This window comes from Ursus maritimus, unplaced genomic scaffold (assembly GCF_017311325.1).
Source record: "Ursus maritimus isolate PB19 unplaced genomic scaffold, ASM1731132v1 scaffold_9, whole genome shotgun sequence".
NCBI classification, from domain to species: Eukaryota; Metazoa; Chordata; class Mammalia; order Carnivora; family Ursidae; genus Ursus; species Ursus maritimus.
Genome location: NW_024427107.1, coordinates 36957892 through 37029980, shown reverse-complemented (window position 1 = coordinate 37029980; position 72089 = coordinate 36957892). Strand labels below are relative to the sequence as shown.

Genomic DNA, 72089 nt, shown 5'->3' with positions numbered 1-72089 from the left:
CACTAACTTCTACCTCAACCTGAACATTAACATCCACTAGTCACCCTGGTCAAGAACCTGGGAACCATCTCCCATTTCTCCTGCTTCTTCAAAACTCTCATTTAATTCTATATAAAAATTACACTCAAATCAGTCCCTTCTTCATCTCTGCTATCATTACCTTATATAAGTCCAGATATCATATGTGTTCACCTGCACTATTGCTTTGGCCCCTAGTCTTTCTACTCCTGAAGAAACAAGGAACTTTCATACCACTGCCAGAGTAATTGTTCTAAACTATGATTTAAATCCTAAATATTAGTCAACGATTATAGAGTAACTGTTCTTCACAATATCTTTTACCTCTAATAACTCTAGCTGCACCTTTGGAGCAAAATCCCAATCTTCTGAAAGTTTGCCTTCTCTGCTCCTATGTTGTTGAGGACTCCTAGAAAAAAATCATGCTATGAATGCACTGACTTCCTTACAAATCTATAGTCTCTGTTCAGCTGTTGTTTTTTGTTCCTGTCCCACATTTTACCCACAATATCCACTGGGAATCTTTAATACTCTCCTCAGGATCCTGACATAATCACCTCACCTCACCTTTGACAGGTAACATGGCCTCATTCAGAGGAGGAGAGAGAACATCTGCCCAAACTGAGATTTTTGTTTTAAAGCAGTTAATGCTAACATACACTTAACAAGATAAATTAGGCAGCAGGACCCTGTCTAAATTTCTACTAGAATGTAAAATACTATCAGGACAGAAAATACTTTAACTTCACAATAAAGTTTAAGCTCCTTCACATGACATATGAGCTCACTCACGACGTTGCTCCTGCTTGTCTCTGACTGTCCCTGGGAATTCCCCACCTGTAACCTACTGAACAGCATCCTTCACAAGAAACTAATTGGAGTAGCCTTTGCCCAGCCTATTTGCTCAGCCCAATTTAGATAATGTAATGATGCCTTCGAAGCTTCCAGAACTTTACCTAATTTTAGATCAAAGTAATCATCATGATCACATAAACAAAAGTACCAAAATGGTGTTGAGTGCTACATATAGTTCTCTACAGCAACACTGTCCATCCCCCCTAGAACCACATATATACCAACACCCTAGACTCAGAAAAAGTTGGGGGCAGATGCAAAGGAGTTACCATTTAAACATATTCTAACCGTAACTCTATTCTTTTTTTATTTTTTAAGTAAGCTGTAGGCAGGGCTTGAACTCATGACCACAAGACCAAGTCACATGCTCCACCAACTGAGCCAGTCAGGCACCCTACCATAACCCTATTCTAAAACAGATAATAAATGCTAAATTCATTGTTTCTCAGTTTTCTTCTCCATTTACTCTGTGCTGTCAGAAGCAGGCTGGTTGCATGGTTAGTTCTGGGAGAAGATAAAAGTTTTACAGTGACTTGAAATAGAATCTGACAAAAAAACAGTATTAATTTAATTATATAGGAAGCTATAAAATAATTTTATGTATCATTGCTATAGGATGTGTATTTTAAGTGCATCAGAAATGCCATTTTAGGATCTGACACATAAAAACCTGATGCAGAGTTTTTGGAGCATTTTCCTTTGCCACACACGAGAAAATAACATTTCCAGTATTATAGTACATATTAGACCATTTTAGCATCTCCTCATCACATGTCTGTCTCCTCTAATTCACTGCATATTCCTTGAAGGCAAAGGAGTCTCTGTATCTCCAGAGTAAAACAGTCTTAAGCTTCATTAATGAATAATAAATGAAATCTCATGGAGCTTCCTGGTCAAGGTTAAGAATACTTAATCATGTAATTAGTACTTCAAAAGGCATGGGAAATTGCATCACATGCTGAATTTTATAGCCCAAGTGACTGGCAAGGTGTGACAGACAAGAGTTCTTTACTCCTCTCAGTTGTTCACCCTCTGTTCCTTCATTTCTGTGTGAAATTTATTTTCGGTTTGTATTTTCCCCTTTCCTCCTGCTTGTCTTTCTACCTCCATAAGCTGTTTCTTATGGAAATAAATTACATTCAAAAGTTTATTGAATAAACTTTAGTTTTCCTGGACTAAATATTAATAATATGTTCACGTTAACAAGTTTTTCTCAGAAATAGAGCCTTCCTAGATTGCTTTGACTTCTGAGGGCTTTATTATTTTGACAATGTTAACTAAGAGGTATTTAACATGAAATATGGTAAGTATATTTTTTAAAAATACATAGTTTATAAATAAGATATTACTACTGTCTTCTGCTCTCTCAATTTTCCACCTTAAAGAAATAGAAAAATTTCTATGAGGCAGCAATGGGCTTTAAAATTCACTTCTTAAGTTCTACTTTGGGATTAAATGATAGGTATAATTTGCTGGAAATTCAATAACTCAAGAAATTAAAAGTCATTTTGGCATCTATGTTTAAGTACTGAAAACTGCTTTACATAAGGTACCTTAAGTAGGTGGAACTATAAGGATTATCTGAAATAGAAATACCACTTTGGACCAAAAGTTACTTGTGACCACATGTAAATACAAAAATGGATTTTACCTATTATTAAAAAATTTAGTTACACATAAACGTTGATACAAATTTTTATGCAGTAAAAACTCCATACTGCCAGATGCATACAGATCTGTGCACTGCTTTGCAATGTCAAAAGTTAGAGGTATGTGTTTTAGAGTTGAGTTTTAAATATCTTCTACAATTTATTTAAGCTATAGCGATATTTCTTTTTCCTTTCTCTATTTCTTTTTTCTTAAGATTTTATTTATTTATTTGACAGAGAGAGAGCGTGAGCGAGAGCGAGCACAAGCAGGGGGAGTGGGAGAGGGAGCCTGACACAGGGCTCAATCCCAGGACCCTGGGATCATGACCTGAGCTGAAGGCAGACGCTTAACCGAATGAGCCACCCAGGCGCCCCTTCCTTTGTCTTTCTAATGAAATATAAGAATTGTTGAAGCATGGGTCTAAACCATCGTGAACACGAATGGCTGCAGTAACTCCAGTAGGTAGCACACACATTAGTCTTCTAACGGTCTGTGACTGAAAACGTGGAGGTGATCCAATGAGTAAAGTATGGTTCATGATCAGTGTCTAGAAAAGAGTGTCTAGAAAAGAGATTCCTGAATGTTTTGTTCATTCATTTAACAGATGCTTATTAAATATAGGCTAGGCCAGGTGATGGGTGCTAGGAATCCAGCAGTGAGCAAACCAGACTGTTTCCTGCACTCCTGTAGTTTACAGTCCAGCTGAAATGCAGATTTTTGCAGAGAAATTATAAGAGATCTATGAAAGGAGGATGGCCATGGGGTTATGGACACATTAAACCCAGTCTGAAGGGTTAGCAATGAACAAAACATGTATTTGTATGAGATTTAATTTTCCCAACATTGTTAGTTATGCAAATGATAATACTTCTAGAATTAAGGTTGGCCACACACACTATGCTTTGGGGGAGGTGAAGAAACCCTCACCTGAAATACCCTCTTCAATGCTGCTCTGAATAAAAGTTACAGCCAAAGGCACAACTAAATGTCATTCAATAGGAAAAAAAAGTCTACTGAGTGCCTACTAAGCACTAGAGAATAAGGCAAACATGTCTCGGCCCTTGGGAAGCTTCCCATCGAAGAAAAGATGGCTGTTGAAGAATAACAAAATTTGATGAGCATCTCAAAAGGAGAGGCTGAGGGAAGATACTATGAAGAAGCAAAGCCAGTCAGCCATGAGCTGAAGGCTTCAAAGAGACTTGCAGGTAAGTAAATAGCTCTGACTTTGGCATCTTCAGGATTCTGTGAGTATCTCAATTTCACTGCGCTTTGTCTCATACAGAGTGTGGCCTTTTACATGATTTTTGTACTAAGATACCCCCCAACACACACACATCCCAGTGTTGAGTGGCCTAGAACTTGGTAACTCAGGTAAGATCAGTTCTAGGTATAAAAGAAAAAGAATCTTTTACCTTTGGTGCTCCTTTTTTTTAAACTTGTCTTTCCTCTCTTCCCTCTTTTAATAAAGTAACAAGACTCATAAAGCAAAAATTTGGGTGCAGGCCTAGGGCAGAGAAGTCAAAGGGGCCTCTTTGCTTTCTTTCTATCTAGGCTTTAGGCCAACGGGACAAAAGGAGTCCCTGTAGAACTCTGTGACTCAGCCTTGTTCACTAAGGCTCTGGGTTAATGCCAGAGACTTATGTAAAGAGTGAGTGTGTGTGTGTGCGTGTGTGTGCGTGTGTGTGCATGCACATGCATGCTTACAGTTTTCCACTGATCCCCAAGGAATCAGAAGATGGCTGATTTATTTTTCCCAGACTTGAGGATCCCAGAAGAGCCTCTTTTTATCAAAAATCTATCTAACAGAAAACAAGAAGGCAACAACACATTGCCTTTTTAAAAGAAATGTGCTCAATTACTTGAAATAGTTTTGTTGTTCCTTAGGTATAGAACACCATTCCACATTCACATTTTTCATGCCACTCTAGGGATAGAGGAGGGAAGAGGGCTGATTGCATTAGTAAGATCAGAGGATACTGATTAAGCTGCTTTTTTCAAGAGTCAAAGCTTTCCAAGGGGCTTAGGTTATGCAGGTCTCTCTGTTTCTTCCATTTGGCTTAATGGCAGGACAGGGCAGGGTGGTGTGGGAGGCACAGAGAGGCTATCCTCTCCTTAAGTTTGGGGCACAATGGAAGAGTTTACTTCAGCAACACACAAGGGAGCTAACAGGGTCCTCTTTAGCTTTCTCTCCATTTCCATTAGTGCTCACTGGAGTCTTGGGGCTGCCTTTGAAGCTAAAAAGTAAGAGAGTAATCCTACAAGTCTGCTATAGCCTGAAGCTATTTAGGCCAAACAAGCTCAAGAAAAAGAAACCTTTCATGTGTTCAGCCCAGTTTACTAGAGCTTTGTACTGTGGCTTGAAGCCAAATTCCCAACTAATAAAATTTTTTACTGTTGCTGTTTATTTTTGTCCCTGAATTTTGCTTTATGAGAATGTACCTCTCAGAGGCATTGGAGAGGATATAATTATTTGAGGCGATTTCAGGGACATCCTTGATATTTTCTGGCAAAACATCATTAAATAGTACCCTGAACTCACTCAAATTTCTAACAATGTAAGCATGAAAAATTGATTTAAAAGTAAAAATGCTATTTTTGTTTGCAGAATACATTTTACTGGTATTGGTGTCAGCAAAGGCCCCAACAAGAGGGTATACAGAGTAATAAAACATTTACAAACCAGCCCATGGAGTTCCATAAAATCCTTTTTTTTTTTTCAAGTTCCATAAAATCTTGACAGTGAACCCAAGACTGCCCACACTGAACAAAAGCTACCCATACTACGACCCACACCTGTTCATCTGCTTTACTGGGTTTGGAATTTGAGAGCTATCAAACATTAAGAGAAACACAAATGATTTGAATACTAGTCATAAAATTATATCTACCGTGAGTCGCATTGCGGCCACATTGTTGAAATTGTGCGATGAACAGAACTACTAATCACCGTAATACGCCGTGCTCGAGTTTCCAAAAGCAAATGCTCAAGACTTCCCATTGCACATACGTTTAGAAACAGATATTATCTGCCGCTTGCAAGAGCATCCTATAAATTCTGACTTTTGTACACCAATTCTCAAAGATCTCCACCCAAAGTGTTTCATTTGCTGTTTCTAGCGAGCCCGGGAGGTGGATAGGAGCCGTGGCTATTCCTTTAGTTGAGTTACTGTGCTCATCTAGCTGCTCTCCTTATTCATCAGGGGTTTTGCATGTATAACCCGGGAGTGCATATTAAATTTTATAGTAATTTGAAAATTACGCAAAAATATTAGTTTTATAATACAGACCACAAACACCAAAGCTGGGACAATGCGGATATTGAGGCTATGAACTCAGTGAGGATGAGGGGAAGGTGTTGTGCTTATTCAGGATTTTAGACAGCTGATAAAGATGGTTCTACTCCCTTTTCCTAGATGATCGCACCCACTTCCACGGCTTTACTCACCATTAAAATGCTGGTGCCACCTAAATGTTGTATCTCCAGGCTGCATTTCTCTTCTGTGTCCTGAGTGGTATAATCTTCTGCTTGCTGAACAACTCTGGGGGGAAAAAGTGCCAGCTTAATTCATATTGTTTTAAGGCATGACCCGGGCTGGTCTTGCATTGAGCAGAGGCTCTACGGCAGCATCTGCAGAGAAGTAAGCTAAAGGCGGCAATTTATGCAGGCAACAAAGCAGATGGCCTTCATCAAATCTGATGTGCTAAAAACCGCTTTAGTTTATTCCTTATAACACATTTTCTCTATTTGTGAAAATATGGATTGTTTTCAATTCCACATTATTTTTGTTCTTTAACAGACCCCAAAAGTCAGTTAGATAAATCATTAGGCTAAAAACAGACGGCTTCAAATAAGCATAGTTTACTAGTGGGTTGATCCATGATGGACTGATGAAATATCTCCCAGAGATGAAATGTCTGTACAGATATTACTAAAACATCACATGAGGCTATCTGGTGTTATGCTAACACATAAATGCTCACATAATATTTGTAAGGCAGGTCTGCAAAAGAAAATAGTGTAACTGTTTACAACCGAAATAATGATCATCCCCTCATTTTTAGGAAATTGGTATTTTAAAATATTAATTTGCAGAAAAGCTGAACATGGAAACAAGAACTCCTCCTTAAAGTAATTAAGACAAGAAATTATAGACCTTTCTATGAGACTTCAGCAATCATTAAAAAACCATCTTTTAGCTAGAATTACAAAGAAGGCATGATTTCTGCTGACTTCAACAGATAACACCTTTTCATAAACTCAGCTGAAATATTTATACTCAGGGAGGTATGTTTTTCCAAGTTTATTTCTGAGAACATTTGCACAATGAAGTTTTTCTTTAGTATCTGTCTATGCTTGCCCTTATTTCTCATTTGATGTAACTATATGTCCTACAATAGCAAATACTGTTTCACCCAGGGGAACATTTTTCTATTTGTCTGAGAATATCAGTGTTTTTATAAGTGAATGTTGTAAGTCTTAAAAACAGAGGACAACTTGGGGTGCCTAGGTGGCTCAGTTGGTTAAGCATCTGCCTTCAGTTCAGGTCATGATCTCAGGGTCCTGGGATGGAGCCCTGTGTCAGCAGGGAGCCTGCTTCTCCCTCTCCTTCCACCCCTACCCCTGCTCATGCTGTCTCTCTCAAATAAATTAGTAAAATCTTTAAAGAAAAAACAACACAGGACAACTTTATTCGTTGTTTTTTTTCTTTTTTGTGTTTTGAGGTTGACACCGAACACTTGAAAAGCAATATTACTGGTTTCATATTTTTCCACTTACATATTTTATTTGAAAACATCCATATGAAAACTTGGATGAAAAAATATGAAAGAAGATTCACACCAGGAAGCAAAATGGTTGTAAGTCCAACGAACATCTTATTCAGACAGAGTGAAGAAACAGCAACATCTACACAAAACTGATTTTGTTGTTTGCCCTCTGCCTGAGCACATGTTTAAAATAAAAAAGTGCTCCTGGCCACTTTAATTTCATAGAACCTCTCCCAAAAGTTATCAGTTTATCAAACATTATATTACCAAAAACGAATACTACTGAGATTAGCTGTATATAGAATTTAGTGGGAAAAAAAGACAATTCATTAAAATGCTAGGTATCTACAAATACATATGAATACATTCTTAGTCTCTACCTAATAAATTAGTAACACCATATGACATTCTAAGATTATAGTAAATACCTAGGCATTTAAATGAAAATGAAACTTCCCTACATTTTTTAAAACTTAGGCTAAACTTGAATATGTCAGTGATGCCATTTGTTTTTGTTTTCCTTCGGGACTATAGTTTCTCAATATCATTGTAAATATTTCCTACGTAAAATGAATTTGGTTTGAGTAAAATGTTTAGAAAGTAGGTTTCTTCTTACCTGAATGCTTCATGGCTTGGTGAGAAGAGCTCTACAGAGCTACTCTTGCCCTGCAAGCATGCAGAGGCAAAGATTCCTTAGTAGGGATTTCTCAGATGGGATGCTCCAGCTTCTCCATCTGATCCTGGAAGACAACTTCGGGCCCAGCTGTGTTCACTTGAGCATGGGTGATAAAGACCCCACCGCAATCTCCTCTTACCTATTTACATTTGTAGAACAAAGTTGATACCTTACATTGCAAATAAGCAAATACCAAAATCAATTAAATTTTTATTATAGAAGGTTAGGACAGAAAGCACTACGGAGATTTTAAAAACTCATTCATAAATCCAACACCCAAAGGATAGCATTTTGGTGTATTTCCTTCCAGTATTTTTATGCATACTTAATTTCAGTATGTTTCCTATTTGGTAAATCCTCATTTTGTGGGTCCAAGATAAGACTGCCTAGTATAAAAGGAAATATCATACAAGTTCAGCGTTGAGTGAAAAATAAGTGAATCAAAATTAAAAAATGATACGAAACATTAAAATACTAGGGGAAGGGGTAGAATCAGATTTTCACATTACCAATATCATATTGAAGACAGTGGGAGTAATTAAGGAATAGGTCCCTCCCAATAAAAGGATCTAGTAGGAATCTTTGGTTCCAAAATAAAATTTAGAGGTGACTTGGACAATAGATTCCATATTGTTTAGTAGTTTATCTATGTAGGGGAGAATCTTGCATTGCTCATACCAAAGTCTAAACGGAGTCCAAGGAATAATAATGCATTCTTTCTGTGTGATTATAGAGCAATTTTTGTTGTTTTGGACATAATTTTGAAATAAATCCCTGATTTATGGAGTTGCCGAACACAGAAAAGTATATTTCATAAACTGGGGATATCAGGAGGAATTACAAATAATTCTCTTTACTCTAGAAAAATTTTCCTTTTAAGCAGATTTTTAGGGGCGAGTGGGTGGCTCAGTCATTTTAGCGTCTGACATTGATTCTGGCCCAGGTGTCGATCTCAGAGTCATAAGTGTGAGCCCCATGTTGGGCTGTGCTGGGTGTGGAGCCCACTTAATAAATAAATAAATAAATAATAAATAAATAAATAAATAAAATTTTAAAACATTCTAAATTGGAGATGTTCACTGGTTAGAAGGGTGTATTATTTCATCAACTTACTTGCAAGGTAATAAAGATACAAAAACAGGAGTCCAGATGCATAATATTCCTAACTTTTTTTAAAGTGAAAGCTTTAGAAATACCAGGAACCATTTTTATTACAGTTTTTGTCATATTTCCCAGATAGTATGATCACTGTGCAACAAACTGAATATCTGATTTTCTTAGATGGTCAAACTTATTTGTCCAACAAGCCTATTGGAGGTTTTCTCATTGCCAAATAGCCTAAATTTGTGACATAAAGTTTTTTTCCTTTTAGCTTCTTTTAAAAATGAATCAAACAGTGTTGTCCATGTTCATATATCCTTTCCAAGGAGACTATGAACCTCTTGAAGGTTAGGACAATGTCTCTCTTATTTTTATATACCCTTCACCTGTCAGGCAATCAGAAAGTGTCTTTTTTTAAAAATATTTTTTAAAGATTTTATTTATCTATTTGAGAGAGAGAGAGTGGGAGAGAGAGCATGAGAGGGGAGGGGGCAGAGGGAGAAGTAGACTCCCTGCTGAGCAGGGAGCCTGATTTGGGGCTCAATCCTGGGACTCTGGGATCATGACCCTAGCCAAAAGCACATGCTTAACCGACTGAGCCACCCAGGTGCCCCTAATTTTTTTTTTTTTTAAGTAGGCTCCACGCCCAGTGTGGAGCAACACGGGGCCAGAACTCAGGACCCTGAGATCAAGACCTGAGCTGAGATTAAGAGCTGGGTGCTTAATGAAGTGAGCCACCCAGGTGCCCCAAGGTGTCTCACAAATGAATGAACCATTTTCATATTAGTGCATAGAGCTCCTTTCAGTATTTCATAACAAATCAAGAAATGATTGTTTAATTTCTCCATGTCCTTCTTAATCTTCATTATCAAATTTTATTAGATAGCTGTGTTAGTTTCCTAGGGCCGCTGTTAACAAACCCCCACAAACTGGCTTAAAAACAAGATAAATTTATTCCTTCACAGGTGTAGGCTGGGTCATCCCTGTGAAAGCGGAGAATCCTTCCTTGCCTTTTCCAGCTTCTGGCAGCTCTAGGAATTCTCTGGCTTGCAGATGCATCCCTTGTACCCCTCCCTCTCTTCTCATGGCCTCCCGATTCTCTCTGTATTTTCCTCTTCTGTCTCTTATCTGTTATATCTTCAAACACCCTTTTTTCCAAACAAGCCCACATTCATAGGTTCTGGATAGACCTATCTTTTGGGGGTCTCTATTCAACCCACTACAATAGCTAATTGTGCAGATTTCTTCCTACTGAATATTTTAACAGTTTCAAAAATAGACATAAATATTTGTACTAGTTGGTACAAATGTTAAGCTGACATTAAAAAGAGACTCAAAAAACACAGTGACCTAAAAAAGGCAGAAATTTATTTCTCTCTCATCTTACAGCCTGGGCAGTCTAGGCTGGTAGATAGGCTCTGGTCCATTAGGTCATTAAGGGTCCCTGATGCCACTGATCTCTGTCATCTCAGTAGCTTAGCCCAAGAAGGGGAAAGTGGAGAACAAGGCATTTCCTTTAAGCAAATGAGATTGGAGTTGCACGCATCACTTCTTCTCTGCCATTCTATTGCTGAGAACTTATTTACTTGGCTACTTCTAGCTGCAAGGGAGACTGGGCAATAGCTTCTCTAGCGGGGCGGCCACACACCCAGATAGAACTTTTAGCGCTAGTGGAAGGTGGAGGAATGGAGTGGGAATAACCAACAGCATGTGACAACTTAAGAAACAAAAACAAAAACAAAACTTTAACTCTCCAAATCAAATATTTTTAAATTAAATAGATCACTGGTGGAATTATCACAAGTTATGCATCTAATTACACCATTTGTCATCTTCATTTGTAGACTGGAAAATAAACATTAACTTTCCTGATTTTTTAAAAATTCCTAATGTCTTTGACATTAGTTACTTTAAAGGAAGAGATTATTTTGACACTGTTCAGAAGTCAGTTGTTAGACACTGTGCGGTTAAGTCATTAGTATTTTCCTAGAACTATCACTAAAACTTTATTGGAAAATATATCTGTCTTGAGTAATTCATCCCCTGGTTTCTATGAAAGAGTGTTTATCTGGACTTATTGCTCTCCACCCCTTTACCTTTCCCTACAGTGGTGGAAGGAATTACCTGAAGGAGGGTGATAGCCAATGGCTTAGGCTAATGTGTCTGGGCTGCAGATTCCAACTTTCCCTCTAGTGGGCTGTTCTGAGGACTAGACTGGCAGCAGTTTGTCATTCCTTGGCTTTCACTCTAAGAATCCCCATCACCCCTACCAGTAATAGAGTTAAAGTTCTGATCTTCCTTTTCCTGACTCATGTATGTCTCTCAGTTCAGAATTTAGGTGGTGAGAAGGAGTAACATGAACCCCTTTAATCTCAACAATGACTATGAAGCTTTTTTTTGTTTCCCACATGATTTGTGAGCATAAAATAGTCAATCAGAAAAATTCCTGAAAGGCTACAGCCAAAGATTATGTTTAATGTTGTTAAAGAAAGGGCAACATTTCTGTCCAAGGGAGAGATTTGTTTTCAGTTTACACCCAATCTGAAAGTTATTCTTCTAGTTCAAAAGGAGCAAAATATGACACCTTACTCCCATCCCACTCCATACTTTCCTCCGGCCTGCTCCTACCTCATCACTAGCAAGGGGCAGCACACAGAGGCCGGAGTCCAATGCAAAAGACATACTGGGTTAATGGGCTGCAAAAAAACAAAGAGAAGCTAATGAGTTGTAAGTATTTAGCAATGAGAACTGAACAAAGCAGCCTCCTTAGAAATGCCATTGGCAGAGATTACACTGATGGAAACATTCAGAAATTGCAAAAAGATAAAAAAGGGTTTGAACAAGGAACTGACCATTTCAACAGCCTTGTAAGAGGAAAGAACAGCACAGAACACAAGAACAGGGTCAGCAGAAACTGGCACCTTAAGAACAATAACAAAAAGAGAACAGAACAGAACAACAGGCACACTTGGCTAAGGACTCAGTTGCAAAGAGAAATTTGAAGCTAAAATCAAAACTTCACTGAATGTTATTATGGGTTCAATTTCGGATCCAGTTACCATCTATACTTCTCTTTCTATTTTATGGCTTCAGCCAGTTGCAATTTATCCTTCATGTTGTATCTACAAAGTCCTATGTATTGGGGGGAAACTCATATAGTTACTAAGAGTATATCGAGGCTAGAAAGACCACACCTGATCCTTGTAGCCAAAGTTCTGATGTTCTGAGTGGGCACAGTGGGTAAACAGCTCCCCTAGACCTAGATGATGCTGCCTTAGGAAGCCCTGACCATACCTGAGTGGACTTCATGTCACACATTTTGAGGAATGACTGACTGCTGAATGACTATGACCAAGCCCTCTCTAACTATAAACACATCACACATGACACTGCAAGAAAGTCATCTGAAGTTTTGTATGATTTGTTAGACCCCATTTTAAAGATTTTAGTAACATGTGATTCTTTGAATACATAAATTTTACAGTATTTCAGTTACATTATGGAACACAATCAACATTCTGAGATTCCTTCCCTTTCCCTCATTCCCCATACTCAAACATTCCTAGTAACCTTGATTATGCCTCTAGACATTCTCAAGTGTATTTTATCTTTCCATAAATGGGTTGAGGTCCATTTACTTTGTCTCTTGGACATGTGAAATAATCTGCCAAGTAGTTTCCCTCTCTCATTCCCCTCACAGCTGCCAGTAAACCTTCTAAATCCAAATCTGATTTTCTTTCTTTCTTAAGCTACACAAATTCCAGGTACTCTCAATTGACTATAGGATAAAATCCAAACTCTAAAGAAGTGGTTCTGAAAGTGTGGTCCCAGGACCAGCTGCATCAACATCACTAGGAAATCTGTAAAAAATGTAAATTCTTGCCCTTTCACCCCAAATCTGCAGACTCAAAATCTCTGGGGATGGGGCCCAGGGATCTGTGCTTTTAAAAGCCTCCAGGGGGTTCAGATTCATGCTCAAGTTTGCAAATTACTGCTAGAGACTGACACAATGGTTATGCTGTCTCCCTTCCCCCAGCTCACATGTGTACTCCATGCATCATCTGCCCTCAGATCTTCCCACGACTTCCCAAGCATATCGTGCCCTTTCACACTTCTGTGCTTTGGCACTTCCTGTGTCTGAAATGCTAGTCCACTCCTCCACTATCTGGTCAACTCCTATAAGGCCCCTTAAATCCTTTTGGAATAAGCAGGATATAAATAAATGTATACTCATCCTTCAACATCCAGCTCAAATATCACCTTTGCTGCAAAACTCTCTCTGACCCAGACAGATTTAGTCACTCCTTCCTCTGTGCTGCCCTTGTACCTAACACTCCATGCTACCGTTGCTTATGCTTCTCACACCGCAAGACGGATCTGTGATGGCGGAGTCTCACCCTCAGCGTGTCCTTTAAAATCTGGAATCAGAGATGTTCCCAATAAGTAATTACTGAATAAGACGTTATTTGGTGGTTTAACAAACGAGCCGGTCTATGCCTTTTTTTTTTTTTTAATTCCTTTCTTTTAACTGAAGATGAATCCTCCTCTTCCAAGGGAGATGGCTCTCTTCTTCCTCTTCAAATAGGAGGACAGATTTGAGAGAGAATGACACGAAGAGATGAGGCAAAAGAAAAATCAGCCAGCTGGGTCACTTTATGCCTGGAGGTCAGCAGAGTATGCCTTTCCTCCTGAACTCATACTTAATAGATGAAACAAATGATCTTGATACAAATCCAAATCTTAAAAATATTCTCTAATCTTAGTTTCTTCATAAATCTTCACTTATGAGAACAGTTGAAAAGCCGCAAGTATTTAATAAATGTTAGAAATCATAAAATTCTGTGTATGTGTGCCTAAAAATAATAGATTAAGTCTACAGAAATAATATTAGTCTCTGATCATATTTTCTATACTGGGAAACAAGGCTCATTGGCAATAGGGTATTCTGAATTTTCCTTTTCCTTACTTTCTAAACAAAACTTTAAACATAATATTTTATACTCATTTGTCTCCCTAATATCCGATATGGTGTTAATCAATGTGGTGGCTAGACTGAGCCACACTTCGTGTGTACATCTACTTGTATAGTAACAGAACTATAACTGCGAGGCTTGGCATTTTCCCCCACTATCATGAATGAACAATAGTTTTCTAATTGAACCTTGATACACTGTTTTCACAGAATTAAAAATACTTGAAATTAGAAACATCAAATCTTCTATTCTGGACTGGAAATTATAACTGTAGCATCAGCCTATAATTTCCCATTTTCTTACTGTGAGTGGGAATTAGCTAAACAGTTACTTAGCTGATATGAGTGGGTGCTTCCCCCTTTTCCACTCATTTTTACCTGTCACCTCCATCAAGGCTCACTTCTTCTGGGTCAAATATGTATTGAAGAGCATTGTAAGAGGAGAGGGAGGCTGGAGATATACTCCTCAGGAAAATGGACACTTGGTAAAGGAGGCACAGGTGTGTGAGCAAAATGATGGCAGATCAAGGCTGGAAAAGATTATAGCATTTCCCATCACCACTGTAATGACAGACAAGAGGGAGTTATACAGGAAGACTGGTTATATTCACAACTAGCTCCTGGAATTAAGGAAACCCAGGAACAGAAGAAAGAACACGTGTTGGAAATGGCCAGCCATCAGGAATCATCAGCCTTGCCCTTGCCATCCCAAACCTCTTGACACCACTCTGATGCACCCATTACCCATGATTGTAATTGAGTTAATGTTCCCTTCTTCACAATTAGACTGTACTTCTGAAGGCAGGAAATGAATTTCCTTCATCTTTATATTCTCAAGGCAGCTAGCAAAGTATATATCCCCACTATGCTTCTGCTGAACAAATAAGTTAAATATACATCATTCAGAAACAATTAGTTGCTAACACTGAAATAGCAACTTCACACAGGGTCCAGACACTCATTTAAATTATATATCTTAAGCAAGTCTGAAAAAAAAAAGAAAGCACTTGTCTTCTGTGAAGTGCTCCGAAAAGTAGTGCTCGAAGTATTTGCCTTGCTAGCTGGAGAGCTTCTTGAAGAAGAGCACCGTTCGGAGCCCACGATTTGATGTGTCACTGGCACTTCCATTTCCTGTGGCTGCAGGAGTCGTCACTGAAGGATGCCTGCTGTGTGTGTTCCTTTGGCACAGAGTTTCATGAAGTGAGTTCAAGGCTTTTGAAACTCTATTACAAAATTAACCAGATTCTAATTTTGATCCCAGAATTCTAAAATCACCCCCAAAAACCTAACAAAGATGTAGATATGAGGCAGAGAAAGGTAAAGACATTACGCTCGTGCAAAGACTCGTAATTGTGCATGAGAAACAATTTGTGTGAACAATAAATCTCAGCAAATTAATTTTAACTATTAATTTTAATATCCACATACCAAAATGTGCTTATCATTATGGAGGTACTTAAATTTAAGTGAAGGTAATATTGTGAAATATTGAGAAATCCATAATTATAAAATAATTTAGAGTTTGCACAGTAATTTACCATTGACTTACTTTTTAATAGCATCTTAACATTTTGCTTTTAAATGTAATTAATAATGTTTGATTGGATTCCCTCGTCTACCTCTTTCCCTCTCCTCACAGATACTAACAAAGTAGGGAATTCAAATGACAAACACAGTGGAAAGGCTATAACAAGGAAGCTGGAAAAATGTACTCACTGTATGACTGACACCTAAAGAGCTGAGAAGATAAATCAGGGAAATTATTTGTGATCAGGGAAATTCATGGAAATCATGCCCTAGGCTATCAAAGGGGAGAGAAAAACTATCTGCATCTCTCCCAATAAACCCCCAATGACAGATTCCATTACAATTAGAAATCAGCACTGGCAAATTTGCATTCATTCCTAGTCATTCCTTTAAACCTCAGAGAAAGCATTGCCTCCCTGAATCTAATCCTTTCCCCAGATCTTAATCCCACCCCCCTCATCTCATTGGGAACCTGGCTTCATCACTTCTTTTCTTCTTTCTGTTTCTCAATCCTTTTCTCTCCCCAGGCTTCCTCATCTCAACTTATGAACACTGTGGAACATCACACAATCTCCCCCATCTTCCTCACCTGGCATTACCTCCTAGCTGTCACCCTTTTCTTCCTTTCTTTCTGTTCAGGATCATCAAAAGAGCTTTTTAAACTCTGCTATACTCACCTTTCATTTACTCTCAAACCTCCGCAATTTTCCTTTCATTGAAAGTACTTTCCCCAATTTCCTAAGTAACTGTGGCAGCTACTTCTTTTGTTTGTTTGTTTTTTAAAGATTTTTATTTATTTATTTATTTATTTGAGAGAAAGAGAGAGACAGAGAAAGAGGGAAAGACAGAGAGACAGTGTGTGTGTGGGGGGGGATGGAACAGAGAGAGAGAGGGACAAACAGACTCCTCACTGAGTGAAGGGCCCGAAGCGAGACTCGATCCCACGATCCTGAGATCATGTCCTGAGCTGAAACCAAGAGTCAGATGCTTAACTGACTGAGCTACACAGGTGCCCCCATAGTGGCTACTTTTAAAACAGAGTATCTAAGGGACACTTATCGGTCCTTCTTTCACCTTGAACCCTTTCATTGCTGACCCTTCCTTCCTTCTTAATATTCTCTCTTCCTTGGACTTCCAGTATAATAATTTCTCCTGATCTTTCATAAAGCCTGAACTTTGATTTTAAAACCGGTTCCATCACTCTCTCTGTGTAGCCTTGGGTAAGTTGTGTGAACTCAGGTGTTAGTTGTACTGAACTGATCAGCCTTTGACCTTCTCAGCTATCAGTCAGGGTCCCAGTGGGCAACAGAAGCCACAGTAAAGAGAGTCTAATCAAGGGAGTATTACAAGGATGGTGAAGCATCAAGAAACCATTAGCAGAGCCAGGATGGAGCTGGAAACTTGATAAAGGAACTTTGGTCATGGAAGAATTCAGTCACTGCCAAAAACACAGTGAAGCTGGGTTAAGGGAGAGGTAAATACCCTGACCACTTCTTACTCCTACTATCCTCCAGTCTTCTTCTGTGCCTTTCATTGGTCAAACCTAACTGGAAACCCAGAGCATGGAGGAGGCTGGGTAATGCAAACTCTAGAGCTCAGCTTCCTGAGACACATAGCAAGGCAGGGAAAAGCAGAGAATGAGCCCAGATGGAGGACTAGCAGAAAACAGCCAGTCACTAGCACACTACCTACCACCCCCTTTATTCACTCAAAAATCTTTAATGTGTGAGGAACTATTCTAAGTAATACAGAGGATCCCAAGACAGAAAAGATGACCATTTTCATGGTGCTTTCAGTCTCCTTAGGGAAGACAGTAAAGCAATAACTATACACATTTCAGATCATAGATACAAATGAAGAAAAGGAGTACCACAAATCTAATGTAGACTCTATCTCTGAGAGGACAGTAGAACTTAAATAAGAAGGAAGGAAGGACTAATAAACTTTCTAAAAGCTAGGGGAAGAGTATTCAAACAAGAGAGACTAGCAAGGGCAGAGTGCAGACATCCTGAGGTAGAAACCAGTTTGGCTTATCCAAGGGAGAGACAGGAGGCCAGTGTGGCTGGAGGGAGAGTGGCAGGAGATGAGGTAGGACTGGTTGGCAGAAGCTAGATCATAAAGGGCTTTGTAGACTTGGCAAGACTTGGGGTGTTTTTGCTAATGCAACAGAAAGGTTTTAGGCTGGGGGTGGCAGGTCAGAGTGTTTATAACTTAAGACATATCTCATTTCCATTTGTAAAACATAGCTTCAGCAATTCTGTGAAAAATAAATTGTAGCAGACAAGAATGGAAACGTCCTACTATAGTCTGCATTGCCCTGACCAGAGCTCCCACGTTCAGGAGAGCTGGGAGGTGTTTTGTATACGGGTGTCACTGTTTGGGTCAGGATGGGTGCCTGACACACAAGTAGCATGACTACTTAGAGATAAGGGGTCTTACAACTGGACTGTGTTCCTCTGAAATGTGGATGAGAGGGTAAGAAGAGAATTAATGAGTAGTCAGTAGTGTGAGGACAGATCAAAGAGGTAAAGAAAAAAATGCAGATCCAATGGGAAAGAAATAAGAGAACAGTTTCTAGAGGGGCCTTGCTTCCTAATAACTACTCATATATCCATATAAACACTTTGGCTTTCATCCTTTTTATTGAGGTGGTCTCTGGGTCTTTCTTTCTTACATGCAAAATAGTCTAATGAACTCAATGGTGTTCTCAAGATTTCATTCTTCTCTTTTAATTTCCATCAGTCAGAAAAGACAAAGATCTGCTCTGGTAACAAATAAACCCCTCAAATCTCAGTTGCCTAAAACAACCAGAGTTGACTTCTCACTCACTTTAAATATCCATGATGAGGTGAATGGGACTCTTCTCTGGATCATCCTCCCTGTAAGACCAAGACTTACAGAGCATATACTCTCTGGAACATTGTTGATTGCCATGGCAAAGAGGAAAAAGAGTTCTGGAAGGTCTTGCATCAGCAATCACATGTTATGCTCACAATTCATGGCAGAATGTGTAATGTGGCTCATCCCAACTACAAGGAAGCCAGGAAATGGAATCCTACTTGTACCTGAAAGAGAACAGAAAATATTTGATACACTCACCACCATTAACTCATCCATAACCATGGCTTTAACTGCTGCCTATACACCAATGTCAAAATTTCTAAGAGATGCCCCATTGTCACTCCTTATCCATATTTTCAGCTACCTACTGGAATGCCACAATTGGATTATATCATAGACATTTCAAATCTAAAGAACCAAGACTGAATCCTTTATCTTTCCCAGAAACTCACTGTGTTCTTTCTCTTGGTTAGTGGTCCCATTATCAAGCCACTATATCAAATAAGAAACCCAGGTGTTATCTTTGACTCCTCCCTCTCTTCCAATATTCAGTTAGTTGCCAAGCCTATAGATGTTCCTCTCTAATTTATTCTCATCCTACTAACCCCATGACCATTACCCTACCTCAGTCCTTCATGGATTCTTGCCCAGACAATTGTGTTGGCCCCATCTAGTTTTTCTGCCCTAATATCTTCTACTATAAACTGTGATAATTTATTCATTTCTCAAACATTTATAAAGTGTTACTCCTTCTTAGTGCTTAAGTAATGAGCTCACCTTGAAGAAATTCAGTCTAAAGACAGAGACAGCGATGTAGACTAAAAATTTCAACACAGTGGACAAATGTGATAATAATTATATAGCAAATAGTGGAGAAATGGAAAGGAAACATCAAATTGAGTGTGGGGCTGATGGGAAGTTAGTTTTGGAAGCTTCCAGAGAGAAAGTAAAACTTCAGCTAAATGAGGAGGCATTAGGAGCTGCTCCTCCATGTGAGCTACGGCAGTTGGAAAAGGTGAAGAAAGAAGCATGTGTCTGACACCACTGAGGTACTTTTCCTGACTCAGCCAAACCAAGGTGGATTGAGAGGAATGGCATGAAGGAGCTAGCAGGAACCTGATCAGTAAGGACCCAAAGTGTCCTAGTCAGTTATCCTGCAGGCAAGTGGTAGAAGGTCATCCACTGAAATAAGAAACTCAAAAGGAAGAGTAGGTCTTGTGGGGATGATACTTTTAATTATGGATACCTTCACATAGTTAAACACTGATTCCAGGCATAGGGCCAAGCATCTTACTTTATTACTGACCCTTGAATAATGTGGGAATCTAATCCCTACACAGTCAAAAATCCCTATATAATTTTTGACTCCCCCCAAAATTAACTACGAATAGCTTACTGTTGACTGGAAGACTTACCAATGAATAGTTGGTTAACACATTTCATATATGTATTATGTAGTAGATTCTTATAATAAAACAAGCTAGAGAAAAGATGTTATTAAGCATATTGGAAGGAAGAGAAACTACATTCACAGTACAGTAGTATATTTAAAAAATTTGAGTGTAAGTGGACTCACGCAGTTCAAACCACTGTTGTTCAAGGGTCAGCGGTATTCTATCAAATCCTCATAATTTTATGTTGTTAAGTTGTACTATTATCTTAATTTTGCAATTTAAAAGCAAACCCTGAGACTCAGAGGTTAATGACTTGACCACTTCCACGCTTACTAAATGTTCTGCATTGGAGCCGAAGTTGCTATCTACCAAACCGTGATAAGTTTAAGGCGCCTACAGGAACTGCACCCACATGTGTCCACAGTCTGGAGCTCAAAGGAAGGACGGGCTTGGGTGTCATCAGAACAAGGCAAACACGGTAGGATCAAAGTTATGGGCCTGGATGAATGGCTCAGCCAACTCAAAAATGGAAGAAGTAAAGAGGACCCGGGGAACATTAAAGTAAAAAAAGGCGAAAAGCGGAAAAGAAACCAAAAAAGTTTGAGGAGCCCTTTGATAGTGGGAATCCTCAAGAAATGTCTTCCCGTGAATCTTTTCGAGAAGTCCCTAGTCCAAGTATCTGGCACTTGGTAAAGGACCTCTGGGTCAGAAGGGGCATTCTGTCAAGGGTGGGCCTTTCTACCTAATTACTCCACCTCCTAACCCGCCTGTGGACTGGGGAGGTAAACAATTAGCAAATTCTCCTCAGAGCAAATCAAGAACTCTTCTTCCTCCAGTGTCGCCCAAGGAGCTGTGGATGTGAGCGTCCCAAAAGCTGCTCGCTCGAATCTGGGGTTACTGCAGAAACGACCAATGGGCAAGGATCCAAGCAGCTTGCGGACTGGGACTGGGTCCGGGCAGGGGGAAGAGCGCGCGCCCTGACACGCAGGCAGGCGCGCGCCCGCCAGGGAGGCCGGGAGCGCGCCGGGTCCCCAGCCCGTCACCGCACTCTTCACTTCACTGCCACCTCCTCCCCTCTCCGGTGCGCGCGTCCCCTGGGCTCCTTCTCCCCTCCCAGCAACTCCCCTCAGCAAGCCCAGCCCCGGCCGGCCCCCGCTGCCGCGGCCCCCCGCCTCACCATCCCTGCAGCTGGCCCGACAGTGCGTCAGGGGGGCGGGGCCAGAATGCCGCTCGCGCTAGGCCCCGCCCCCGCGCCGAGGCTCCCGCCCCCTCTGGCCGAAAAGGGGCGGGCCCGGCCGGAGCTGGGTCCAGAGTTTTCTCACTCTCGTTTGGACCCGTCTCTCCGCCGCGGAGTCCTGCCCTTACCCCGAGCCCTCTCCTGCCCTCCGAGCGGACGCAGGGAGTCGAGGCAGGCGTACCGGGCGCCATGAAGGGACGCTGCCTGATAGGCGCCGCGGCGGAGGGGCTGGCCGGCTGAGGGCCCGCGCCGGCCGAGGCATGTGGAGCCCGGGCGGGAGCCTGCTCCAGACACTCCCCCGTCTCCTGCAGCACGCCGCCCTCCAGGGCCGAAGCGAGCTGCCGGCCCGCTGGGCCCTGCCACGGGCAGCGGGCGGGGACGACGCGGCCGATCGCCTCCCCCGCGGGGGCGGGGCGAGCGCCGAGGCGGCGGCGGCTGCTGCCTCGGGCGCCCTGCTCGGCGCCTATCTGGAGCGCCACGGTCCGCCAGCGGCCTCTGAGCTGCCGGCGCCGGGCGGGGCCTTGGCGGGCGGCCCCGGGAGCGGCAGCGGCGGCGGCGTGGTGGTCGGCGTGGCGGAGGTGAGAAACTGGCGCTGCTGCTGCCTCGGCAGCACCTGTTGGTGCCGGAGTCTCTTGCTGGTGTGCGTGCTGGCCGCGCTGTGCTTCGCTTCCCTGGCCCTGGTCCGCCGTTACCTGCAGCACCTCCTGCTCTGGGTGGAGAGCCTCGACTCGCTGCTGGGGGTCTTGCTCTTCGTCGTGGGCTTCATCGTGGTTTCGTTCCCCTGCGGCTGGGGCTACATCGTGCTCAACGTTGCCGCCGGCTACCTGTACGGCTTCGTGCTGGGCATGGGACTGATGGTGGTGGGCGTCCTCATCGGCACCTTCATCGCCCATGTGGTCTGCAAGCGGCTGCTCACTGCCTGGGTGGCCGCCAGGATCCAGAGCAGCGAGAAGCTGAGCGCCGTTATTCGCGTCGTTGAGGGAGGAAGCGGCCTGAAAGTGGTGGCGCTGGCCAGACTGACCCCCATACCTTTTGGGCTTCAGAATGCAGTGTTCTCGGTAAGTGGTGTCCCGCTGCCCCCATCCCTTTCCAAGACTGTTTTCCAGCGGTCTTGTGAAGGCCCTGGGAGGGCGCTCCATCAGATAAATGCCCGCAGAGAAGTGACATTGACAACAGGAGTAAGAATCACTTTGCGTCGCACGCTGAGAAATCTCATACAAATAAAACAAAAATAAGTCGGGGCCTCAGACCTGGTCGAGAAAGAACTGCTCTTTTTTGGCATGTGAGTGTGGTTAAAAATGAAGAGTCCTTTTAACTTCGAGGGGGAGATGAATGAAAATGTCCATTTTAAACATTTGTCATCTTATTTCTGTAGCAGCTTTGGCAACAGTCAAGGAGTGAAGGCTTCACATTCCTAGCTTTCTCTCTTGCCTGCAAAAATGCATCCAGGGTTTTGACTCAAGTTTCTAAAGACATGGGGCTGAAGGAAGTGTTTGGGTAAACAGTGGAGGGAGTAGCTTCAGACTCCATATTATAGTCTCCTAAAACTTGTAATAGGCCTTTTCTTCACAAAGTAATTTGCTTTAGTACAATGCAAAGGGGGAAATCCTCCTGTTTATTTTTCTTTGGAGGAACTGCATTTTGAAATCACTAGGTAGGGGATAAAACAAAATAGGACAGATAACCTTTTGCCTCGTGAGCACGTATTCTTCTTTATACACACCTTCAACGCTCTTTTTTTGCCTTGCATTCATGTGTGTCGCTTATCTTATTTAGTTTTCTCTAGCCCAGTAGAACTGACTGAGGAATAGAAATACTGCTAGTGAGGAGATCATCTGCCTGGAAGAAAGGAATCCCGTCTTTACAAACTTCCTGACTTTGGGCCACATCATTAACCCTATTTGCCGTTGCTGTCCTCTTTTCTAAGGTGAAGGGATTGAACTAGATAGTACTGAGTTCCCCAAATGCAATGATTGTAAACTACAACAAGTTCATATAGCAATTTCCAGGACCTCAACCCTTCAGCTTGATTTTAAATAAAACTGTGGTATGGAAGTAAAGAGGTAAGGCACTCAAAACCATAGGGGTAGATGTATTTTATATTATGTTAGTGATTCTAAGACATTGTATTGTTTCAAAAATAAATTGTTAGTCTCTGGAAACTTTCACATTTTGTTTTGTATTAAGAATAATTCCAACCACTGATTCCTAAAAGATAAAAATTGGTATTTTTAGGAGTGTGATATCTTTTTAAAGCCCAAATATCTCCTGATTCATTATTTTAAATAATTTTTATCACCACAAATTGCTTTCAAACCAATATGTAACTTTAACAATCTGTAACCACCAGGTTAAACAATTTGAATAAACTAGGAGTTTATCTAAAAAAAAAAAAGAAAAAAAGAATAATTCTACCCAACCTACAATTTTTATGATGAAATTAAGAATTTTTTATTTTGTCTTCTTTTTAATGCCTTTCGGAAATCTGTTGATTCTAATCAACAGCAGCAACGACTAGAATGAGGCTTATGTAGGCATGGAAATAAAGGGTTTTTTGTAGAAAGTTTGGTGTTTATGGTGGTTTGATATATTTTTGCCTTAATTTTTTCCCTTTTTTAACAACCTATAGTATTAAGTATAAACCTGAGCTTTGACCCAACTTGGTAAAATACAGTATTCTAAGACTTTGGAAGAGGGTTGGGACTAAGGAACCTGAATCCTTTCCTTCTGTTAGTTTGCTTTGTTCTCCAGTATAGCTTGTATCCTTTTGTCTTTTCTTGTTCACCTACTGTGTGCTTACTACCCTAAGCTCTTTCCAGATATTATTTCTAATCTTTAAACCAGCCCTGCAGAATGTATTTATGCATATAGTGTAGACTTGTTTAGTAGTTTGGAGCACAGGACTAGTGCTCTGAAGTCTTACTGTCTACATAGAATCTGTTGACCTTGGTCAAGTTGCTTCTCTCTGTGCTCAGTTCCTTATTTGCAAAATGGGGAAAGAAGTGGTACCTGCTTCATAGGATTATTGAGACAATTACATAAGATAAATACATGCAGTAGAGCCTGGCTTAATAAACACGTGTTCTTTTTTGTCACCATTACTATTGTTATTACCCAAGGTCACCTGGGTACTAAATAAATGATAAAATAAAACTATGCACTATGGTTTGAGGACAGGGTCTCAACCCATGGCTCTATTTCTTCATTGTATATTTAGTAGCTACTGTAGTCCTGGGTATATAATGAGGATTCATTATATATTTATTAATTAAAAATAAGAGTTTTGGAGCACCTGGGTGGCTCAGTTAAGTGTTCAAATTCTTAGTTTTGGCTCAGGTCCTGGGCTTGAGCCCTGTGTGCTATTCCGCACTCAGTGGGGAGTCTGCTTGATTCTCTCTCCCTCACCCTCTCCCCCGCCTCTCACTCTAAAATAAGTGAATAAAATCTTAAAAATAAAAAGACAGTTTTTAAAAAATGCTTTTTAAACATATTAAATACGTGAATAAGAAGTTATACTTTGTGCTTGGAAATAATTTAAGGTAATTATGTAGTTGAAACCGCGCTTGACGGGGCAACTCTTAAGTTGGTGCTGTGGAGTCAAGAGCAAAGAAGGAAAATGGTTTCTTGAAAGAGATATTATTAGCATAATTTTACTGAGGAAGAAACAGAGGCTTAGCCCTCCACGGACTTGTTCAGGGTCAGTCACCTACCAAGTGTGGAGCTGAGGTTTGAAACCAGGATGGGCTGATAAGGTATGTTATACTGTAATATTTTTACTCATAGCCATAAGCAGGGTGGGTTGTAGAGCCAGTGGATATAGTCTGTTATATTTTGTTTATTTTTTTATTCTTAACTATCTGTTTATTAGCTCTTTCAACCAAAACAGTTTGCTGAATTCACCCAGGGTATATGGGTGAAAAGAAAGCTTAGTTTAGGCTGATTTTTCTTTTAGTCTGACTTTCTGTTTTGTCTTCTAGAACTTAATTCTACTTCCGCCCTCTCTACCCCATACCCCTCTGACTGCCCACAGCTGCCCACTTTCCAGGCATATTTTTGGTATTCTTCTCTTCCTATCTTTTAAAAGATCCCCCCTTCTCTGTTCCATTAAGAAAACTCATTTTCTTAATGCCCATGATTAAAGATATTTATCTGAGCTTACCTTAAAGAGGAAGTGAGATATAGTGGTCATGAGAGGCATAGGCTTTGGAGATAGTCCTTGATTAGCCCATGCTGAGTTATGAGGGTTAAATAAGCTAGTGTAGTGAAGGCTTTAAGTATTACCTGGCACATAGTCAATTCTCAGTCATTGTTAGCAATTATTATTATTAGTGGTGCAGGTAGTGGTATTTACATTTTAGACTCAGGAGATGATTGTAAAGGTTAATATACAGAAGAAGGAAAGGGGCTTTCCTTTGCTTTGTGTCTATCATTAACCATATTTCTTTGCTTTTTCCATGTGTGCTACAAAGGGATAAGCAAACTGACATTCTCCGCTTTTGAAACTGTTGAAATAAAAAAGTACATACACTTTATAGTATCAATTATTAGATCATAAGAAATATAATTTCCCAAGTACATTTTCCTTTTAAAAAAATGCACTTTTTTTTTTTTCTGGGAAATAGTTAAAGCTCCCCCTCCCCTGTTTTTAATGTAATCTTGTACCTGTAGTTATTACTGCCTGTGAAAGACAGATTTATAGACTTCTAGTTTGTGTGTGTTTCTTTTTTTTTTTTTTTTTTTAAGATTTTATTTATTTGACAGAGATAGAGACAGCCAGCGAGAGAGGGAACACAAGCAGGGGGAGTGGGAGAGGAAGAAGCAGGCTCACAGCAGAAGAGCCTGACGTGGGGCTCGATCCCAGATCGCCGGGATCACGCCCTGAGCCGAAGGCAGACGCCCAACCGCTGTGCCACCCAGGCGCCCCTAGTTTGTGTGTGTTTCTAAGTACTGTTCTTATCTGGACACATGTCCAGGATGAGCATTTCTTACAGCTCCGGTCAGGACCAGTTAAATTATGCTGTAGTAAAACGCCCTAAATCTCAGTGAGTTAAGAAGCAGAGGTTTGCTCATCTGTTGACACAGCTTCAAGTTCAGCTTGGTTTGGGGAAGGGGCAGGGAGTCTCTGCTTTAGGTCACTTTTACCCTGGGATGCAGGCTGACAGAGCCACCGACTTTCACTTGGTTGCTGTGACATGGTGAAGTGCACACTGGTGTTTAAAGCCTTCCTTTGGAAATCACTCACTTTTCACTGGCCTGAACAAGTTACCTGGCCCCTGGTCACTTCAAAAGAGGCACGCAGGTGCCAGGAAGGAGCTAGACCTGGGGTGTTTGGTGGCAGTCTTCAGGACTCCGTCACTTGATTACCTCCTCTCTCTCTCATCCCCCACAACTAACGATGGGTTAAGCTTCTGTTTGACCCGCCGCCATTACTCTGGTTCGGGCGTCTCGGCCTCCCACCTGGTCTCCTTCTCTCTGAGCCAAGGATTTCCAATTTTTTCTCTCTCCAGAAAGATCTTTCTAAAATGCAAATCTGATCTTGTTACTCCCCTGCAGGAAACTTTCAAATGGGTTTTCTTTTTCCCCTCAGGATAAATTCCAAACCCTCACAGCATACATACCTCTGTACCCTGTCTCTTGCCATTCCTCAATTACTAAATGCTCTTTGATGTGTTAACGTCTTTAATCCTCCGCATTCTAGGAGGTAGACATATTTCTGATTCAAACAGCAAATCTTGTCTGTAGCTTTGAAGCTTCAGGTTTCCTTTTTTCCTTTCCTTTTCCTAGAAGAAACTTGTCTGTGACTTTGGAAACTAAAAACATTCACAAGAATAACATCCCATCCTATATTTAGTGAGCATTAGAGTAGTCTCGTAAGGTCTGCTCTAAGATGCCCCTTTGGAGACATCTGGACTTTATATTGCTTAGTTACCCTCTGTGAAATGTCAATTTTAATCCAAAAAGTATTATGTGATAGTGGTTGGTATGGGTAACAGAATCCATAATGGTACTTGCAGCTTCCAAAGGGGCGATTCTAAAAATCATTCTCCGTCTCTTTTTACTTTGGTCACGGAAGAACTTAAAAAGTCAAAGATCTGGTGGGTTCCTTTTCTTAAATAATTCCCCATGGGAAATTTTGTTTCCATCATCATTTAATCTTTGAAACCTAAAATAAAAACGTGAAGCATAGCATGATTCTCTTTTCATATGTTACATAGCACTTTGCAGTTTGCAGAGCAGATTTATGTATATGATACCCCGTAATCATCACAGCGGGTCTTTGAGGAGCTATCCATGACTAAGAGGCAGAGTTCTATAGAGGACAGGTATCACTTGAAATTAGACTTGGTCCTGACATTCACTGTGACATCTTGAGCTAGTTATAGTTACTCTTTGGATCTGTACTTTCTATTGTAAAATGTGTTTAATGATACTTGCTACGTAATCTGGTAAGATATATAATATGCTCATTATTTACCATTTCTTTCTCTCCATCCTCTGCATTCCAAAGAGAGAACATCAAAACTCAGAGGTTTTTTTTTTTCTTTCGTAACTTAACAAATATTTGTATTACACCTACTAAGTGCCAGGCACTGTTCCTTCCGACATGCACACATTACTTGTTTGACACTCATATCAACCCTAAGCCTCATCTTACCACTAAGGCAATGGAGGCACAAAGTGGCAAAGTAACTAACCCAAGAGCATGCAGTTAGTAAATGGTAGAGTCGTGAACTTACCCAAGGTTCTGTTGTTGGTCCAAGAAGAGCTGAATTTCTCAGAGATTTCCTAGTTCCGGTTGTGGAGCACTTGCCCTGTGATGCATCGCATACATGTTAAGGAGGACCTCCCACATGTCAGGCTCTGGGCCAGATTCTATACAGTTGAATGAGACCTTATCCCAGGACTTGAGAGCAGGGGTCAACAAACTGTGGTCCCTGGTTGGGTCCACCATCTGATTTTGTATGGCACACAAACCAAAAAGTTTTTTTTCTTTTTTTCATTTTTAAATGATTGGAAAAGATGTCAAGAGAAGAATAATATTATATGCACATGAGAGTTACATGAAATTCAAATTTCAGTTTCTGTAAATAGTTTGGACTACAGCCATTGGACTACAGCCATGCTCATTCATGTTTATACTGGTTGTGGCTCATTTTAAGCTAAACTGGCAGAGTTGCAGCAGAGACCCCATGGCCTGCAAAGGCTAAAATATTTCTTGCCTGACACTTTATAGAAAAAGTTTGCATTAATACTTCAGCAGTGACTCTAATAAAATAGCCATTAAACCTGAGCCCCTGCAACTGTACGAAGGGACCCTAAGCTCTCCTGTATATCTTACTTACCTTTGTATTTAACAAAATTGTCTTTTTGAAAACAAAAGCAATTAATATGCAGATACTGTGAATAGAATGCAAACAAAATAGAAATGAGTAAATTTAAAAGTGCAAGACCTGACCCTATCACTCTGGCTTACTGTTCAGTGGAACCATTTTAAAGAATTATGTGTTAGCAAACTGTTAATTACTTCAGTTATTTTTATGAGCCCATAATAGGTTAAAAACAGTAACAAAGATTTTCTGTTGGTTTTGGGAGGGTCAGGAGCTGTGAAACTGGTATACTAACTAAATGACAGCAAAAGATGATTAAAGATGAACTTGAAGCAAATACAACTAATGAATTTTCCTCAGGTTTGCACTGAGTAATCAAGAGAAAGAGAAGTTTTAGTAATTTAGTTCACAGTTGAACTGAAATTTATTTTACAATTAAAGTTTTTGACAGGCTAGTGATTGTAAGACCACAAGTATGGTAAAGTCTTGGCCTCATGGACTCTTTGGGGACCTGTAGTTCTGTCGCAGCTCCTGTGTGGCTTTGGTGAAGTCATTTAGTGATCTGGCCCCCAATCTTCTTATTTGTAAGGAGAGAGGTTAGACAAGGTCTCATAGTTTGCTCTTAAGAAGGCAAATGTTCTGAGCAACAATTTAACATCCCCCTTTATTTTAACAGTTTGGTGATAGTATAGTTTATAAAAATATTTTCTCATCCTAAATTCTTACTCTGTATTGTAGGTATAACCATAGATTCAGGTGTAGGTGATGGGTCGTGATACTTGTCACTGTACCTGTGTATCTAATGATCCTGTCTTCTCACTATTAAGGTACACTGATTCACTGCCAGTGGTACAGGTTGGATGGAATAGGAAAATGGAGATCAGATATGATGGCCAAGTAACAAATGTGATGCCACCTCAGCCCACACCCTTAGGCCTCACAATACCACTGAATCCAACTGGCCATTACTTCTTCGAAACTGTTTACCCCTCTTTGTGCCCCTTCAGTTATCTCATTATAGTTTCCATGGTTTTTATGCCTCATCTTTGGGCTTACAATTCACAAATCAGTATCTCTAGCCTACTGTATCTTAGTAACACATAGACTATGTCTTATTGTCCCTTATCTAGATAAAAAAATTTTTTTCGTTAAAAGCAGATGGGTTTTATTAAAACTTACTTCAACAGTATTTGTTTAGCAGTGTTCATTGTAAAAATTGAAAAGTATAGTTAAGTACAAAGAAGAAAACAAGCATTAACATTTTAGTGTTTATTTTTTAGTCTTTGCATTAATGAATGCTTGTGCTTTCCTTATTTAACATTGTGAGTAAACGTAATTAATGATTCTTGTAACCTTTTACTGGATGTAATGAACATTTTGGTTGTTAAGAATGGTACAGAATGACTTAAAATGGACACAGTCTACTATGGTTTTCTGTCTTTGTGTCTCTATCCCTGCTGACAGCTGGGTCTTATGTATAGAAGGCATTTGATAAATTTTCCCTGGGTGAGTAAAAATAATAAGCCTATAGTTTTTCAACTCTACAAATAAGATCTTTTTAATTTATCTTCCGGAAAGTATATGCAGTAAAGTGTGTATTTTTTTTTCTGGGGAAAGGGTTTAGTGTGTGTGTATTAATCAGATTCTCAAATGGATCAGTGACCCCTAAAATACTAACCATTAAAAGCAGTTCCGAATTTAGGTACATCGAACTAATGAAAAGGTCAGTATATATGAAGATGGCCTCTGCCTTGTAGGTAGACTTACTGACCTAACCATCTTTGTCTGTGGAAACCTGCACGTTGAAGTCCTCTTTGGCTGTTGGAGTGGGTCTCTCTGAGCCTCGGCCTTGTCTTGTCTTTCTAGTAGCAAGATTTTTCCCAGTACTTTCACAGTTACTGCTTAACCAGAGGATCTCAGCCTTGACATTAGGTTGACCTCAGAGGTTACTGGAAATGCTTTTAGTATTCATTCAATATTCACTTAATAAGTAACTGGCAGGTACGGAATCTGTTCTAGACGCTCCAGTTACAGCAGTGAACAAGGCAAAGTTCATCCCAAATCCTTTAAGGTGCTTGCAGTCTAGTGGAGAAATAACATTCTAGGCATAGTATGGCATAAATTTTGCTGATAATTTTCATTTATAATATTATTTCCTTCTGGGGGTTGGGGGAAGGTGTTCTCAATTTCTGAACAACTGATTACAAGTGGACTTTGTGTCCTTACCTGTTTATAAATGGGCAACTATTGTAAGTCTCCACATTTATAAACAGTTTTGATGTTGCTATTGTCAACATCCAATGAACATATATTTAGCACCTAATATATAGTAGGTATCGTGCTAAAGACTAGAGACACAATGAAAAACAAGACAGGTCCTTTCCTTCACAGAATTTCTAGTCTGGGGAAGAGGTGAAGGGCAAACAGATAGTGAAATCTTTAGTTACTAGCGTGAAGGGGATGGGGATGGTCTGATGTCCCATCAGAGAACTTGAAAGCTGTTCTTAATGCAGACCAGCTCAGGGAAGGTTGGCTAGAGATGTCCGTGACTGAGTAGTGAAAGACAGTTTAGGACTTTTGCCCAAGTAAGAGGAGTGGGAGGAAGGATGTGAGTTTCCTTGCCAGAAGGAACATTGTGCAAAGGCCCAGAAGGAAAAGACAGCAAGGAGTGTTCTAAGAACAAGAGAATTTTGATGTGCCTGGAACATAATGTGACATGAAGCATGAGATAGTCAGAGTCTGGGTCGTGAAGCACATTGCCTGTGGAAGTGAACCTGAACCGTATTCTGATGGCAGTAGGAAGGAGTTGAAGCAGGATTCCACCTGCATTCTTAAAAGATTTCTGTAGGTTTAGCATAGGTGGTGAGTGCGGGTGGGTCTCCTCTCCATGTCCAGACTAGAGAGGGGAGATGGGATAGGAATAGAACAGCCAGTAGGTAGGTTTCTTAGGTATTTAGAAAGTGGAATTGATGAGACAGGGCAGATGAGTAGACGAGAGAATGGGGGAAGAATGAGCTGTGTGACTGACTTCTGAGGTGTCTAGCTAGGGAAACTGAGATTAGGGACACGGGGAGAGGTATTTTGGGGAGGGAAGGTGGAATGAGCTGTTAATGTTTTTTCTTATACTAGTTTTGAAATTTTTATGTTTCTGGAAGTGAAAACTATAGTTGACCCTCAGAACAATGCAGCGGTTGGGGTACCGACCCCCCACCCTGCCCCTGCTCAGTCAGAAATCTACATAGAACTTTTGACTCCCCAAAAACTTAACTACTGATAGCCTACTGTTGACTGGAAGCCTTACTGATAGCGTAAGGAGTCGGTTCACAAATATTTTTGTATGTTATTATATACAAATAATATATTATCTTCTGTTTTCTTACAATAAAGTAAGCTAGAGAAAAGAAAATACCATTAAGAAAATCATAAGGAAGAGAAATACATTTACAGGAGTGTACTATATTTACTGGAAAAAGTCCATGTACAAGTGGACCTGCACAGTTCAAACCTGTGTTGTTTGGGGGTCAACTGTAGTTGCCATTTGCAATTGTTTCTGAAATACAGATAGTATTTGAAGATATATATATATATATATACACAATAAAACACACAGTTTATCAATAAGTACTCATTTTCATTTCCTTTGGCCATTCCTTTCTTAAAAATTATTTTGGGGATTCATGATTTTTTATATAATATTATTAAATATGTTTTTAATTGGAATTTTCCTTAATTGCAACTTTGTCAATAAAACAGCATCCTTATTGTATAAGCCAAGAAAACTCAGGAAAGTATAATTTGCCGAAACTAATATTAGATTCACAGAACTGTAGATAAAATTTGAGTTCTTCTGAACACAGATAGATCCCCTTTATATTGTTCATTAGATCTATGTCAATATATTCTGTGTAAAAAATTATATAGTTTCTTAGTGGATTAAATTAAAGCTGGTAAAGCCACTGTATAAATAGCTGAGAACTGAGGAAGTGGAGGGGTTGCCTGGGGAGCTGTATTTTGTGCCATGCCTGAGAGGACAGCAGGCCCTGGGTTCTGGGAACATCTGAGCCATCCATCTGAAGATAGGGGTTCTCTTCGTTTGGTATAAGGGCATGTTGTACATTCACCCATACTGGCCCAGAGAATGAATTACATCTCCAAGAAAAGCACAGTACCTCTGGGAATAAGAATGTGTATACCTCTACGGTGCTTCTAAAGTATTAAAAGCATGAGAGGACGGCAATCAAGCAACATTCACCATCCCTGAAACTCTTACTGGAGTATTTATGATCACAGAGACTGAGCAACAGGACAACAATGACATCCTAGGTTGAGATTTCTAGTTCTTTGGAGTACGAAAACAATCTTGAGCCAAGATCCCAGGATGTTGTAGGCAGGAACTCCAGTGAGAATATTCTAGGCTCACATTTAATGTCTTTCTGGCAAGTAGGACAAGCAGACAGATTTTTAAGAAGTTGGTGGGTGAGAACTTATTGGGGAGAGAAGTTTGAATAGGTCTTTCTGGGAACAAGTCTTCTAAATTTATTATGTTTTTCAAAGAATGGAGCTAGACGCAGATTCTGAAGAGGATGTTAACATTTAGGAAGTGCTGTATTGGAATAATTTGGAACCTGTTTAACTTGACAAAGTTAGGAATAGTGGGAAAATGTGTGTGTACGTGATTGTGTTGCTGTCCTGGTTAAATTATTTGACACTCCAGCAAAACTGTTTAGAATGATTAGCCAAAATCCGTTTTTTTACTTTCTTGAGATATATATATATACACAAACAATAACACTTGCTTTTTCCCTAGGATGACGTTTTGTCCTAAAAGGTTTGGTGATATTTGATTTCTGTTTGATCAAGGGTCTTGTTAAAGAGTTGAGTTGTAGGGTGGTTTCACATTTATGAGATCTGCTCTTAACATCGCCATTTGGACATTACTGATTTCACATCTGAATGTCAATTTTATGTTTTACTTGGAGAAACTTCATTACATTTAAAGACTATGGACTGAAGCTTTGCATTCTGACATTTTGGAAGTGAAATACTTTAAAGACAACTTCCAAAACCTGTAATGTTTCATTAACTGCAATATAATAATTTTTATGATTCATTTTTTGTCATGTGTACTCATTTTATACATTTGACTGTTTATTCTAAAGAAAGGTCTCTGTTGCCCTAAGTACCCCAAATTGACAGAGGGGCCTTTCTTCCTCTCATTCACCTCATTCCTTGACTAGACTCTCCAGTGCTTTTCTACCGGGGACAGACTTGTTTCGCTTTTCACCCCGGGCCCCTAACAGGTATCACCGTAAGTACCTGTCCTGTATAGGATTCCCTTGCATGTGCTCTGTAAACAATCCAGAGCCCACTGCCAGCCGCACGGATACGTCCTGCATGCTCCGTGCCACGTTGTTCTTGTTCAGTCTCTTCTTGGAACACCTCAGCTTCCTCATCGCACCTATCTCTGCTTGCCAGACCCATTTTTAGCTTTCAGAGTCCATTTCAAGTGCCTCTTTTTCCCACATGGTTGCCCTTTGGCCCCTATTCCTGCAGCTGATATTAATCCCTGGTTACTCTTTAATGCTCTACACATCGTCCTTCTCAAGAATCCCTCACTGCCCATTTTTGAGGTAGCTGATGTGTCTTTGTCAGTGTGTAAATTCTTTGCGGTAGGACTTGTATCTTACTTTCTGTCTCTGGCCAGCACCTACGAGAACTTCTTGTGTAGGCAGCCTGGAGTCAGTAATTGTTTGGTAAATTGTTAACCAGCCACTGTGTATTCTTTCCAGAGCAGCAGTGGTGCATCTCCAGTCCATCATCTGTGAGGAGAGAGGCATGTAGCTTTATCGAAAATATGACTTACATGATTATTAGAGTAGGTTGGCTTGTGGTTAGAGTAACTGTAGGTTACTCTTTTAAAATACCAGATCTTAACATTAGCAAAAAAAAAGTTTAGTCAAGTGGCCAGTAACTTTCTTATATCCTAGTAAACCTAGATGGGGATATAGAAAAGTTATTCTCAAAATTAATAGCACTAGCCACAAGAACAACACAGATCCTTAAAGGTACATGATTAAGAAATGTGTAATATGAATAAGACCATCAAACTTTCATAAGAGATGAAAAAGATTTTAAGTAATTATAGAAATATTTCCAGATAAGAATATTGAATATTGTAGGGATTTCAGTTCTATCCAGATTAATTTAAAAATTTACCTTAGTCCTGGGGCGCCTGGGTGGCGCAGTTGTTAAGCGTCTGCCTTCGGCTCCGGGCGTGATCCCGGCGTTCTGGGATCGGGCCCCACATCAGGCTCCTCCGCTAGGAGCCTGCTTCTTCCTCTCCCACTCCCCCTGCTTGTGTTCCCTCTCTCCCTGGCTGTCTCTGTAAATAAATAAATAAAATCTTTAAAAAAAAAAAATTTACCTTAGTCCTGATATAAAATGTACAGATTTTTTTCTTTTTGAATAACAGAATGATCCTAAAACTTATTTTTAAAAATGAATAGGTATAAATGGTTATGGCAGTTTTAAAAAGAAGAGCAATGAAAGGATTTGTAGGATAGGGAATTCTTTGTCAGATGTTAACTGATAGTCTTTGCAACAATTTGATTTCAATACAAGATTTAAGATGTCAGTGGACAGTATTAGAGCCCCAAATAGACGCTTTATATATAGTTACTTCATTTGCAACAAAGTAAACGTCACAAATCATAGGAGAAGTTATTGATTATTCAATAAGTAGTGCCAGGAAAATTGGCTACTGGGGAAGGGGAGGAATAAGGCTATGTCCTTACCTTTAATTCCAGAAGGAATAAGCAGTAAATATTAAATGGGAAAATAGAATCAGAAAAGAAAGATAGATTTAAAAAAGGGGGGGGAATCAAAAAGGACCTAAAGAAAAAAAAAAGGAAAAATCAGAGGAAAAGATTGATAATATTTGATTATATAAAAATTTTGAAACATTTGTATGTCAAAACATAAAATTAAAACATAAGTGACACTTTAGTGGAAAATATTTGCCAAATAAAATAGACACAGTTTGCCCTTACTATATAAAGAGCTCTTATGAATAAATAAGGAAAAAAATAACATTCCAATAAAAATGGGCAAATATGAACAAGGAAAGTCATAAAGAAATGCAAATAGGAAAATGTATCTTTAAAACTAGTATCAATATATATTAAAATATACAGGATAAACAATCATGAAATATCACTTTTACTCCATCAGACTAGGAAAGATTAAAATTTAATCCTTAGAGTTGGTAAGAGTATGATGAAATACACACTCATGCATTATTTATTGGTAGACACATAAATCAGTGTGAACTTTTTGGGAAAACAGGTTTTACTATTGGATCCGATAATTCTCCTAGTGATCTATCCTAAAATAGTGGAGATACATATTGTCTTAGTCATTTCTTCCTGTGTAACACTCCGAAACTGAGTAACTTAAAAATAAGCATTTATTATCTCACAGCCTCTGTGGGTTGGGAATTCCTGTGCAGCATAGCCAGGTGTCTCTGACTCAGGTTCTCTCACAACCCTGCAATCAAGGGGAGGCCAGGACTATAGTTAAGGCTTGGCTGGGGGAGAATCTGCCTCCAGGCTCACTCATGTGGCCTCAGGTCTTTGCTAGCTGTAGGCTGAAGACATTAGTTCCTTGCCACATGACCCTCTCCATAGAGGTACTTTGCAGCATGGCTTGCCTGCTGTAGGGAGAGATGGAGCTCTGTTTTTTTTGTAACCTGATATTGAAGGTAACTTCTCCTCACTTCTGCTGGAATCTGTTTGCTGAAGTAAGCACCAGGTCCTAACCACATTCTAGGGGAAAAGATCACATAAGGACATGAATACCAGGGGATGAGTTTTGTTGGAATATGTTAGACACCCCTATACAGGTTAATATACAAACGTTTTCATCATTTTTTTAAAATTCATAACAAAAATATAAATAATCACATATAGACAAAGAAACAAGTAAGCAATTTAAGTATTCCATAGCGAAAGAATGGTTAAATTGTGCTACATCCACACAGCGGTAGGATAATTGCATAATAATGATAATGTCTACCTTTTTTGAGTGTCAGTCATGTGCTGTCCATTTGCTACATATTGTACAGATATTTCTGATCCTGACAACAACCATGTAAGGTCGGTTATTGTCCTCATTTACAGATGAAAAAATTGATGCTCAGAGACAAAGTGGTTCATTGAATTCTCAGCACTGGCATGCCATTATAAGGTTAGCTGCCTTCCAAGCCCCGTAACCACACTGCCACTGAAGTATGCTTGTGAAGATTATTTAATGACATGAGGAAGACTTACAAAGCTGTTTTTTACAAAGTGATCTGTGTGTGCACATTTTATTTACATCGAAGAAAAAAGATAGTCACAAGTGTTATCTTTCAATGGTAGAATCATAGAATATTAAAATTTTTCGTTACACTCTTAATTTCATTCTAAATCTACATTGTGCATGTATTCCCTTTACAATCATTTTTAAAAATTGGAATGCTTTGTAAAGTGTTTCAGCTCCCTCTACTCCCAAGGAGAAATCACTAAGAAGACTTGTACACACAGTTTTATGTAAAATTAAAATTTTACTTGTTAATGAATCAATTCCTTTAATCTGCTCTTCTAGATTACTGATCTCTCCTTACCCAACTATCTGATGGCATCTTCGGTTGGACTGCTTCCTACCCAGCTTCTGAATTCTTACTTGGGTACCACCCTGCGGACAATGGAAGATGTCATTGCAGAACAGAGTGTTAGTGGATATTTTGTTTTTTGTTTACAGGTGAGTTTAAGGCCAAGGGTTGTCTTTTTTTTTTTTTTTTTCTTTTTCTATGGCGTTGCTGATTTAAACCTAACAGATTTCATTGAAAATAATTTAGGAGGATTTTTCCTTTTTATATCTTTTCTTGTTCTTTCAATTATACTTCATATTTTGACATTTACATTTTAATTGTGTGGATATATGGAAGTTTATAGAACTGAATTGATACTTACTGAAAATTCTCTTAAAATGAAAAAGGGAATGACAAAAATAAGGCTCTTTTTGCAGTGACTTTCAGAATCAGTCTCTATTTTGAGTTTTGTGAGTTGTTAATACTATATTTCTGAAGATAATTTTAGTGAGATTTGGTAGAGTTGAGTTATCTTTATCTTCAAATTATTAAACTCTCCAACTAAACTCTAATTATTAAACTTTATCTTCAAATTATTAAACTCTTAATATTTTTAAGAGTATTATATTGGCAATGTAAATTTTTTTCAGTACAATTTTATGTAGAACAGAATATTTTTTTTAGAAAGTATTGCTTTATAAAAAGCATCTGAAGTATTCCATTACAAATTTAAGTAAGATTTGCATAATGGATTATTATTGCCATGCAAATTGTAATGTAGTTTAGGGTACAAAGAATTACATATAAAAGGTTGATAAAAGAGAAGAATCCTGCTATGTAGGCATATTTATTCAGTTCCTTTAAGTTGCAACAGGAAGAATTTAAAAAATTCATTTCTTTGGTTGTGCTACATGTCCTTCCTGAGATTTACCAAAATATAAAATCACCATAATTTTTGATGATTTAGTAAGATGCTGATAATAACTTTTATTGAGAGCTTTATATACCATATATTTAAGCTCATTTAATCCCTACCAAAGGGCTAGGAGGGTATGTACTTTTATTATCTCCAGCCAATTGTGTATACAACTCTTCCCAATTCTGTGTTCAGGGACATCAGCATTGGAACTTGAAATTGATCGTGGCAGGAGTATTTATACCATGGAAAATGGCAAGTGCTCCAAATCAAGATTCCTACCTCTGATCTCCAAGAGCTAGTTTATCAGCACACCAGTGGAGGGTAATTTGTCTCAAGTCCCAGCTGCAAGGGGTAGAACCATGATATGAACCAAGGCAGTTGGCTCTGTGAACTCATATGCTCATAACTAGGGCCATAGTTTACTGAGCAGATAACACTGAGCTAGCCAACATCTTATCGATCCCTTAACTTGTTTTAATTTATATTGTTATTACATATATGGTACCATATTAGAAATTTAGTGTTAGCATTATTCTCAAATTTTAAGGTACTATATTGTATTAAAAATACTATGATAAATAAAGCCAGAGTTGATTTTCTCTGTGTTTATGTAGTACAAGTTCTGTAAACAGAGTAAGTCCAGGAATATTTGTACTGAACTATAAATAAAACTTATCAATTAAATGGCTTGGTTTAAGAAAAATTTTGTAATATTTTTGACATTCAGGGAATTTTTTTTTTTTTTTACTTTTTTTCTACAAAGTTTTATATATATACATATTTTAAAGAACCTGAATCTAGGTTTGGAGTTTTTATTATAGTTGGTTTATATTTATTAATGTAGTATGTTAATCACATATTAAACTTTTTATGCATTATAGCTACATGATAATTTATAATTACTTTGAGGTACTATAAGATTCTAACATACACCACATTCTCAGATTTTTTATTAGTATAAATTTAAGAATATTTTATGTTTTTCTAGTTTCCTGAGAATGAATAACCCATTTGAAATATCTTTCTCCCCCCTTATCTGATGTTTAAGTAATTAGAACTTGTCATTATTAGTAGGTTTCATAAGATTTTCACTATTTGATACTTTATATTTCTGTGCATCTTAGTAAATCATTCAACTATAATTGGTAGTTATAATAGAACAAAATAGTTCATGTATTTGTCAGTAGTGTTTCTAAAAATATAGGGTCTTCTTTTTATCTAGTGATTTCTTACTCCTTTGTTTGAGCTGACAAATTTAAGCTTAGCATACAAGACAGGGGGGGAAAAGGGCAAATAGTTCCTAACCCAGACATTTATGAAAACAATAACCACCACAACAAAAAAAGTAAAGGCATATTTATGCCTCAGTTTTATTTATTGATATTACTTATAGCTTAGTATATTTCAGAAAGGATTTAATTTAGCTTACAAAAGATATGCAGGACAATAAAACAAGAGGGAAAAGAAGTCATCTTGAAGGGGGAAGTACATAGGAAAAAAGGATGAAGCTTAGGTGAAAGTAAATGAATTCATGAGGTTTCTCATATTTTGCTAGAAATAAGCCACAAATGAGCCTCTAAGCTTTATAGCCACCTAAATGGAATCCAGTGTGTGTAAAATTAAAGCAATACAAAATAGATGTTCAGAGGAGGGCACAACTATTTCCTGTACAAAAATCCAACTTAGATTCTGTGGACTCGCAATTCAGTTACTCTTTTCCATGCCCTGTATTTTTCTGTGTACCCACCAGCCAAAACCCTGGATGAGTCCAAGTTTTGATATGCTTTGCACCTGTTGTTTTCGGGAAGTCATACAACCAGATTGGTAATATTTAATTCATCGTTGTAAACCTTCTGCTAGTTTCTCAACATTGCCCCATAGCCCAACTGTTTCCTTTGTCTTCCCACTCCCCCATTTCCTCAAAGACTTGCGAACCTATCTCATCTCACAATTTTGATTTCTATCCCCACTTTCCTCTTCAGTCTCAACAGATTACCTCTTTTGCTTAACAGAAACATCAGAAGCCTTCAAATGGGAAACCCCTCAATTTCCATCTAAGAAAGCCAGTAATGCTCTTGTGTTCCTCTCATGCTCTCAGCTTGCTCTCCATTTGACAGTGGAAGAGACACCTTGTTGTAGAAGGCTTGTCCTTCTACTTGTGTTTGATTCTGTTGTTTTAAATAGGGAAACTTTCTAAAACAAGTTTTTGTTTTTTGGGTTTTTTTTACATTTTCACTAAGGTGTGGTGTGTTGGGAAAAGAATCGGTACAAATTGCCAGGCCTTGGGTCTAGAAGGGCATCTGGGAAAATCCCATGTAAAGATGTAGCCAGTTTATCCTCACAGGGAACCTGAGAAAGGTTTTCTGCTAGATCTAAGCCTACTTTCTATGACTGTCATCGTTAACTTTGTTGAAATCAGATGCATTTTCCAGTTCTCATCTGGGTTGATCTCTTAGCAATGTAAGATTCTGTTAACCATGCTTTTTTTTAGGGGCGCCTGGGCGGCACAGCGGTTAAGCGTCTGCCTTCGGCTCAGGGTGTGATCCTGGCGTTGTGGGATCGAGCCCCACATCAGGCTCCTCCGCTATGAGCCTGCTTCTTCCTCTCCCACTCCCCCTGCTTGTGTTCCCTCTCTTGCTGGCTGTCTCTATCTCTGTCAAATAAATAAATAAAATCTTTAAAAACAAACAAACAAACAAAAAAAACCATGCTTTTTTAAAATACTTTCTTCCCTTAGCTATTTTGATTGTTTTTTCCACTTTCCTGGTTCATTTATCAGTATCTGTTACTCTTTTCACCCCAGAATTGATGTTCCTCATGATTCTAGCCTAAGCTTTCTGTTCTTTGAAAACTTTTCTTCTTAGCAAATCCTGTTATTGTGGTGGCTGCTATTATGTTTATTTGTGTAAGGACTCCCTAATACGCATCTTGAGCCCAGCCTTCTTTCCATAGCTTTGGACCTGTTCCCTGCACTGCTTTGGATCTCTATTAGGCCCCTCAAATTCAACATGTCTGAGGCAGAGTTTAGCATCTCATCCACACTCTTTCCAACTTAGTTAAGGTGCTTTCCGTGTCTTCCCATGGTGTCGTCATAACACTAAGTATCAGACTAAGGGTTTTCAGTAAGTAGATCTTGTGTTGTTGTTGTTTTTTTTAAGAGAGCTCATATGTTAGACAACAAACACGAGATTTGAAGGCCCACCTTTAAAATACCAATTTGCTCAGAATTCTGTGGAGTAATGAATACCCACTTACTAGTGCCCCCCTTGCACATGTTCCAAATTCCCCTCTCCCCCACCCCCAGCATGTCTGCCTCTACCCTTCCCCAACTGCCTTCAATGCTTGTATTTAGAATACTTTTCCCACAAAACTGCTAAAATTATGGGTAGGCTTAATTGAAGCAGTGTTATATTTTAGGGTCACTAGGGATAGTGATAGGGATAGCCTTCGAAACCTACTGGGACATTAAACATCACTGTTCTGACCTTGTTGCACCGAGTCTCCCAACTCTGAAGAACTGATTTACAGATGAAGTTTGGAATAAATACCATTTAGAAGATGCATCCTGCCTAGACATCCTGATGAACTGTATATGGAATGTTAAAGCATGTTAACACATAAAGAGGGGCCACAGCTTCCTATCGGGCGGTGGCAGAAGCCCACGTAGTGATGTGAAATCACATCACTAGTTGAGTGGTTGAACCAAGACTAGCACCTGACTTTGATGTCAGTGCTTTTTCTAGTATCCCTCTGATGGCCATTTTTTTCTCAATCACCATGTTTTCCTTTGGTTTTGTTTTCCCCTAAGCACGGACAATTTCATGTTCATGGTCTCTTCTTAATTTCTTTTGAAGTTTATTGGCACTTCATTGTTTTAAAGTGGTCGTTTATATTTTAAGTTTTGGCTGCACCAGATAGTTCATTTGCAAATGGTAGTGCTTTTCTCTAAGTGGACTTAGGAATACCCATGGATATTTATAGTCATGCAAAGATATGATATTACATTAATTACATTATTAAGATTATTAAGCACACCTGTGTTGTAGACACTTTTTTTTTTTAATTCCATGAAGGAAGCTTTTTGGTACAAAGAGACAAGTTTGACTTGTATCGAGCAAACATCATTTATATGGACTAAAAGGGGTGTATGCTCGCCTTGTGTTAACCTGATATCCTATGATGGTTACTTACAGACTGTAGCCCTCTACTCTCAACTGAGGCAGCCTAGGAAAGAATGAATGGCAACTGTATTATAACCTATTTAAAATTCTTACCTGACCATATTTGAGAAGCATCCTGTTTGAAACATTTCTAAGCCAAATATTTATTGCATTTATTTCTCCTTTTTTTTCCCTGTGTAAAATATTGTTAACTGTAATGTTTTATTTTTATTCACAGATTATTATAAGTATAGGCCTCATGTTTTATGTAGTTCATCGAGCTCAAGTGGAATTGAATGCAGCTATTGTAGCTTGTGAAATGGAACTGAAAACCTCTCTGGTTAAAGGAAATCAACCAAATACCAGTGGCTCTTCATTCTACAACAAGAGGACCCTAACATTTTCTGGAGGTGGAATCAATATTGTATGACTCTAATGAAATGTATGATTGTCAAGAGCTAGTGTGCTGTCCAAGGTCTAGTGGTCACCTTACCAGTGGGCAGAGACAAGTTCTAATTGTATTACGGCACAAACAAAACTGACTAGTTTTTAAATTGCACAATTTTTTTAAAGGAAGAATCATTTTCTGGATATGTAAGTGTAAATGTAGATGCAAATTTGGGCTGCACCTCTTTATCATTTATTACGCCCGCAGTGGCCTATAGGTCTGCACTTTAGTGTTTTTTAATTGTTTTCTTTCTGGGTACTTATGAACAGAGAAATAATCCAAATATTTTTCTGCTTAGTGTCTTTATTTATAAAGTCCATGAATAGTTGTAAGCATCTTCCCTACTTATAATGATGAGTAAAAGTGTGTAACTTTAAGTGTATGGTATTATTTAGATGTTCTTTGTCCTTTTCCGAAAAGATAGTGGTTTTTTGTTTTAAGTGGGACCACTTTGCTTCCCTTTTCCTTACTAGTTAGAAAATAGACATTAACTTTTGGTTGAATGTATTTTTGCAAGCATCATTGCAGGGCCATTTACATCTATTTACACAAGCTTAAATCCTACATTGTGGGACTGAAGTGCTCTTAAGATACCTTTTTATTTTCACTGTGGAATATGCAAAGCAAAAGGGAAATTATTTAATGGACGGGGGCTCAAATTAGAACCCATGTTCTAATTCCATTACATTGGCTTAGATCTTTCATCAAAGGGCTGTCCCATTGCAGTCTTACTAAAAAGTTTTAGTAAAATAAACTTCTTTTTCTTTTTATATTCATCATTAGGCTTTGAGATAAAGACCTATTCCTTTAAAGTGATGGACTTACCATCATTGAAGATGTCACTCAGGTGGCCTTGTTTGATCAAATCGCCTTTTAAAAAAAACAAGCTTTAAAATCATGTTTATAAGTCCACTGAATTACATATATATTTGTCCCCATAGTCTTCAGCTTTAAAACTATAAATATAATGTTAACTTAATGCCCAAATTTGTATTACTTGCCCTCCTATAAAGTAGGTTTATTTTGTTTGTTTTTTGGTACTTTTTTTTCTCTGATAAGACTCAGGAATTCTGAAATGTGAAATTAAGTCTCAATTCTTTCTCTTGCAGCTTGAATTGAGTGTATTTATTAATAGCACTTAGGAGTATAGCATACAATAATTTGGCATATGATTCATACGACACGTATCACACATTGATCATCTTATGTTTTTAAAATGGTTTAATTGTGAACTTGATGACTAGTTTTTTTACAACCCAGATTATAGATATGAATGCAGATTTTCTGGTTGGTATCTCTTCTTTGGCTACGAAGATTCCCCCTTATCAGAGACCTCCGATTTGCCTTTTCATTAGGGTAAAACCCTGATTTACTAAAGTGCAAAAGAATTCTTTGGGAGCAGATTATTCTAGTCTTATGCTAGAGACACATTGCATTTGATTTAAATGCATAAGTTTTTTTGCCCTATTGCAGTTATAATTGATTTTCTTTATTTCATCATGTCTAAGTTTTCTCACCTTTTGGTAACAGAGAAGTTCATTTTTATGTCCATACCAAGACCTTAGTGCAAATGATCCAAGAGGCACCTGGGTCTACAGTACTTAATTGGCCTCCAAATCCTTGCTTTCATTGGTAGAAAAAATATATAGTGCTAGAATATTCTTATTCTTTTTTTTTAATCCTAATTACTTGTTTTTATTTTTTAAAGTATTTTAGTTTAATAATCCCAATGAACAATATGCTTGATTTATTCTTTTCTGTCTAACTTGACAGTATTTTTCTTGTGCTTGTTTGTTGGTAAGTTTTTGTTAAAGGAATCATTTAAGATCACTACTTTCAGACTTGTGTTACACTTCATGTATTCTGAAGTGCATTTATTTACTTAGCATTTTGTAACTTGAATAATTTCACCAAATGAATACCTTTTGGTAGTTTGTAATGAGTTCTTCCAATTGTTGCATTTTGCTTCATACTTAAATATGTAAAGGTAGAAGAGAAATAATTTTTCTGTATTCTGCCAATCATAATTTTATATAATAAAATCATCCATTTTTACTTAAAATAGTATGGATTTACTATTTCTAAAATACTAATCTAAAGCTGCAGTTTTCCTTTGCTTCATTTTTCCGGCCTCCAAGTAAAGAACAATCCATTATATTCATGCTGTTTGATAGCCGAATTGGTTACTGGGTTTTACATGTGCTCTCTATAAATTGTATGAAGCATTGCCATGCCTTATTCACTCCATCTTTAACCCTTAATCCTAGATTTATGGCACCAAGAGATTTAACAGGATCCTTATATGTTGCCCAAATAATGCCTCCAGTTCTAGAATATGTGTATTTGTAAAAGTTATGATTTTTCAAACTGCAGTATATAGTTGCTTTATGAACATTTTAAAAAGCATGCAACATACCTAATTTCTCAATCTGATGAAAGATATGTTCTATTTTGAATTCTTTGGGCCTTTCCCTTAGTTTTCCATATTTTTTTGGTTTATTGTTAATGATTTGTTTACGCTTTGCCAAATTTTGTCATGTAAATTATTTTTAAACAGCACATCTTTTTAAAAATGTGTCTGTAATAATTTACTAAGTGCTTTCACCTCCATTTTCATTTGATCATCTGATTTGTGAAATAACTTGAAATCTGTACTCTTCGGTTTATGAAAATAATAGAGCCAAATCTCTGTCATTAGAACGTCTGTTTTGAGTTCGTGTTCAAAACTGACTGGAGTTGTTCAGAGCCAGCCATACTCTTGTTTTATGTACTTTGTAACCAACTGCAAACCTGTCTAAGAGGACTTTCCTTTGATAGGGTCAAATATCTGACTAATAAAACATTTCCCTCCTTGAGAGGCGAAGTTCAGTAGTTTCTCTTACTTATACCCTTGCTGTAACTGAGCTAAGTGGTCTAGTTACTGGCATGTCCCAGCATTTCTAGTTAATGTGCAATGCTGATTTGGACTGTTCTTGGGGAAGGTTCTGTGGCTTATTTATGTCAGTATTTGTGGGACTAGCTTTAGAATGCTTGAGAAAGAGCCTAGGTATGTGCCAGGCAGATACCAGTCAATGTTTAGATGCATGGTTAATCCATGCTATTCGAAACCAGGTGGTGTTCGCAGAGAGAAAGGAAGGTTCACGGGGACCTCAGGAGCAGTGATACTGACCTAGGTTAATGACTTCGGTGATGGGATTTTGTTTCAGAGGCGACTCACTTATCAGAGCAACAACACTCTCTGGTGTTCAGATTGGACGCTGCTGATCTCTGTTACAATGAGCTATTTAGGATATCATTGTTTTAAAGGTCATCTCCTTAAGTTTAAAAGCCTTTAAAGAAGGGAGAAGAACCCCCTGTTCCACAGGATATCTGAAACTCAGGAGTTCTAATAACTTTGCATATTGAACATGAACTGTTAATTTATTTCACAACTAAATTAAAACTTGGTACTTTGGAATTGCTAAGTGATTGCTGCAAACTATTTTCTATGGTAGCTGAAGATTTAAAATAGATAATTCGAAGGGTGAATCAGTAAAATCTCTTGATAATTGATATCCCAGATCACTTGTGTGCCTGAGAAAATAAAAGGTGATATTTTATTTTCCTTCTTTCTTCTCTTTCTTTCCCTCTATAATTTGATGGCTATAGAGACATGTGACATGGAAGGGGTCCATTTAGGAGGAAGGGAGGACATGCTTCTAAGATGAAATGGTGGTGACCGACCCTAGATGAGGGTGGTTATGGTTATGGTGATAGCAGAGGCCCTATGGAGAAATGATTCTGATGTCTAACATTGCTACTCCTCCATTTTTTTTTTCTAATACCCCTACATCATGAAATGCCACCTGCCTGTCAAAAAATCTTTAGTCATTTGTCCCAGGCTGCAATAATGTTTATGATGCTTTCATAATGTTACAAGACTCACCAACATGATTTCCTGTTGATCTCTACCCTCCTTCATGACTGTTGCCTTGAAGGCATATTTTGCCATCATAACACTTTCATCTCAGCACCTAAAATACTTGTCCTTGTTTATTTGTAGCAGTTACCATACTGTCGTGTACATCTTTTGGGGCCATTTTGATCAAAATTGCTTGCTAGAACATAAAATAGGCCAAAGGGGGGACACCACATGTGACAGACTGCTTTCCAGTGGAGAGGGGCAGTGGAGCGCTCATTGGAGAAGCGTGTTTGGCTGTGCGTGTGCTCATGACCTGAGATGGCATAGTACTTTCTGCCACGCTCGCCCTCCTTTGTTGAGGGTTCCTGTCAGCACTCATTGTGGGGAAAACGTAATAGTATACTGTATTTTGAGGTCAATATTGGACATTTTTAGATATAACATTAAATGCCCAGTGGTATTAGTATATGTGTATATGGTAAATTTAATCATTCAGCCATGTTTCAACAAAGTTGATTAAACAGTAATTACTAACTGATATTACTATCTTCAAAATGACTAATATGCTGTAGGGTAATCTGCTAGGTGAAAGGCTTAAAAATCACAAAATATGCAGAGAAGTGGAATAGAAAAGAGTGAGTAGAATATGCATTGAACCAAAAAGAATAATTTGAAAATTACAAAATTCTTACAGTAGGTATACAATTAGAGTGGTATTTTATTTTTAAGATTTTGAGAGAGCACAAGCAGGGGGAGTGGCAGGCAGAGGGAGAGGAAGAAACAGGCTCGCCACTGAGCAGGGAACCTGAGGTGGGGCTCCATCCCGGGACCCTGGGATCGTGACCTGAGCAGAAGGCAGATGCTTAACTGCGTCACCCAGGCCAACAGAGATAGAGACAGCCAGCGAGAGAGGGAACACAAGCAGGGGGAGTGGGAGAGGAAGAAGCAGGCTCATAGCGGAGGAGCCTGATGTGGGGCTCAATCCCACAACGCCGGGATCACGCCCTGAGCCAAAGGCAGACGCTTCACTGCTGTGCCACCCAGGCGCCCCCCATATATATTTTTTTAAGATTTTATTTATTCACTATAGAGAGAGATGGAGATGGAGCATGAGCAGGGGGAGGAGCAGAGGGAGAGGGACAAGCAGACTCCACGCTGAGCACAGAGCCACATGCTGGGCTCAATCCCAGGACCCTAAGATCATGACCTGAGCCGAAACCAAGAGTTGGACACCTAACTGACCGAGCCACCCAGGCACCCCTAGAGTGGTATGTTTTAATGTAAGTGTGTTTATCCTAGGATGCATAAAATTCATGACCACCATATAGCAGAAGCAGCTAAGAGGGAATTCTTTGATTCTGTCCTTATTAGTTACAAAGCGCTTTTCAGTAGAAATGTTTTGAAGCATGGCCTGTTTCATACTCATTATCTCTCCCAGTCCTGCACTAAGTTGACCTCAGAAAGGAGGGCAAGGAACTGAGTGGTTTTCCATTAAGTTTTTTCAGTTCACTACTCCAATTTTAAGTTAATTAACTGGTTTTATGTCACCACATTTCTACTTTAAATTTACAAAAGAACAGCTTTGCTTGGAATCCATATTCTAGGTAGTTTTCATAGGAGTGCATTACATTATTACATGGACATGGAACAGATTCTGGGAACACTGAACCTGAGATTGTCTTTCTTACACTTAGCTGCTAGGATCTGCACACTGCTGGGCACAGATGAGGTTTGCTTTCTGGTGGGAGTCTGGGCAGGGAAAACCAGAGCAAGGCTTTCTCTGCTGGGAGGAAAGACTGGAGAGCTGCAGATCTTGGGGAGACTTTTACTTTGAAATTCATGGGCTTCTCAATGGAAGTTTGATATGGGCCCCACCAAAATATGTCAGCTCTCCCTGGCCTCCAGTAGGCTGAGAGCAGCTAAGTGGCCTGAATGTTTCCTGCTGCCAGAGAAGGAGAGAATTCAGGAAGACCATGTACAAAGTAGCTTCCTGCAAACATCCTCCAAGGAATTCACAGGCTGCCTGCTTCACATTCCATCCTTGGCATTTCTGTTGTTTCGTATTAATTGTAGCATTGTTCTTAGTGTCAAACAACTGGAAACAAAGTGAACACAGCTGGTAGGAAAATGGCTGCACAAATTATGGCACATCCACACTAAGGGAGACTGCGCAGCCACTTCATAGAAAGGAAGAACTAGGTGGGTGTCCATGAATGCTGACGTCCACTCTCCTAGGCTGCTCCCAGCCAGTCACTGGGCAAGGTGGGGGTGCTTGAGCCTGTCCATTCCTGCCTGATACGGGATTCCTCTAACAGGAAATATTTCCTTAGGGACACCCAATCAGTTGGGCTGAGGTCTTCTCAGGACTGAACTGCAATCTGGGGTCCATCCTTCGCTCCTTTCAGAGGTGTTAGTCCCAAGTCTTGGTCAAAAGGTCCTCTCTGCCAACTCTTGCTTCTTCCCCTTTATTCTTCACAGGCATTTCCCGCAGTAATTCTCTTGTGTTTAATTCAACTTGCATCCGTTTCTTGGAAGATCTGAACTGATACAATCTGCCATGATGCAATAAGGGGGAAAAAATCACTTCTATGGTATTTCTGCCAAAAATGCATGATCTGAATCTCTTCATGAGGAAACACCAGACAAACCCAACTGAGGTACCTTATAAACACAACTGGCCTACAGTCCCAAAAACTGTCAAGATTATGATAAAAAAAAAAAGACTGAGAACCCATTCCACATTGAAGAGATAATTAAATGCATGTGTGATCATATATTGAATTTGTTACAAAGGATATTATTAAGATAAGTGGAAGACTTGAACTGGTTCTTTGTATTAAATGGTGGTAACCATCTTGATGACACAAGAGGAAATGCTCACTGGAGAATTCAGGGATAATGAATGGATCATCATGTCTGAAGCTGGGTTCAGAAAATAAAGGTCTTTGCACTATTCCTGCAACTTGCCTATAAATTTGAAATTCTCATCTTTCAAGAAGTAGATGTGGAATATGGAGAATGGACTCAGAGAAGCCAAGAAGGAAAGTCTGGAGACAAACTGGAAGGCTGTTGCAGATGTCTAGCTAACAATGAGTGGGCCAGCAGGTTTGGTAAGCAGAGAGATTCAAGGTAGATGTAAGTGATAGAATTAACCAGACTCGTTAATGAATTGGATATGGGGGATAAGAAAAAGTGTTATTAAAGATAATTTTTTGTTTCTAGCTTTAGCAACTAAGTGGAGGCTAGCCACTCAGTGTAGCAAGGAAGATGGAGGGGGTAATAGGTTTGGGAAGAAATTCAAGAGCTCTCTTTCAGATATGTTATACTTGAGAAGCCCGGTATTAGTAAGGAGTTGGTTATATGGATCTAGAACTTAGAGTAGAAGTCTGGGATAGAGATGTAAATTTAGGAGGTAATAGCATATAGAGCCATTGAGATGGATGGGATCACCTTCCAGGAAAAAGTAGACGTTAAAAGAAGTCACTGAATTAAACCTGATGATCTCCACCATTTGTGGGTCAGTTAGAAGAGATGCAGCTTAAGGAGACCAACTATGATGGAACAAATTTAAATAATTACTCATCTGTCTCAGACTTTTAAAATGGAATGTAGGTAGGATTCTGCTTGCTGATCCGAGACAGAGGCATGCCACAGTGCTGGATTTGTGAGCACCTGCCTCAGAAAATAGTTCTCTATTGTACTTTTCCCTCAGGCTGCAATGGGCTGACCATTCCTGCTTGCAGCATCCGCCCTCCATTGTGAGAGTGGCTGAAAACAAGACGGGCTCTAACTGGGGTTTTAAATTTGCACTTGCATTAGGCTCACTCCTCATAAGATCTTTGGGAATTACTTTCTCTCCTGGGGCTCATTAGAAGCTTCCTAGGGTTAACAAACAGGTAAGTAGTTGCCTTATTACATATGTAATAGGGGGAAGACTACTCTCATTTTCAATTCACCATCACTGTTACCATCAAAGGGAATTGTAAATGAGAGTTTTCTTAAATACAATTATCTTAAGGCTATTTAAGTATTCTTTCAGAAAACATTCTTTAAACATGTTTAACTCTGGTCTGTGTCTGAAAGATATAAAACATGTAGATTGATTTTATATATTTTATATGCTTGCTATTGCACAAATTTGATAAAAATAGCCAGCATTCTTTAGATAAAGATAGGTGGTAGTTCTTTGGGGTACCCCAGTAACAGGTGAGTAGGAAAGCAAAAACAAAACTAAGTAGGCAGGAAAACAATTCTTTTGGAGTGAAAAAAGGGGGGCAGTGATCTTGACATTTCAGTGAAGGGATTTCTAGGAAGATGTCACAAATATTCATAGGGACAAGAAATCTGTTCCAGTGTCCTGTACGATGTGTATTTTGTATAATCCCTACTCAAGATTGTCTCGAGAGGTCTTGAGAAAGCTGATGTTGACTTAAAGTATTTTATTTAATCTGTCAGTTTAACAGTAAGACTTCTGTCTCAGCTCTGCCATTCACTAGGGAGAAGCTTCACCAAATGGAGTTTGGCTCTGACTTTTCCCCAGGTTCCTGTTTTCTGTCCTCATATTTATAAACAATCTAGCTAGAGTTCTTGGCTTCTAACCCTCCCAGATGTTAATAGTGAAATCAGTAGTAGTAGTAGTAGTGTGTTGAGTTACTTGAGTGGTATTTTCCCCTGCACAGAGCAAAAGGAGGGGCCAGCTGAACAGTCTCTCTTCAGTATCACCGTCAATGCACAGTTGCTTTTCTCCTTTTCCCCAGAGTTGATTAAGGACCCTGAAGAGGGCTCAGCAGAAGCATATACATGGAAATAACATGTTTCATGGAGTCTTAGAGATCCCTACTAATGTGCACTATTTTCTTTCTTCACCCTCACTCTCAGGCATTTGTCTTGTTCTCTGTCTTGTTCATCCCTGCCTTGCTGGCACCTGGAATAGTGCCCAGCCCCTAGTAGATGCGTTATAAATATTTGTTGACTTACTGAATAGTAAAATTAGCATAACCTTGTAGAGATGGGATATGGCTTGCTTACGTTCTGGATTTAATAAATATTCCAAAAATGTTGGCTTTAAATCATTTGTCAATTTTTCACTTTGTATATGTTCTATAAAAATCAGGGAATATAATTTAATACAATTATGCTATAACAAAGGATCTTTGTTTTTCTGGACTACGGCAAACACGTTCCCTTTACTCAATTTCTCCCAGTGGTAGCGTCTTACAGAGCTATAGGACAGTATCACCACCAGGGTAGTCCTATCGATGCAGTCGAGATAGACTAGTTCTATCACAAGGGCCCCTCATTTTGCCCTTTTATAGCAACACCTACTCTCTTGTCCCCACCCCGTACCTAGCCGTGGCAAACTTTGTCATTTTATAGTGCTAATATAAATGGCATTATATAGTATGTAATCTCTTGGAACTGGCTTTTTTCACTCGGCATAATTCTCTAGCGATTCATCCAGATTGCCAATAATTGGAAAACAGTTCCGTCTTACTGGTAATTAAGGAAATGTAAATGAAGAAGATGATGATGATACTATTTTGTTAAACCACCAAAGCTTAAAAAACACAAAAAAGAAAACAGCCAATGTATGCAACGTTGGAGGAAAATGGACGCTTTCATAAAAACAATACCAGCTAATATTGATTGCCTGTTATATACTTTGCCAGGTTCTAAGCATTTTACCTATGTCAATTTATCTAACCGCAACAACTCTGTGAGGTAAGTGCTACTATTAGCTCCATTTTATAGATGAGCAAAGCAAGCATTGAGAGGTTAATTTGCCCGAAGTCATAGAATGAGTAAGTGGCAGGGCTGACTCAATTATTTCCTAGTTTGTTTCTTAATAACAAATATGCATTATTTGTAATTTCAAAAATTCATTTGTCTACAATTAAAATGACTCTCCCCTAAGGTAGCAACCAAATATTCTGGCACATAATTATTTCAATACTCCATCTCCTGTGTCCTACAGCGCCATTCCAACCGATCCAAATTGGTGTTATCACTACTGAAAACTATACGTAAGTTATTTCTACACTATATAATTTTAAAAATATTTTCCTTCTGATTGTTTCCAAAGCCTTGAAATCATGACTATCAATATCTAATAAAATTTATAAAGCAAAATGTATGAACATCTCAGTGTATTTCCTAAGTTCCATGATATCCGAGGCATCCTACAGTAAAACCAAGTTTATAAGGCTTATTTTTTAAAAAGAGGTAATTTATTTTAGATCTATAGATTCAGATTTTTTAAAATGAGAAAATAAGTCAAATGTCCTGAAGGGATCATTCTTACAAAACTGTTTTAAAACTGAAGCATTCTTTGTGCAAGAACCAGAATCCATGTTAACAAATGGGTTCTAAACAATCAAAAGTATTACAATTATCTAAATGATATCTAAGGATGGTATATGGCACATAGATTATGTTTATGATTTAAATATCTGCCTATATTTGAAATAAAATAGCTATAAAATTTAGTATATTCCCTCTGGTAATAAAAATTAGTGAAAGGCAAGCAATGTCTGTTTTACCTTGAGCCTTTGTCATAATAGTTCATTTGCTTCATTCTAAAAGCATTTTTATTTTCTTCCCAGTTTTAAAACTTTTTGAAATGTATATTAATCAGGCGAGGAAGAAAATTATATGAATGGCTTAACATTACTCAGTTAAAAATAAATTCTTTATTTTCCTAAACTTAAAAATACTGTTTCATGATTACTAGGGCTTGTTGTCTTTAAGTTGTGATTAAAATTATGGCAAAACATTTTGTTTCCAGGTAAAAGTGTTACAGATGTGAGCTGACTATTACTGTCATCATTATCCATATAACTGGGCAGGTATATTGATAATGTAGCCAATATGAACACATCAAAAAAACAAGTCACTGGAATGTTTGTGACTCAGAGCACATTTGAACAATTCCTATTTAACACGTTGGGCCATCGGAGTCATGTACTTACTACTATCACTCAAAAATAATGACAATAAATGTATCCCAGTATTTTGACCTTAGTGCCATTATAAATTAATGTTGAATATTTGTTCATCTTGGATTTTCTTTTTTGTGCTTCTTGGGATTTTTATTATTCCACAGAATTATCACATAATTTTATAAAAAGATTTCTTTGTAGCAAATTCTTCATAGAGAAAATATAGAGAACTCAAAATAATTCTCAACAGATTTCAGATATGGATTATATGTTCTAATTTTATCTAGTGGGAAATAAAGTACTAACTAAATTTGCCCTTCACCCACAGAACATATGAATTGACTAAATGAGATGCTAATTATATGAATAAGGTAGAGATCGAAAGTCTGAGAATTAAATCCTATTTAAGTATTATATTGACAAGTATCTATTTAATTCATATATTTCAGGCCTTTTCAAGATAAGGAAATTTACTTCTCGACTTCATTAAATTCACATTCAGATTTATAAATTTTTCACATTATTATATTGCAAATCCCAAATTATCTTGGATTCTTAATAAGAAAATACTGTTATGGCCAAAATAAATAATTTAAGTGATATTTACTTTTACGTAGTGAATAGATTCATTTTTGCAGTAGGGATCTGTGCTGTAAATCCTGTAAATTAAATCCTGTTTGCCCATTGAATTCTAGTCTGTATCTGGAATTATTCTTTGGGAAAATGTGTGCCACAATCTAGTTTAGCCTATACTGCTCTTACGAGCAGAGCAAGGACATTTCCATAGTAACAATGTAGCCTTTTCTCTAGTGACCCACCCATCTCCTGGGAAGTTCCTGTACTTTATTCAGTACCATCTGGCTTCCTCCTATTTGGATAGTCTCAGGGTTTGAGTACAAAGTAACAGCTAACAGTTTTCGAGCTCCTACTGAGTGCCAGGCATGATTCTAAGCACTTCACAGGGATAATCGAAACATGTGAGGTAGAATTTATTAGCCCCTTTACAGATGAGGAAACTGAAGAGCACAGAGCTCTCGTGCCTAGGAAGTGCTTGAGAACACAGTTTGATTCCAGAGCTGAGATTAGGACCACTATGCCATATTGCCTTCTTTTTTTCTAGACTAGAGCTTCTCAGTCGCGGATGGATTGTAACTGTGCTCAGACATGGATCCTCCCAGCCTGTGGGGTTGCCGGATGGGACCCCAACACACCAGTCTGTTCCCATGGCTGTGAGCAGCTTCATTCACTCAGACCAGTGTGCTACCCGAAGATGACTGGTTTCTACATATGCCATAGTGTGAAAGTATTTGACTAGCAAATTGCCCCAGAACAAAGTACACGTTTAGAGATAAATATATGAACTGTGTTTCCTAGCTTGTAACTGACATTAAATGTTCAGATTCAGCTATCTCTTGACAAGAAATAACATGTATACCTTACATAATTCTACCTTATGTTGCTTCTTATTCAACTATTACAAATGAAAAGAGGTTTGAGAACAAAGACTAATCGTTTCTTCCGTTGGTATTTTGTTACAATGCACATAATTGTTCTTTCCTGTACGTAATGCAACATTGATCCTGACGAGAGTAACTAGAGTTACCCTGAAGTCTTAACATCGTTAAAACTGCCTTTATTTCATTATTATTGATAATTCATTTTTGACTATTTATTTGGGCTGCCTGCTTCCTAATTAATCGAATTGGCAAATATTTCACCTTGAATGTTGAGGTACCACAAAGCACATAAGGGTGCATAAGGTTAATAAGGGAATGCTTTCTGAAGAAGGGATGTCTGTAGGTTTAAAAAAATATATGCTGGAGAGAATAAGTGTGCTCGTGCAGAGCAGCTCTTGTGTAGCACTAAAGTGATTTTGGAGACTTCACATCACTTCAGTACCAGAATGAAATAAAGACAAAATAGTTGAGAGTCCCGGAATACTTAGAAACAGCTCAGAATGAACCCAACTGGTAATCCCAACTGGCTTAAATCAAAGTGTAGACACAAACACTTGCACTCATATGTGTTCATTGTGTTTAAAGTGATTTGTCCACAATCCATTAATTTGGAAGCTCATCTGGAAGTGTGGTTTGTGGTCTTCCAGATTTTACCTCAGTAAAAGTTTCCAGGTAAAGATAAACATGTTGCAGATGAGTCAAGTCAAAGAGGGGAAAAAAATCATTTCCTCTTGATTGCAATAAGCCAGAGAATGATTACACACTTATAACACGTTCAGTCCCATTTAGTACCTTGGTGGGGTCCATCTTTGGAGCTTTGACCATTTGCATCTGGTCTGGATAACTGATTCCATGTGAAATACCAGGGAAGAGGAAGCAAAGGTGACTTTGAAGTTGTAAGCCTCACTAACTCAATGGCAATGGGCCATTGTGAAGGAAAGTACCACCGGGAAGAGTTGCTGGTTGGGTGTGTATGGGGTGGAGAAGATGATGAGTTCTTTGGAGCACATGTAGATCTGAAGGAACCAGGAGGAGATTCAAGTGGCAGTTTCATGAAAGCAATTGAAAATGTTTACCTGGGATCACATGGAAAGATTAGGACTAGAAGTTTTGAGATGGGAGACATCTACTCATAATTTTAGGGGTGAAAGAGACCTTCTATCCAAAAAAGAAAGGATAAAGATAAGCTGAAGAGCCTCATCACATTACTGGGATAGCTTTTCACAGGAGGAGAAAGGCTGGTGGCAAAGGCTGACAAAGGCCACACTGGCTGCCTTGATGTTCCTGAACCCACCAAACATAGCTCCCTTTCAACTTCAGCCTGGAATGCTCTTCCCACAGAGTTAGAGTGCTTCCTTTGTGCTCCCATAATACTCTGTTTCTAATGCTACATTCAGCCACAGACTATGACAGTTACCTGTCTCACCTGCTACACAGTAAATATTCATTGACTCAATGAACCGGATATATAGAATGGAAAGAGACTGTGCTCAGGCCACATTTCAGCACTTGAGATCTTGGCGTTCTCATAAATTGGTCAGATGGCATGTGTTATTTCAAGGAAAATATAACTGAATGCCCATTGTGTGTCAGCCATTCCCACAACAAAGGCCAAACATTTTTAAACAATGTCAACAGGACTCTCCATTTCTTGGCTCTGGTTTTCTAGGTACTCCTTTTCAGGCAGGCTTTCCCTAAGTAACGGCAAAGTCCACATTCACTGCTCTGAAATGACTCTGTCTCTCCTGGGGTCACTTGTCCACCCCTGTGAGTCTAGAGCAGGTGGAAGCCCTGACGGACCACCCAGGGGGAGAGGTGGGACAGTTTTGCAAGTAGGGTATGCTATGGGGGCAGAAACAATACGAAGTAACAGAAGTCCATGCCAGAAATCATACAAAGGCCATCAAGTGAAACAACAGTAGGAGGCAGAAGGGAAAGGGAGAAAATTCATTCTCCCCCCTCCTCTATCTTACTGTCAAAATTATAGTCCGTCAGAGAGAAGGATGCTGAGCCCCTGGATTGCCTTTGCCTTGTGCTTGAGGTTCTGTAGATGAAGGAGAGTTAAAAAAGCATCAGCAGACGACAAAGCCGTTTGTTGGCATTAGAATATTGAGCCTCGGGGCGCCTGGGTGGCACAGCTGTTAAGCGCCTGCCTTCGGCTCAGGGCGTGATCCCAGCGTTATGGGATCGAGCCCCACATCAGGCTCTTCCGCTATGAGCCTGCTTCTTCCTCTCCCGCTCCCCCTGCTTGTGTTCCCTCTCTCGCTGGCTGTTTCTGTCTCTGTCAAATAAATAAATAAAATCTTTAAAAAAAAAAAAAGAATATTGAGCCTCAGTGTTTTTATTTAAACCTTGCCTTTGGTTTGATATGAAAATATAATAATGAAAACCTTATGCAAATTTTAAAAAGGCCTCTCAAGTTCTAAATATATATTTTATATGTTATATATAAATATTAATATATTTATAATGATACAGGCATAGCATGAGCTTTGTAAATAGACCCAGGTTCCAACCCTGCTCTACCATTTGCTCTCCGTGTGAAGCTGAAACAGACGACTTAAACTTTTGTACCTCATTCTCTTTGGTACTTACCTTAGGGGTTAAATGGGAGGATGCCCATGAAAAGCATTTAGCACTCGTCCAGCACAACAGTCAAAACTAGTAGGTATCATTGGCAATATTGTTGTGGCTTAAGGATTTTTTTTATTGTGATAAAAGATGCATAACAGGAAACGTGCCACTTTCACCACTTTCCAAGCACGCAGTCAAGTGGCAGTAAATACAGTCACATTGTTGGGCAACCATTATCACCATCCATCTTGAAAACCTTTTTAATCTTCCCAAACTGAAACTGTACCCATTAAACAGTAACTTTCCATTTCTCTCTCTCTCCTCCAGATTTTGACCACCACCATCCTACTTTCTAAGTTTGCCTATCCTCCATACGTCATGTAAGTGGAATCATACGACATTTGTCCTTTTGTGTCTGGCTTATTAAAAAAGAATTAATAGTAAAAGCTAAATCCACACTTTTTAGTCATTGATTCCTGGGGTTCCTGTACTACGTGGGCCACATTCAAAAGGCCTAAATTCCACCAACCTCTTGCTAGTATTTACTAATTGCAGGCACAATCTCAGTAGGAGAAAAACAATCTCTACCACGCATCGAAATGCCCAGTCTATCTGCACGAACATCACGGCAGCCGCGTTCGTTTCAGAGACTATAAAATCTGAAAATATTTCTGACAGGGAGCTCAAATGCTTGGGTGCTTTAATTGTAGCTGAGTCGAAAAGTTTTCAGCCTGCGTATTGCAGCTTTTTCACGATCAGCCTCCCGGCTCCTTTCCCCGAAGTGACTGTAAATTTGCAGTCAGTAAGCAAAATAGATGGTAATGAGACATAAATATTCATTACTAAAAGATGAGGGTCTAAATCAAGAGATAAGATTAATTATTCAGAAAAAGCTCTATTTTAAAAGTTTCTCTCACAGATGTGTAGCAATTACGCAACCTGTTTCTTTTTACCATGCATACGAGTTCATGGAGCGTCTCCCGGCCTGGCAAGTAAGGCTGCACTCTTTTCAGTACAATGATGCCAATTCCTAATTCCTGGACAAAAAATAAGGACTGCTAAGCCCATAACCAAGCAAGTTGTTTCTGCAGCGACCAGTTACCCACAGGAACTCTCTTAGGGTTACACTCCCTACTCCAATCACTTGCCCATGCCAATGAGGTTTTATCAGTTAAGCGGAACGCCCTACAAGTGCTCTCTGGGAGCAGACGGTTTCTCCCTAGCTCAGTGCCTTCACAGCCGTCTTTCGGATGCCCGTGACCCAGATTACTACAACCATTACTGCAAACAACAAATGCCACCTTGGAAAGCAATTTCTGCCTCCTTGGTCTGATCTTGGGCAAGGAATTATCTCTGATCCTTGGCTGTTTCATCTGTAAAATAGGTGGATAAAGATAGCCTGTGGAGGCCCTAGAACCACATGTGGCCCGTAGTCAGGAATGCAGGTAAATATTGGATTTGGGAAAGACGCATGCAAGTCTGTGTTGTACTTTTCCAGCACGCTTTCTCCTTGAGACTGTTTCTCATTTTTCTGCCAACAACCACCTCACAGCTTCTCGCTTCAGTATTTGGGAACTGAAATTTCCACCCCATTTGCCCTTCTGCTAGCAAGGCCCCATCCAACCTCAGGCTCTCTGCCTGGCATAAGCTAAGACCGCAGGCTGGAAATCGCCACCCTTGTGATTTAATTACCTTTATCTCATCCGTACCCTTGGCCCTCAGGCCTCCGATTGCTGCTTTGCAGAGCAAATTTGATAGCCTCCTATCTCTAGCTTCTAACCTAAACAAAACGCCAGTGATTCAGACAGACATTTGAAAGGACACTGTGATAATCAAGAGAGAGGAAGATTCTGCAAGAACAATCTCCAAAAACAAAAACAAAACCAAAACCATGTTTACATTTTATGTTCACTCTGGGCTCTTTGTTAGAAAAGGTGATGCTATGTTTGACGTATACTTCTGTTTCTTTGAACAACTGTGCTGGTATTTATTGGGTGCTTACTACAGCCGAGGCAATGTGCTACACACCTTGCATATACTATTTCATTTAATTCACCCAGTAATCCTAGAAGGTAGGTGTCACGCATACCCATTTTATAGAAACAAAACCACAAAGGCTTACAAAGGTTATGTAACTTGCCTAACTTCACACAGCAAGTGGCAGGGCTGGATCAAACCAGGCCAACCCGAGAAACTGTGGTCTGGCCACCATGCTGGAATATTCAGTGATATGTTCAAATGCAGATCCTCACTTCAGAAAAAGTAATACTGTGTTATTCCTTTAAATTGGGGAGCCTCTGGAAGGCTTAAATGTGCATTTAAATGATTTACTCTACTTTTCCCCCCTCTTATCCTCTTTGTTTTTCTTCTATTGAGGTCCTTAGGTTTAATTGTTTTTAAACTAAAAGCCATCTGTTCTGTTCCTTGCAGTAGGAAACATAAGGCTTCAAGAGGGCCATACAACTGTACATGTTTGAAATTCCTTGTCAACATAACATGCTGAATTCATCCAAGAGTAAATGGTGACCTCAGTGACTCTTGTGGTTGGAATTTTTCTCTTTTAATCAAAATAGTAAGAACATTTGAATAATTTTCTGTGAAGGTGTGCCTGTAAACTAAGAATTAGGAATGCTCTCGATCCAAGTAGGAAAAAAATAGTCCCATTTGTAGAATTTATTATCTATATAAAAAAATATCAGGAATCACTTAGGAGATTTTATTTGCGTGAGTTATAACAGTTGTCTCCAGAGTGGGTCCAGAAGAGAGTCCTTTGGAGGGGTCTATTTCTTCTATTAGAATTTCTACTTTTATTCTTTCTTTTTTGGTTATTATTTTTTAGTTTCTATTTTTGTATATACTTTATAATGTATATATTTATAATATATAATTTATATTTGAAATCATGTAGTATTATGTACATTATAATACATTATATATTCATGTATATCCATATATTTTTATTTTATATACTTATGTATATATATATGGAGTACATGCTCAAAATGCTTTATCGATTAATTGAGTGATCAAAAAAATTCTGAAGAGCATATTTTAAAAAACTTTTGAAATTACAAAATATTAGGAATTCTCATGAATTTGAGGGTTAACTTCCAGCATTTCTAAAATATAATAAGCATTTAGTTTTTGTAATCCAAAGAACTAGAACATTTTTTAAAGATACATTATTTTCATAAGAGAGAGCTAAATCATAATAAATATATTAGGTGATGAAGTTAAAAGGCCACTTGTAGGATATATCGGGTTCATCTACATTAAAGTACAATGAGGATTAAAAGCCATAGCGATATCCTTGGGGCCCTGCAAAATTCTTAATTATTCTCTAGCCTAAATTGTCTTAATTCCTCTAGTATAAAGGTAAAATTATACACAGTGCCAGTCATTAGTAAATGATTTTTTTCAAGTCATTTGCTTATACTTGCATTGGCCTCCTCTGTCCCTGATGTGACCTACAAGATCTCCTAGTCTCCTGATGGCACCCTACCCTACTTCATTGCTCTTCACTAGTCTCCTCTAAGTCTGTGCTGCATTCACTTCTCTAACAATTGTCTTGCCTTTGGGCATTTGCAGAATCCATTCCCTCTTTATGAAACAGCCTTCCCTGCTCTTTGCCTGGAGAACCTCTTCCATCCTTTCAGTCTCGGCTAAAATATTCATTGCCTCTCCTATGTGTTCCGTGGTATCCTGTACTTTCCTTGCCTTTAACATTGATCACACTGCATGTTTCATATCTATCTTCTGACCCTGAGTTTATGAGACACACCTTACATTTCTGGCAGATTGGACTACCTGGTCTCATTTCCCTGGACCCTTTGTCTAGGTGGAGAAATAATGGGGCATGACTGAAGCCTTCAACCTGCACGATTAAGAAATTTCTCCTGCCCTTAAGTGGCACTGCAGACACTTCCCTATCAGCCAGTTTGTACTTTGTGGGTGCTTTATTAGACCTTTGATCTCTTCACTTAATTATTTCCCACTCTTCTCCCCTCCCCTCCGCCCTTTTCTCCTTCTTGTCCTTTCTTCTTTCTTTTTCTTGTTAGACTGACAGGTTGATCTGCTAATATTTCTGGGTTTTGTTTATCTACTTACAGTCTATAGGAAATTAACCCTGGTCTTCTAGGTAATGTCAGTAAAAATTTACGCACTGATCCAAATAGTGGCCAGCTGGGAAATGCTAAGCAGGGGCAAGAGAATGTACTAGCAGCATAGGGAAGCATCAGGCTGATTTTAGATGAGACTAGATGTAGTACGCCATTTGACCCTTGATCCACAACCGGTCTTTCAATGCAAATTTCCCCTAATATGGAAAAACGAAGTATGTATTTCTTTCTCAATTCCTAATCTTTTTTTAAATCAAGAAATGCATTTTCTTTATCTTTACATCCACTTGACTCTAGGGCAAGGATGTTAGAAATTATGCTGTCAGCAGAATTGTATTTGATTATGAAGGCAAAAACATTGCTGAATTATTTGAAATTGTTTTGTTTATGTCCTAATTCAAATATGACCTTGGCACGGTTTAATTGTAGTAGATGGTGTATTATAACCATTCCTCAGCTGTTTTTCTGGATCATGAGTTCAGATTTATGTTATTTCCCCGTTAGTTGATTTGAAAAGTGTTTTACTTAAGTTTTCGTTGTGTTGAATATTTCTTTTGTGGATTTCAATTGCAGATTTGCTCAACCTGCCTCTCTCCCAAGGCTAACGTAAACAAAATAGACAGGTGGTCCTCAAGCAGGCACCATTCTCAAGATTGATTTCTATAGTAATTTTTGTTGCCTCTAGCGATATTGTTTAATATCCTCTCATGATTGTGCTTACAAAGAACAGCAAATTAATTTGTCAGTTTCTTAGTGTACAAAGCTTTCTTTTAGATCTTTAATAAATAGGGAAAATTATTTTAAGTGGTTAGAAGTTAAAGCGTGAAATTCTTATTTCAGGATATTATTTGCCTTTTCATGGTTGAATACATGATGAAGTAAGCATCCTAAGGCTCACATTATTACAGTTATCACAGTAATTATCAATAATATATTCCAACTAAAAGTACAAATGATTGAGTGGGAGACCATGTATATGTAGAAACATGATCTGTTACTAATCATAAACTAAGAACAGCCTGAAACAGGGCTTATGAATTGAGTTTATCTTTTCAAAAATATAGTGACTTAGTTATTTGGTTTGTTTGAGGAGTGAGGTCACATAGTCATTTAAAAATAATTGAACTAGTTCCTTTTTAAAAATATCATACTCTTAAAAATCTTTTTTTCTTGATGCAAGATGTAGAGAATCTAGAAAATTCAGATAAAAAGAGCTAATCACCCATAATCCAACTACCCAGAGACAACTACTGTTAACATTTTAATATTAATACCTTTTGTCATTTTTATTTTAATCCAAAACTTTGTATGTATAAAAATAAATGAAAATAATAGTATAAAAATAGAATATATAGAACACCTATTTGTGAAGAATGATAGAAAAAGGCAGGCAAAGTCTCCCTAGTTCATGGTTGTTGTTTTTGGTTTTTGATAGAACACATCCTGATTTTAGGCATCTTATTAAAAGTATGTATCTCAATTCAACACCTCTTAGCCATTTTTTTAATAGAGAAAAAAATTATTTAGGTCCACTAAACTTAATACAACATTTTGAACAAAATGTTACTTGGGAAAACCTCAAATAATAGTCCAGGCACAACTGGTATGCTAAGAATCAAATGTACACTTTTTGGGGAGCTCACAAGTGTTAATAATGGTCATCTACTTTCCTGAGGTTGGGCTTGAAGATGCCCTATTCATACATACAAAGCAAAAGTTTGTTGATAATTCTATTAATTGAAGATTAGGAAGCAATGTTTTAATATATATGTGTGTGTCTATATGTGTATGTATATATATATAAATGTATATATATATTTATATTTAAAGATTTTATATATTTATTTGACAGAGAGACAGCCAGCGAGAGAGGGAACACAAGCAGGGGGAGTGGGAGAGGAAGAAACAGGCCCCCAGCAGGGCAGGGAGCCCAACGCAGGGCTCGATCCCAGGACCCTGGGATCACGCCCTGAGCCAAAGGCAGATGCTTAACGACTGAGCCACCCCAAAATTTATATTTTTATATGACAGCTTGCTACATATGTAAGCATTCTACTGTAGTTTATATATGGTTTGGGAAATTGGGGATTGGGGGTTGACGTGACATAATATAACATATGCGCTAGAAAATGTTTAGCATTTTCATGCATATTTTCAGTACTGTATTAATAATAATAATATATTACAGGTGTTAACATTAATTATGCAGGCACGCAAGATGCCTACATATGTCATTGTGAGTGCATAAATAATTTCTGGAAGCATATACAAGAAATTATTATCCTTGTTTGCTTCATGGCTGGGGACAGGAATGCCAGTTTTGAACCATGCGCATATGTTAGCTATCAAAAATGGAATTATAAAAACACGATCAAATCGAATGTGAAAAATATACTTGTATGCCTTTAAACAAGACTAGTTTTATCTATTTACAGGAAAAGGAAACATGATTTTATCTCAGTGATTCAAAGTCTCCTTCAGTATTAATTGTGTAATGAGGTACTCCGAGGCTACCGAGATATAATGAGCTGTTTACCTCTATGGTGGACTCAGACTCATGGTTCTGGATTCCAGTCAGGTATCCAGTGGTCCCTTTAAGGAGCTATTGGGCAGGAGATGGCATGCTCTTGGGTGTCTCATTAGGAAGGACCTTGTGTGGGGAGAGACAGAGACAAAGACAGAGGGACAGAGACAGAGAAAGAGAAAGGAAGAAGAAGGAGGTAGAGGAGGACAGGGAGAGGGGAGAGGGAGAAAGAGAAAAGAAAATGGCCCTGAGAGCTTCCATATTTCTGCTTCGTTTTTTGCTGGCCGTTTCTGATTCATAATCCATTGCTCTCAATTACAACTTCTGTTAGCTCTCCTCATCAGCTCCAGGCATTTCTTAATGACCTCCCAGTTGCTGCTTGAACTGCCAAATGAAATCCTATCTCTAGAAGCAAAGACTGAACTTCTTTCCTATTCGATGATTTTTGGAAGTGCCCTAGGTAACCCTAGTCCTGACTTTGTCCAGCACCAGCTCAGTGGAGGACCAGGATCCTGCTTTGCTAGGGAATGGTGGAAATTCTGAGAGTCTCTGTCAAACTGTAGATTGTTGGAAGCATGTGTTTTAATTGCTCTGACTTATTTCAGAGCAGTCCAAAGTCAGTCTTCTATTCTTATGTGGGAAAAGAGTAATGAATAACATGACTCCTGTGCACTCTACCACTGCCAACCATTCATCCTCCAACTTTTCTACCAATGCCTATTTCAACTCTTTCCTTTTGCTTTTAAAAACCCTCCTGAGCTTTGGTTAGCAGGCACCCACTTTTTGCCGCATGCCGTATGTACTAGCCTATTCTGGAATCTAGTCCTAACTGAAGTAAACTGCATGCCTCGGTAGATGGGTTTGACCTAGTTTCATATTGGACATTTAGCTACCTGATCTGCATATCTGTCACAGCCCTAAGTTCTGATGACTACTTAGTTTTACCAAGGCGTGGTGTCACTTCCTCTTGAGGACTCATGACAGTCAAGGCTAATTACTTCCACATAATTCATTGCCAAACCGCCAACAGCTCTTTGAAAGCTATCGCGAGTCCTCCAACAGCCAGCCTGACACTGTCCTGGAAGCTTTATCTGACTTTCCTAGGAACCCTATCCCTTAAGCAATTCTCCACCTTAGAATTTTGAAGTGAGCCACCCACAGGCCGCACCAAAGCAGCTTGTCCCAGATCCTTCGTTGACATCAGCCGAAAGGTCTGTTTTTCCTAAGAAGAGGTTCCATTCTTGCCATCGTGTCAAGAAAATGCCAGGCTCATGTGTTACAAGTGCAGTGACACACGCCTCTCATCACCACACAGGCACCCCTGATGCAATGGGAATTCCTGGGAATCGTCCTTACAGGTCTGCTGGGTTATCCTCCCCACACAGTTCCCTCTGCTCTGCTTCTGCCTAACATCAGTTTGCACGTCTCGTGACTTTTCAAATGGGCTTTTTGGACTTTAACACCATGCAAAGCTCCACGCTTGCAGACCACAATCCTTGCTCTTAAGGAACCTACATCTAGAAGGAGAGAAAAGACATATGCTTACATTACCACGAGGCAAATCAGTTGATAGTGTGCTATATTAGGAATCCTGCAAACCGCGACCACCTATTCAGAGGACTAGGTCTCTGACTGGAGTGGAGGAAAGCTTCGTGGAGGAAGTGACATCCTGAGCTAAGAGCTAAAGGCTGGCTAGGGTTTTGAACCGCCACAAGAAGGTAGAGTTGGCATTCCAGGCAGAAGAAATCGTCAAGCAAGTGCAAGAAGGTCTGAAATTACAGTGTTTAGAAAACACCCAGCAGTTCAGTTTTGATTGAAAAAGAGAGGACATGAAAAATAGTACATACAAGTAAAGGCTGAAAAGACATGTTGGGGTCAAATTGTGGCATACTTTGATTTTCTAAAGTAAGGAATTTAATAAAATTAATTACAGTAATTAATTGAAGTAAATTACTTTTAAAAATAATAAAATTATAATTAAAGTATTAATTGAAGTAATAAAGGAGACATGTCAGGATTAGAGCTTTGGAGATTAATGTGATAATGAATGCAGAACTGATAGGCCAGGAAAGATGGAAACACCGTAAAAAGGTTATTGAAATAGTAGTAAATCTCTGTTACAGTGTTGTAAGTGGGGAGGTAAAATGAGTGTAGTATTAGAGTATAAATAAGTTCTATGAGGAATACTTTGAAAAAATATCTCAACGTAGGGCAACCAGTTAGGTGTTGATATACTTGACAGTGACTTAGAAATCTTCCTCCTTTTTTGTATCCTGTGAAGCCTCTATCATTTTGCTTTGTGCATAGAAGGTACCTATCTGATGAATGTAGAATCAAGAGGCTCTAAACGATAGGCCAAGAGCTGTACATTGCAAAAAGTACATGGGACTGTAGTCCCTGCACCTGTGAATATCTGATTTCACTATTTAGGATGTTTCTGGGTTAGCTAGACTCGACTTTGGTGCAGCTAATTGAACATGCTGGATTTATAACTCCTGGAAACGGACCTGTCCTGCAATACCCTTGATATGCTAGCACTGTGAGACTTCTGTATTTCATTCCACATTTACATAGTATGCCATCATTACTTGTAATCTTTATTTTTTTATTTACAAAAGTAACAAAGTCATAGAATCCAAGAGCATATGGAATAAGGAAAACAAATTCCAATGCCCCTGGAAAGCTGGAAGGTAACATCACGAGTCAAGTTTGACACTGAGAGAGAGGGCACATACCTTTTAAAAGGGGCAACATTTCTCAGCTCTCGCCAGTAGCCGCCACGCAGGAACACAGGGCCTGGGCTTCTAAATCTTCTCACTTAAAAAAAAAAGAAAAGAAAAAGAGGTCAGGAAATGCAGGTTCTCTCAGGAATTGTTTTGATTTTTAAAACATTGGTTCTCAATCCCTCTCTCTCATCCTCCCTCTGTGTGTGTGTGTGTGTGTGTGTGTGTGTGTGTGTGTGTGTACAAAATACATCTGCTGGTTAAGTCAGGGCAGATAGGTCACTAGTTTGTAGTCTCTGACATGAAGTTAAAAAAGTGAAAATCCTTCTGCCCTCTAAGGTCATTTCCTAAAGATGTGCATGGCTAACTATATGATGTATGTCTCCAGAGCAGGTTACATCTATTATTCTGGAAACTCCGTTTCGAATTAACAGTAGTTTGCACGCATTTCATACACTAGCACGTGTAGACGTTCTTCTCCTGCGTCTCTTCCTCCTTCATCGTCTTCTTCTTCAGGTTCAGAGTTTTTCATTGTTAAGATTACGTTAATCAAATTACCTATTCATGCCCTCTTAAGATGAATTTATATTATTTCCCCATTTTCCCATTACAATTGCCAATAAATGGATATTCTCACAGATGTATCTTTGTTCTCTCGCGCTAACATAAATTCTAGGATGTGACGTTGCGGGGTGGGTCAAACGGCACGGCATTTGAAATTTTAGCAGATAATTCCAGATAGTGTTCCAAAAAGGTATATTATGTTAGAGAGTGCTAGCTCTTTCATCTTTTTAAAATACCAGATATAATCGTAAATATTTTTCTCAGATTAAGAATGTATTTATTTTTTTGTATTTGATTTTTGGGGCGGGGGTGAGGTTGATCATCTTTGCCTACGTTAGTTGGCCACTGTATTCATCAATAAATTGTCTGCTCACGGCGTTTGGGCCACTTGCCTACTAGGTTGTTTTGTTATTGATTTGTAGGACCTTCATGTTTTCTCCCGATCCTGTTTGCTTTTGGCTATAGGTCATGCAGTTTACCTCTGTGCTACCCTTTCACTCTATGGAGATTTTAATTTTTTAAGTAATCAAGTCTGCAAACCACCAAACATTTCCTATGTGGCTTCTGAGTTCTGGGTCCCACTTGGAGAAGCCATTTTCTCTTCAAGATTATAAAAGTCCTCACCTCTATTTTTTTCTGGTACAGTTTTATATATATAGCTATATAGATATTTAATCCGTATGAAATTTATTTTTCTAAATGATTGGAATAGGGATCTACTTGTTTTTTCCTCGGACGGTCCAGTTGTCCAAATAAATGCCATTTAGACAACTGGACCGCTGTTTTGAAGCGTCATCTTTGCTATATATGATAATCAGGGTTGTAGGTGAGACCATTTTTTATAACTCATTTTATTACTTGGATACAGTTGTCATATAGGATAGCTATTATTTTTTTTTAAGATTTTATTTATTTGACAGAAACACAGTGAGAGAGGCAGCACAAGCAGAGGGAGAGGGAGAAGCAGGCTTCCCGCTGAGCAGAGAGCCCAACGTGGGGCTCGATCCTAGGACCCTGGGATCACGACCTGAGCCGAAGGCAGACACTTAACGACTAAGCCACCCAGGCGCCCCTAGGAAAGCTATTATTATTCATACTATCTGTCTTATCTAACATTTATGTCTAAGCAGATGATTTCAGTTCCCTGCTGAGGAGGAAGTGAGCAGTAGGCTGAGCTGCACAGAAGAACGCTGAGGTTTGGGCAGCCTCATGTGTCTACCCGAAAGTCTGCTCAGAATAAGGCTGCGGTTTTATGTGACCTATTAATGCTTCACAAAAGGGAAATGAGGTGGGTTCCCAATACTCTGGAAACTCTCAGGACTAGGTAGTGTTGATAACTTCCATTTTAAAGCAAATTAACCACTAATTGAAAATAAAGTAGGATGTTGGCATGCATTCTCAAAGGGACGGCAGCACTCAAAGTTCTGAAGAAATGGTTATGAATGATTGTATTAGGAGGCATTGGTTTGAAATGTTTGTGATGATTCAACAGTTTGTTGAGGTAGAATATTTTTTAAAAATTAATTAATTGACCACATATGTTTTATATATAGCAGTGGGATTACACTGAAGGGTGAAAAACATCAAGCCCTTATATACCTGAATTGTAACAAACATTTCCTGTAGCAGTAGTAACCATTATAATTTTACAGAGCTTTATCGTTTACATTGTTCTTTTATATATTAGAGGTCATTTAATCCTCATAAAAACCTGTGAAAGGGAAAATGAGGCTCTAGTGTTATCCTTGCTTTCCCAATGAAGAAACTGAGATTTAATGAGGTTAAACGAGCTGTCCAAATTCATATCACTCTTAAGTGATAATGTCAGGGTTTAGATGCAGGTCCCCTGAGGCTTCTGCCAAAGTGCCCTGGAATCCACTCTGCTGCCTCCCAAGAGATCCAGCATATTGTAAAATGAGATGAAATATCCTGACCGTCTTATCTCGGATCCTTGGTTTCATGGTTGCACGCCACCGTCTGACGTTAACGTGGCTCGCAGACACCAACAAGCTCCAGGTCGGAATATGGTCTTTCTGCCATGGCCAGTGGAAGATTTCATTAAATTCCTCCAACATTTTTGGTTTATTTTTGATATCCATTGACATTATGCTAAACCATTTTGTGTCCTATAGTCAATTGCAATATAATTCCAAAAGAGAATGTCTAGTTTTTACAATCCTACATTCAATGAGTTCTCCACCCTGCCCTTGGTATGACTATTTGATGTTCATAAAGATTTGACATTTTTGTGAGTCTTAGAATCTAGAATATTTTAAAAAGCATTTCTGAACTTTTCATAACAATCATTTTGAAAACATTGTGAGGCTGTAGATCTCTTTGAATATTATCTTTTCTGTCCCAAATACCCTCTTTTCTGGTAGAGAGAGGCGAGGATAAAAGAGGGTAGACAATAATGGATTAAGTGTATCTAAAATAGTCGGTACTTCCCCCCCCCCCCAAGAATCTCTAATGGATGTCTATTGATGGCTGGGGAACAGACTTAAAAAAAAATTAGGTCAATCTTTTCTTCCAAATTATTAAAATTAAAATCTTCTGAGTAGAACAGGTCTTTTCCTGTATGCATTTATTTATTTAGTTAATTATATATTGAACCTTTCCAAAAATATCCAGGACCTTGGTATGATCATTTCCTCCCTTCTTTTCCACTCTTATCCTGCCCTGCTCTTGTTTTATCACTTCTTTCCCCAAAGTCTTCACCAGATCCACAGAGCTAACTCATTTCTTCTAAGCCGTCTCTACCCAGCCAAAGTGCTGGATAATAGGTATGAGAAAAAGAGTGTATCGAATATTTCAAGTTGAAGAATAGCATAGATGATAAAAGGAGACCTCGTAAGGATTACCTTTAGGGTTCTGTTTTGTGCTGGCTCCTATCAAGCTTCAATAATTTGAACTGTGAATAAAGAGAGCATATGATCTAAAGTAATCAAGGAGCAATAAAAAAATACCCTTTCTGTGAAACTCTCAGAAAGTTCTACTTAAATAAGGAAAAGTCAAAATACCATATAGTGTGTTCATCACCTTTTTTCAGACTGCATGCCAGGGTTTGACATAGCCAGCTGTCGATCCAAATTACGGCTGGATGAAAAACCTCTGTCTAGACCAGCAACTGCAGTAAAGACATGGAATGAATGTCACATTGAAATGTTTTCTTTTAAATAAAGGAACCCCATGCCTCGAGTCTCCTAGCCAAAGCCATCTTTGTTTCAAGCTTATATCTGAACTTCTTATGAAATGGGGTTACATTTTCAGGGTATTACATCTCTAACAGCTCAAGGAAGATATTGTCTTAATGTACTAACCTTCCCGTGGGAATATATGATATATCCACAAGCCTCCTGATGTAATATTGTAGCATCTGTGTAATTGTTTCTTATTTCTATGAGTTGTTTACTGTTTACTGGATTAAAGAGCAAGATATTACCATAATGAGTCAGAATGGCGTATTCCCTTGTTACTGATAGAGAATCCTCTAAAGCTTTCGGTTTCTTAGCATTACTTTTTGCCTGGTGATTAATGTTAGCAAGAATGCGGTGGGGTGCTCGAGTGTGAGAGATGTTAGAAATGTACCATAAGAGGCTTTAAATATTACTTTTGATATGAACACATATCCCGTTTATTTCTCCAACAAAACACGGCAAGTAGCCTCTATATCAATTAGCATTGAATTACAAGATTGTCATTACTTTAGAAAAGAGGAGGTTGCTCACAAGAATTATTCCCGAAATATATTGGCACTTACTATGTAGCAGGAACCATACTAAAAATCTAATGGGATAGAAAATGGTTATTTACACCCATTTTTCAGCTAAGAAGCTTATAGTTGTGCAAGGTCACAAAACTAATCAGCAACAGGGACAGGATTTGATCCAGGTCTATTTTGATTTAGAACTTGGTGTTTAGCCAGGCATATAGCTACAGAGGAGCAGAGGGAATATTTGGCTTCCCCTGAACACGCCCTTCAAAAGATGCATCTTTTTAACAAGAAAATTAGAACACTATGTTGCCACGATGGCAGCAGTGTGAAAATAATGTTCAAACCTGGCAACGACCCTGTGTGTAATCACCGTCCTGTTGTGCTTCGCAGGACCCCGAGTACTTCCTCATGAAGACGTTTTGGTTGCTTGTCTTTCTATCTACCCATCATCTGCTGATTTGTTTACTACCTCGATACTGATTATTTATTGCCCAGTTACCTGTTTTCTATTTTTAGAAGTGTCACAGAAGTCAGACACTACTTTTCTTTTTTTTAAATCTTCTCACATACAGAGAAGGCACATGTGGTCTTCCTAGAATCCCTGGAAGGACGAGCTATCTCTCTTCCCCCACAATAATAATCCTGCCTTCATATGAAGATAACGTCAGGAGGTCATAGCATGGAGTTACTTTTCCTACTAGTGGTGGTGACTGCACCTAGACGTAGTCTTGCTCTTACCCGAGTGACAAATATTTTTAGGTCACTTGGTAAGATGCTTGCAAATGATCTGGGGGTTTTGAGTTACAGCTTTAATGGAAAGAGTATGGATGCCACAAAATCATCACTCCTGGAAAAAGACTTCAGAACGTTCCTCATACTTAGAATCTCATTCATTAGGTTATCAACAGCAAAGATTTTCTGCCAACAAGTAGATGATGGAGAGCTTGGTCAGGAATTACATACAACTCAGGACTTGACAAAAGCTTCAGTAAGACATTGGACAAAGCTACAGTCCATTCAATGAAATGCCCCCGGTCTGAATTTGTTTTGGGG

General features: G+C 38.8%; 1 protein-coding gene across 2 annotated transcripts; it reads left to right on the top strand.

Moving 5' to 3' along the window:
• The first annotated feature begins 21221 nt into the window (after positions 1-21221).
• TMEM64 (transmembrane protein 64) lies at positions 21222-46126 on the top strand. 2 transcript variants are annotated; one of them, XM_008689178.2, is made up of 3 exons: positions 21223-22096; positions 37010-37165; positions 42313-46126. In XM_008689178.2, the coding sequence occupies exons 1-3, from the start codon at positions 21299-21301 to the stop codon at positions 42502-42504; spliced, it is 1146 nt and encodes a 381-aa protein (XP_008687400.2). In that variant the 5' UTR covers positions 21223-21298; the 3' UTR covers positions 42505-46126. The 2 variants fall into 2 exon arrangements, with proteins under 2 accessions (XP_040481771.1, XP_008687400.2); XM_040625837.1 differs by lacking the exon at positions 37010-37165 and having other exon boundaries at positions 21222-22096.
• The last annotated feature ends 25963 nt before the right edge of the window (positions 46127-72089 follow it).

What these genes read in the sequence shown, in the direction of transcription:
- TMEM64 (XM_008689178.2), top strand. Translation starts at nt 21,299, where the DNA reads ATGTGGAGCCCGGGCGGGAGCCTGCTCCAGACACTCCCCCGTCTCCTG. An exon ending in TTCAGAATGCAGTGTTCTCG is followed by an intron (nt 22,097 to 37,009) that starts GTAAGTGGTGTC and finishes CTGCTCTTCTAG; the next exon opens with ATTACTGATCTCTCCTTACC. An exon ending in ATTTTGTTTTTTGTTTACAG is followed by an intron (nt 37,166 to 42,312) that starts GTGAGTTTAAGG and finishes TTTTATTCACAG; the next exon opens with ATTATTATAAGTATAGGCCT.